This window comes from Sciurus vulgaris, assembly GCF_902686455.1.
Source record: "Sciurus vulgaris genome assembly, chromosome: 6".
Lineage (NCBI taxonomy): Eukaryota > Metazoa > Chordata > Mammalia > Rodentia > Sciuridae > Sciurus > Sciurus vulgaris.
This window is the reverse complement of record NC_136466.1, coordinates 93,329,743-93,401,831: the sequence shown is the minus strand read 5'-3', so window position 1 is coordinate 93,401,831 and position 72,089 is coordinate 93,329,743. Positions and strand designations below refer to the sequence as shown.

Below are 72,089 nucleotides of genomic sequence, written 5' to 3'. Positions count from 1 at the left end.
AATTTTCATAAATACCTTAACCTTGAGATGCCTCGCTATAATTAAATATAAATCAACATGCAGAAGTTTGTTACGCACTTTATATTATAGAACATCTCTTTGGTTACTTATATATGAAATATTCAAGTTTGATGGGATATTTTTAACTATGCCTCCAAATTTTTTTGGTTTCCTAAAGCCAAAGCATAATTATATTAGTTTGGGGACATAGAGAAAAATGTGTAACAAACTCATTCCTGGCATCTTGAATTCTTTCTCTGTAACTTGGTCTCCAATGGCAAAGAGCTGAAAGTTTATCTTCATACTGTTAAAGAAAAGAGATTGTCTCATCTTGTGCCATATCATCATGTACTACTTGCAGAAGTGTAGAATAGGAACATCAACAAACTGTACGTGCTCGTTGCTGCTCCCCAGAATAACTCAAGGCAGGAGGTGTTAGTTTTCTGAAATAATTTCACATGTTTTCCAAGGAAACTATGATTTATATTATTCTTTGTTATAACTTACGAAAGTAAAGTTTAAAATCTAAGTAAGTAAAGTTTAAAAGACCAAGTAAAACTTCCAAATATGTTTAAATTATCCAAATCCATGAAATTATTTTGTAAATATGTTTTGCCATTATCAAACAAATAAGACCTGGGTTGATTTTACTATGTGTAAATGTGTGTGCAAAGTAAAATTTTCTGACCTTATTTTAAGGCTAAAAATTTTTACATACTTGAGATTTAATTCCAAATTTAATAGCCTGTATTCTTTAGTGTCTGGTAGTGTATATTATTGGCTATCGTTTATGAGAATTATCACTAAATTCATGCTCATTTTTTCCATTTCTTATGCATTAATAGTGTAAGTCCTGGGCTTATCCATGTACAGGGAAAAAAGGAGCAGTCTTTGGCATACCCAAGAACCCTTCAACTCCTGAGATATTAGCTGCAACGTTAACAACCCTAGAAACTGTAAGGATTCAGGGACATGGAGTGCCAAACAGTCCCTATTTGCTCAACATTAAGGATTACTAAAAGAGAAGACTTTGAGTGTTTGGTGTAGAACTGGAAATGTCCTCGGCAAACCCTGGCCACCTTCAAGGAGTGAGCACCTTAGCTAAACTCATATAGCTATGTTTATCAAATTTTTCTTTGGCAAACATGTAGACAAACCAAAAAAACAGTTTCTTCCAGCCTAGGGAAGTAAAAAATGCAGTTGAAATTTTTGGTAGTGCTGATTTTAAGAATTTAGAAAATCAGGAATAGGAGGAAATTTTTTGTACTCTCTTCAGTGGCCTTTTTTATGTGTTTTTAATGCATTTCTCAAACTCCTGTTCTTAAACATTGCCAAGCTTTCGTTAAAAATACAAGCAGTGCTGCTGAGATAAGAGAGCTGTGTTTTATTAAGAAATAGGAGAAAGCTAGATACAGTTGTATACATTCCATGTTTTTCACCCCAATAAAACACAATGATTAGCTATGTTGTTTGTTTTAAAAGTCTCTTAAGATTCTGTTTTTCCTTACGACCATAAACTAGGAAATTATCTGGAGGAAGCTAATGCAATGATGTGGCCAGGACCAATAAAAAAGGAACACATCAAGGTACTGGGTAATGGCTGAAAGATTGATAAGAATAAAGGTTTGGGAAGAACATCTAATAATTTCTTCTCAGTAGTCTTTCTGAAGTTGCTGAGATCCTCAGCTATAGCCTCTGCTAAATTAAACATTTCAGCCCAGCTTACTAGCACCACAATACACAGGTAGAAGTAATAAGTAATAATGAGTTTTGGGCCATTGAACACTGTGAATTTTCCCAGTGTACTGCAATTATAGAAACATCTGTGCTAAATAAGTTCCTACTGAAAGCTCAGAGTGTTTAATAATCCTCACAATTTCTCATTATCAACCCTAATAGAAGGGAGAGTAAACTCTGCAAAAGTTTACCATTTTCAAAGAAAATTGCCATGAATGTGATCATTTCTGGTACCACATTTCCCTGGACGATAAAAACACCAGAGACAACCTCCTTGGAAAAGAACATTAAACAGCAGCTTTAATAACATGTACCACAGCACAAGGCAAATTATACCACTTGCAACAGCCAAACCATTCTGGCTAGAGTGTCCCCTGTGCTGTAGCCTGTCAATTTAGGAGATTGATGATGCTCCTCAGCTTTCTCTACTGCCTCTGACAGAAGAGTGGTGGCCCAAAAACACACACAGGTTTCTCAGTCCTGTCCTAACCACCAAAGTCCAATTGAAATAGCTCCACACCAGCTGATTGCTTCCCGCAGGGCTCATTCCAAAACAAATCTAGATGTCAGGACCAGAATCTGAATAACATTACCAACCATTAAGGGTCAGTTGTTGCTACTGAAGGGGAATGTCACTTCTTCAGAGAAATGAGTTAAATGTGAGTATCAGTGACTGAATAGGTGTCTCTTAATTATTTGGGGAACAATGCAGCAGATAGTACCTTGGAAGAAGGTAGTGGGAAGAGCCACTGAATGTCCATAACTCGAACTAGTTTATGAAAAAAAAAAAAAAAAAAAAAACTGACAGTCAGTGACAGGGCATGACTGCTTCGTTATTAGCAAAGAGAAAATGTGATTTGCTATCCAATCCTATTAAAATAGTTGCCAGCTTGAGTTCTATGTCTGATGATTATATTAGATAAGATATTGAAATCCTTTTTAAAGTATGGTTAAGGTGCTGTGGAACTGTGATACGTGAATTTTTTATGTTGATTGAGCCAAGGTACCCAGTCATATGTGTAGTTAAGTACTGTTCTGGATTTTTCTGTGAAGTTGTTTTTGGATGAAATTAACATTTTAATCAGTGGACTTTGAGTAAAGTAGAATGCCTTCCATGCTGTGGATGAGCCTCTTTCAATTAGTTGAAGGTCTGAATGGAAAAAGAGGCTAACCTCCCCCAAATAAGGAGGGATTCTGCAGCAAACTGCCCTGGGACTTGATCCACAGCAGTAGTTCTTCCCTTGGAATCCAGTTTACTGGACCGCCCTGCAAATTTTGGACTTGCCAGAACCATAATCATATCAGCCAATTCTTTAAATTTCTTTCTATTGGTTCTGTTTCCTCCGGAGAGTCATGACTAATACTGGAACAAAATCAATATTCTTCTTCCATCCAATCCCTCAGCTTTTACTAATTAATAGTAACAACTTTTGATATTTATTTTATGCCAGGCACTATCCTAAGTGTGTTATCCCTGCATACATGGTGCTATTCCTATGTTTATTTGACAGAAAAAAGAGAAAGAGGTCAACAGAGGTTGGCTATATGGCCCAAGCCATAGAGACAATAAGTGACAAAAGCAAAGTGCAGATTCCAAGCTGGCCCCTCCAAAGTCTGAGCTCTCTACCTCAAGACAGACTGCACCTCCCATGAAGTAAAAGCAACAAGAGAGATGATTAGCATTCAAAACACGTTCAAAGTACAAACAAACTGTGTTCAAAGTATACATTGGGGGCATCATATTTTTGTCCTTGACCACTTTCATTGCTTGCTTTCCAGGGAGGGAGCTGAAGACTGGATTCCACCACCCTGCATGCTTCATCTAGCTTGCTTGATAACTAGATGCATTACCTTACTTAAATTATTTATGCTTTTTAGATCACTGTCTTACTCATATGTCAAATGTACATGACCCTGGACAAATCCCTCAACCTTTCAGGGGAGCCAACCATTTATCCCTTTTTAAAAAGGGTATTTGAACTAAATTATCAGTAGCCTTCCTTATAACCCAAATGGTATGGGAGCCTCACTATGAATAGGAAAATATTACTTGCTTTAAAAATTCTCTTGAGAACTAAATAAGAATGCATTTGCTAGTGTGGGGGGAAATGAAAAAGCATTAGGCACATAATTGATCTTCTAAAAATCGCTTATGAAAAAAACTGACTTTCTCATTGTGGGAATGCAAGTAATAATCAGAATAAAGTTATGATTTCTGTGATTGTGATCAGTGAAGCGTTTTAACACAGAGGAAGTGTGGTTCAAAAAGGCCTTTTTTGCTGCTTTGTGGACACACTGCATTCTGGAAGTCTTGTTAATGTAACACATTTTCATGAAGCCCTTGGAACAACCCAGAATAACCTACCCATCTGTTGGCCCCCACTGTCCTAAATTGTTCCATCAGACTTAGTCCCTCTGAGAATACCTCTGATACCACTTTTGTCTATGTCATTATTTACATATTGTCCAACAAACTCCATTCCCATTTGATGGTGCCACAGAGTAGAAACAATGCCGTTTATTCTTCAACATTGACTACATAAGAGCACCTAGTAATCAAGTAGATCACAAGTTCTCATGTTTTTGAAATGAGTGAATAAATTATTTATATACTCAGATCAGTGTTCACAATGACTCATTTAAAAATTATCAAGATACCTAGTTTACTGTTTATTTGTGCCCTATATGATTTATATATAATACCTCTCTTTTTTCTTTTATTTTTACAGGCTACATTTTGATGCATTGTACACAAATGGGGTACAACTTTTATAATACCTCTCTTAGTCATCTTTTATGAAATAAGTAAAGCTTGGATAGTATTCCAATCACTAAGTCATTTTAAGCAAATGTATTTATCACTCTATCAGCATATCTAACATACCACATGCCAAAAATTTGGCAAGACCCTCTGAAAGTTCAGGATCTGACATCCTCAAGCTTCAATGAATATTTACCACTTTTTGGTTGCTCAACATGTATTCCCACTACTTTGGACAATGAACTCAAAATTCATTTTGAAAAATTATTCTTTAATAGATATACAAATCAAAATGCCCAGCTCTTACCTTGTCACAGGGAAGCACATGAGCCAAGGTTAGACCATGAGACTTTTTTTTTAATATTATTAAATCTACGACTTGAGTAGATGGAAACAAGGAAGAGGGAGGTATGGGAGCACAATGGTTGGAGCCCATACCATCCAACAGCAATGGTCCCTGAAAGTCAATAGCTCCTACTGTCTGAACTATTCCCTGTTCTTCTCCTATGGTCTTTGAAATTTTGTTTGCCTAGGAGTACTCTAATACTTTTTCCATATTTTTTTTCTTTTGTTTTTATTGGAAAAGTCAGTTTTATTGCTTACAACCATAAGGCCCAAACTAACCCCTCCTGCTAGAGAGCAGAATCCTCTCTCTCTTCACTCCATTGGGCATAATACAGTTGTAATTCACATTCTTCTCAAAGACTTGTTTTCAATTAGGGCACGTGCCTAGGATGAAGCAATCAGTCACTGAGAGTGGAAACTGTAAGTTGTCTACCCTCACAGTCCGACAAGCCCAGGGTGGTTCCTGAGAGCACCTCCTGAAACTTGGTGCCCTTGTGCCTCTTTGCCTCACCCTAGATCATCCCTGTTTCCTAGCTACATCTAGAGACAGATGTGTGTTAATATTATGGGAAAAGTTTCTAACTGTGGGCCCATAGGACTTCTTATTGCACTAATTCTCTCCCAGATACTATAATTTAAAGGCTGAGAAGCAGTTGTGGTCTAAGGATCTGGAAGCACTGAAGGCTTCAAGGGACACTTGAGGATGCTGAAGAGTTGCCCAATTAACTTCTTAGGCTGCCTTCCTTGCTGTTTCCTACTATCATTATGCAAGGCACAAATCATATAAGATCCAGAGTGAACACAGGTTGGTGCTTTATCACCACACTATTAAACAATGGAGAAGAAAATGTGCTTCCCAAAACATTTAATAAAACATTTTAGGATGACCGAAACCCCCTGAGGCCTCACCAAAATCAGGAAGGAAAATGTAGGTGCTCCTAGGAGAACTAATGGAAAATGGAGCAGGAAGATTTCAACAGGATTTGAGTAGGAACTTGTTAATTAGGAGAGTGATAAAACACAGGAGACTTTTAAGTGAAGTTGTGAGCCCTTGAACTCTTGAGGGCTTTATAAAAAGCCTATAAAACCTTCTCTCCTGTTAGACATTCATTGGCCTTACTAGGTAATTTTAATTCTATAGCTTGAAACTCTTTTTTCAGTGGTTAGCCACATGTCTGGTGAGAGTTCAGAAACATTATTAACACCAGAAGAAACAACAGCATTAAAAATGCATAAGTGTGTGCATGTGTACCTCTTTGTGTGTGTGTGTGTGTGTGGTTTCCATAATGTTGAATATATTGTTTGCCTCATACTTTTTAATATTATGTTGGTGATAATGCCTATTTCATACATTATTGGCTTTTATCTCTACTAAAAGAATCCTATGGCTGAAATTTTCCATGGATCAACAGAGCACATATGGAAATGAAATATGTAAAGTCTTGCATCTGTAATAAATAGTTTTTGAAAGAAAGAGGTCATTTCTTCACTTGGTGCAGGCAGCTGGCACAAGCAGAGTGGGGGGAAAATCAATTTATTTGAATTAGAACTTGACAAATATTAGTGTATCACAATTACAGTGATCCTGCAGTAGGGCTGTAAGTATAGTCCTCCTAAATAGGACGTAAATAACATCGGGTTGTAGCTTCATCCAAAGCACCTATTTTTACAAAGAATTGACAGCCATCTTTGGGACAAGCACACTCTTTCACTCCCTTTCTGGAACTCTGTTCTTTTTCCTCAGTTGCTTTTTTGTGGCAATTGTCTTTGCTTATCTCCTCAGAGCCATCTTTCCCTTCCTTCCTTGCCCTTGTTTCCATACTCAGTCACTTGCCAAGTCCCACTCTCTCTCCACCATCCCTTCCTTCCGGGCTCCTGCCATGCACCTTCTGACTTCCCAAACGCATGGTACAATAGTTTCCCTTCCCTGACCATCTTAGTTTTCCTTAAACCTGCTTACCATCTTTTCTTCAAGTTTCAAATCAGTTTATGGTTCCACATTACCTCAAATATAAACTGCAGAACCATTTACCATTTAAATAACTTACAAGTGCCTCCATGATCTGACTTTCACTTACTGTATTTTATCCAAGCTTATCTTTTAGGTCCTTCTGTTCATAATGACCTGATGCTCATTATTCCAACTCTCACATTTCAGTGTTGGGGGCTGTGCCATGTTGATCACATCGGCAGCGAGGAGGTTAATTGACATAAGCACACTCAGGTGATTTTATCCTCCACGCACACAATGTATGCGCATGTGTTCTCGAGCACTAATTGCCTGCTCGGAGCTTCTCGCCTAATCTTTGCGTAAGAGGCGTGGCCCTGTTCTCCGCGTCCTGGAGGTGATATAAGCATAGGCGGAGCGAGACAGACACAGCAGCCATTAACAGAAAAGCAGCTAGACACACGAGCAGCAGCAGCGAGTAGGGGCAGTGGCGGAAGGCAGATCGCAGAACGGAGAACTGAGACGTATCACTAGGGCACCTTAGGTAGACACACCCTTAGTTCACAGGATGCAGGATGCACCAGTAAGCAGCAGACCTTAAGTGAGGTGTAGCAAGTCTCTCTTCCTCTAAGCAAAGTCTGTCCTTCTCTCAAAGTCTCTCTTAAGCAAAGTCTCTCTCTCCTCTCAAAGCAAGTAAACCTCATTTCCTCTATCCTCTATAAACAAACAAGCAAGAAAGCAGTGCACTAAAGAGAAAGATAGAAGTGCCTCAGTTTCCACTCCACCACCCATAAGACCTGTGCAAGTTGTTGCTGCAAGCGGTGACAAATATACACGGATTTTGGAACCGCAAAGAGCCAGCGACATTTCAGCCTGTGTAACTTTAGTCATACTAGTGCCTTCAGTTGGAATGCCTTCACAAATCCTGCACAATCATCAAGGCGCAGCTAACTATCATGTGTTCCACGCAGCTTTTCTTGACCATACAAGCCAGAAGTCCTTCGAACATAAAATTATTTCTGTACATTTTTATGCGATAGATCTTACAATTATTCATTCCCATAAAATATGTGCCTGTTAAAACATGTGTATATTAATGGAGAAATCCCTGATTTACTAATCTTCACTTTCATACATGGTAAACTAGCCATACACCTTGCACAAATAGATAATGAATGATCGCTGATAGATAAAAAAAAAAAAAAGAATATTGAAGAGTCACAATTCCATTTCCTCCCCTTGCCTATTTATGACATTTATTCAACTATGTGCATGCTCAAATACTGAACATTTCCTTAGGTCCTACATAGATTAACTATTCTGTTTTCATAGGATCATAAAAGAGGAATAATCTGACACCTCACGTTCAACTCCCTCCACCAGCTCTGAAAGCTTGATCCTTCAAGCCCAGAATTGGGATTATTAGGAAAGTGTAGTATTCCAAACCTGTAAAATCATCCCTTACTCAGAGAACTTCTAAGGGCTGAAGGACCCCCAGTACTCACTGGGACAAGTGCCACTCTGTTGACCCCACATTGTTACCCCAGCTATTCAGTTCTACTAATTATCAGACATGAGCAACCATTCCATCCAACCGAAAATAATAAATACAGAGATGTAGCAACATCTACAAAAAAGTCTCCAAATAATTGAAGAAACTCTATCATTTGCCCGTATTAACTAACATAAGTGAGAGAACAAAAGCAGAAACTACTCATGGGGAAAATACGAGGAGACAGAATTAAAAAGAATTACTAAAAAGTCGTAATAGAGATATTGCAATGATTTATTGATGAATGTGGAAGAACTGGACATTTTGAGGAGCATCAGAATTACTTGTATTATCATATGCCATTTGATTAAGAAATATATGTCAACTGGTTGCTTTCCTTTAATGATATTAAATTTAATAGGTAACATTTACCTACATAGAATACATGGTAAAACTTTTCCAGTACATTACTATTTACTAGATCAACACTTCTATTTGGAATAAAGTATCAAGTAAAAATTTGGCCTCTTTTAGTTTCAAAGTGATTTAATACTTAAATTCCTAGTGTGAGAACCAAATAAATCTAAACTAGCGATTTTATGGTGAAATTATTCTCCTTTGAATTTTTTATTGAAAATTATAGTTTTTCCCCTCTTTAGGTGGTGAAACATAACTAAGGCATAAATAACTTGGTACTATATTAATTAGAATTCTCTTGGTTGCATACAGTAGATACACTCATGAAAATCAGTTCTAATAAATGACATTCATTGATTCCCATAACTAAAATATTTAAAGCATGGCCTACTTCTGGCAGATTGGACTTGAGGCTCAAACATCTATCCTCTGGATGCATTTTCCCTCCATCTCTCATATCTGGCCTCTGCTGTATTTGTTTCAGTTTTATCCCCACCTATTGTTAAGATCATTTTGGCAGGTCCCACTGATTTTCTGCCTTCAAAGTCCTAGCAACAATCTCATTTGCTCACATGATCACTCCTGACCACTTCATATGTCTCTAGAGAAACTAAGCGTCTTATTGGCCATATCTGAATGACATGGCATCTTTGGAAGGGAGTATCAAGTTAGTTCTACCCAAATTACAGGAACCTATAGTGGAAAAGTAGTTCTTCCAACAAAGAGGGTAAAGAGAATGGTGGGAGTTCAAAAAACAGCAAATGTCCACTACAGGTGAAAAGAACACAGTCCTGTTAATGAAGGAAACTAAAAGAAATGCCAGTTCTACCAAAGATCTGTAGCCTCCGGTAAGTTGCCATTGGTCCTCTTCTGCATCATTCAATGTTTTAGCTTCTAATCCACATGTATCCCTTTCCAGTCCCCTTTCTGCATTGCTCATAGGAAAAAGGTCCAAAATTCAGAACAGTGCCCTTATGATCAGTCTTCTACTAACCCCCCCATTCTCTTCTCATGATTCTCTCCCAGGAGCTCTCTCACCCTCACCCACATCTTTTGTCAATTTCATGCCATAACCTTCTTACAATAGGGACTTTCACACACTCACCCATTGCCGAGGCCTATTTCTCCTTTTTCCTGTTTACTTGGTGATTTCCACTCAACATTCAGATATTAATTCAAACATCTTTTCCATGCAGAATTTTTTCTAGTACCACTCCCAGTGGGGTCAATATCCTCTATAAAACACCCCAATAAAACATATCATTTAATAACTATTTGTAGTTTTTATTGTATATGTATTTGTGTGATCAGATAATTGTTTTTCTCCCATACCAAAGTATAAGTTTCATGAATATATCTATTTTTACTTACCACTGTGTCCCCATGCACATAGTCTATGTTCAATATTTGTTGAATAAATGAGGAACAAATAAAAACAATTAGTGACAAAGAAGATCATTTTCTCATTTCTAAAGTAATGGAGTTGAATTAAGATATAAACCATTTATTTTAGTTCTATGATGTTCTGATTCTAATTAAACCCTATAAATGCTGTATATTATGGTTAGGATAAATATTTTAAAATATTCCTTCTGAACAAAAACACTAAAGAAGCATGGTTATTCAATCCATGGATGTTATAGGTCAATGTTTTTAAAACCTCTAAATTAGTGAAGTATTGTAATAACCACTTCTACATTCCATTGACATAAGATTAAAGAAACATCTTCCACCACTTCCGCCCTCACATAAGAGCATTAGTAGTTTTAAATTGGTCTATATGTGAGTATTAACACCATGATATTCTTTGGGGAGGGGAGGGCCAGGATTAGCAATATAATTAGGTAAGTAAATTTTGTCCTCCATATGGTCATTTTTGTTTTCCATTTCACACATGTTGGAACCATACAAACCATGCTAGCTGCTAAAAAAAAAAAATAGCCCTTTCATCCTCCCTGTTGACTATCCCTATATTAGAATTCCCCTTCCTAATAGGACCTGTGTAATACCCACCTCCACACACACAGTATGGATCACTATCTCCTTCTCTCTAAGACTTACCTGCCCTTGCTTATATTTCTTCAGAGCCCTGATCTTTACTGTATGTCAATTGTTGTAATGGGTTATTAACAAGAAAACTCATCCATTCTAATATGTTATATAGTTAATTAATGTTACCTCCCTCAAGATAATAGGGCATATGTCCTCTTAAAGGCTTTTAAGAAATGACAGTAATGGTGGAAATTTCAGGCACCACTGCAGACAGATGAGGGAGATGGATTTTTAAGCATGGGGGCCTCTCACTGATCCTCAAATTATTCCATGTAGGCAGCTGCCTGTTCTGCCCATGAGAAAGCCAGTCTCCCTCTAGAGAACTTTATAAACAGCATGAATTTCACTGTTTGACATGGGTGAAGTATAGTTCTCTCTGAAGAAAAAAAAAAAAAAAAAAACTCTTCTTAAGATATCACCTGTTTTTGCATCTGTGGTTTAGGTGTTCTCAAGACTGGGATGATACCCCTCACTCCAGAATGGAGCAGGTCACCCTGCCCTGAGAGACAGCTGAATTTGGAGGAGTCCTTAAGCAGCCAGCTGATTTACTTGTCATTTTCATCTCGTATTCCAATTCAAACTATATACACTGCTAGAAATGAAAGAGAAAGCTGAAATCCCATTGTGTGCCCTGATCTCCCAGAACATAATTTTTCCCTCCATCTGTGAATCTCCTGTTGATATCAGGGGGAGTCACCACGTGCAGAGAGGGGACACACATGCCAGGAGAGGGAAGCCCATTATGTAGTTGAGAGCTAATTTTGCTTAATCTTCTTGATCTCCATAAAGAGCATTCTGAGACCCCACAGGATTTAAACAAAAAAGATAAAGACGAAGAGGGACTGCTCAAGCAGAGCCAGAGTAATACTTATTTATTAACGTCGTCCATCACAGTGTGTTTACGCGCCTAACCAAAATTTAAAACTGTCTGATTGAGAACAGAGGAGGAAAATGAATTGCTGTATCAAGGCAAAACACTCACTCCATTCGTACATACTTACATTTGGAAAATGAAGTGAAATAATATGAGCGCCATATTAAAGACTTGTGTTTTCATTTAAAATGAAAAGAAAGATAAGCAAAAACATAAATCTGTGACCCTGGGCTTATCCTTAGATAGAAAGTTCATCTTAAGGAAGAAACTCTTCGTGCTTAACAGCAGGATTAATATTAAAGGAGCCTCATTCTTCACTTTGCTCAAATGCCCTCTGGGAAAGGAGAGGGTTGAGAAAGGGACCCAACAAGGGTAAGGGGAGAGTGAAGGTCTCAGCTTAGAGAGACTAACCTGGAAAGTAGCATCATCAAATCAGAATCTCAGCCTTGAGAGAATACCTCAAAGGTATCTGGGTTCAAGTGAAAGGTAGTGCATCCGTGCTTGAACTCTTGCAGTGACAGGAACCCTCAGTCCTCCTGTTCTAGATCTGGATAGTTTAGCACATTGGAAATTTCTCCCCTGTAATATTCTGAAATCTATGCCCATAATTTTTCCTTATTGCTCTGCTTCTGCCCCTTGGAGCCAACCGTACAGAATGAAAGTGTCTTGGACAGTACAGACCTTCAGATAATCAGAGGATCGTTTTCTGAATGCTGCCTTTTCTTCCTCATTGTCTTAATCTGCAGCTGAATAGCTATGATACCATTGCTGACAGTTTTCTAAACTTTTCTGAAAACTTCCCACTTCCAAACATTCATGTTATTTTTGTTTTCATATAATACATTTCCTGGCCAGAAGGTAAATATCTGAAATTTTTTTCTGATGTAACAAAAAATTCCCAATAAAAAGCTATGCCCACCTTAAGGAAACTATTTTTTAATCTTAAATTTTTATAATTGATTTTGCATTTATAATAAGAAAGCTACCATTTTAGATGAGATATGTGGAGGAAGAAAAATTCAGTTTTATTAATCTGTCCAATAAACATTTACTGAAATTCTATTGTGTCCACAATAACTTAAAATAATAACAAAGGACACAAAGTACAAAAGATGGGAGTCCAATCCTACAGGAAAAGATGATCTAATGGACATAGGTACATGAAATAAAAAGAAAAAATAAATGTATGCTAAATCATAAAGAGTAAGTCTTTCCAGGGAATACCTTGAAGATTTGTGTTAAAAGATGGAGACAAAGTGTATTCTGGGTAATCTAGATGACCAGTTGGCCTTTGAAACTATGTGAGGGCATCCAGTATGACTTAAGCTCCTTTCATTACCCATCTCTCATTCCTTCCAGGAAAACTTAATCATACCTAACACCATGCTGCCCAGGGTTCACTGGGAGAAGATAATGGAGGCAAGAAAATTTTTTTTCCATACTGACGTAGACTTCTTTTTTTATAAACTCCTCAAGGTTTAAGAAGTTACTGAGGTATGTACCAAGTTACTGTGACATGAGTTTCCTAGGGCACCAGAAATCTGCAGAGCTCACTGGGAGTATTTCTAGGTTCTCAGGAGGAGTTCTTACCTCCTGTCTTCCTGGACTGCCCAGTACCCAGGCTCCTCCTCCAGTCCTGGTGTGTTGGCTGACCGTCCAGCAACCCACTCTGCTGTGCCATTGCTCTCTGGCTCCCAGCTGTGCACCCCAACAAAATGGCATGAAAAGTACCTTCCCAGCTTGGTCAGGCATGAAGAAAACCTTTCAAGGATACCTACAACCATCTAATCACTCCCTCAATTAAGTGGTCCCAATGAGGTAGACCTTTGTGGGATCCTCCTCCCATTTATTCAAGCTGACTGATTACTTTTCAACTCTAACAGTCCCAAATTTTTAAACATTTATTATATTCATTTTATAATTCTTGAATTCTATTTGTTTTGCTCTATAACTTTATGAAATTTCTCTGGATCTAACTTAAAATTCAAACTTAGACCCAGTGTGTCCTTAAAACCCCTAACAGTACCATTTACTTATGATGAATTGTTTTTTAAATTCCTATGAATAAAAGGATTTCCATAGCTTCTCCAACACTCCACAAATATTTCATGAGCAATGCATGCCAAAATGAAGCTTTCACTCTGGTAAATAGTGGTTTGGCATACATGCCATCAAAGCATTTGCAGACTGATAATATTTGTTAGGTATTCATGGCATGGTGGACTGATTATTGCAGCTGTACAGAGAGGGGAGTGGGGAATTTCAGATTTAATCACAGCTCCCTTGCACACATTTTGGGTAGCTGGACAACCTAGTAAAACCTCATACAATAACTAGGTGTAACAAAATTGTGATCTTGACACAGCTCCTAGAAAAACAGAATATTGAACTTAAAAAATACAATGAATTTATCACCATGAAATGATGACTTCTTTGGCAACTGCTATATTAGATGGTAAAATAAATTCAGATTAATGAAAGTTACTTCAAATATATGAAATAGAGAAAATATTTTATTATTTGCCTTACTTAACTACATATTCAAGCCCCAATATAATATAGTTCTAGGGTGGATTATATCATTACATTGGTTGTCTTAGCCAATTTTCTGTTACTATAACAGAACACCTGAGATTGTGTAATTTATAAATGAAACTGGTTATTTAGCTCACCTTTCTAAAGGTTGTTAGTTTAGGAGTCCACATCTCAGCTTCAGTGAGGGCTTCAGACTGCTGCATGTATGGCAGAAAAATCAAAAGGGAAGTAGGCAGGTAAAGAAGATAGAAAAATGAGTCCAAACTCCTGATAGCTAAGCCATTTTGGCAAGAAAAACATAAATCCATCCTTTCATGAGGGAAGATCCTGCATGACTTCAAATACCTCTTAAAGGTCCCGCCACTTTTCAATATCATTATATTGGAGACCAAACTTCAACATGGGTTTTAGTGGAGACAAAACATATTCAAACAACATGGACTTCCCAAAGATTATTTAAAACTCTGAAATCATGATTCTGTATTTCAGATGCTTGCTTCCTAATTCTGAAGTTGATCCTCAACTGTTCTGATTCAGAAGGATAGACCACAGACTTCAACATATGAAATATCTCTGAAGTACATGAGTGCCCATCATCTGTGAGCAGCACAGAACACACATCTGATTTCCAGAATATAGTCACCTTTTCCATTTGTGACCTCCCTTTTTCAACATTTTCCAGTGACTCATAGTGTGGTTCCAGACCTTCCTTTGTCAGCCCCTGTCTATAGCAATTTCCATCCTGTCTATAGCAATTTCCATTCTGTTCTAGGAAATTTCTATGAACCTTTGGACTCTATTTTCTCTTAGGTACCATCTTTTCAATGAGTCTCCATCCTCTATACCAGAAGGATTTTTATAACTTCCAGAACACCCACTTACTCAAGAGGCATATCTTTTTAAAGATCTTTGGAAGCATTTATGTCTCTCTATATTCACTGTTGAAGTAGCCTATCATTTATGAAGTCCTGAGGTTAAAAAAAAAAAAAAAAAAAAGAAACCAATGCACAATGCTAATAACTGTGAGATAACTTAATAGATATGAATGTTTCACAAAGGTGTTACACAAAAAGAGGCCTATTAAGTTGATGTGCAAATCTGGAGGAGAAGAAAGAGTAATTCTGTTTAATAAGATGTTTCCAGCATTATCTTACTAATTTGCTGAGGAGCAGGTACAAGGCCATACAGCACTTACAAAGTAATTAGAAATCCATGATAATTGTTTTTTTAATTAACAACAAAAATTGAAGAAAAAAAAAAACCCTGCTATCCATTCCCACTTCTCTTCTGGATTAATTGTGTCAGATTCAGGAAAGGCCGCTTATGCACAAGAGATTTTTCCATTCCAAATTACAGGGTGAAGATGAGTAGATTGGATACTCTTATGTGATTTATGAAGCCAGAGAGGGCCTCTTTCTTCCACCCCTTTAATGTTCCAAGAAAACCTGCTGATCCTTTCTGACAAATTTTGTTCCCTTATTAGGGGAGAGAAGATCTCACTATAGATATTTGCTTTCCCCTCAGTCCTTCATGTCATGTTCCATCCTCAATTATTGAAGGTTACTGAGTTGCATAAATCCAACGAGGAGAATTCTGGTCGTCAGCAGGGATGACAAGGCCATTGGCATAGACATAATGAGACCTGGATGATCTACAGGAAACAAACAAGAATATTACTGTGATAAATCCAAGCATTTCATACTCTAAGCAACTGATCACTTAGGTAGCCAGAATTGAACCCCATGGGGTTAGAATTCCATCTTATTTCAGCTCAGCCATTCTGCCTACTCCCGTATTCCTCTAAGCTGAGAACAAACATCCCTTCCTATGAGAAAAAAACGTGCTGATGGGCATTCCTCCGAAATTGAGTGCCTTGTCTCTTAGAATCTTGCCAAATGTTTAAGTTTACAATTCTAGACATCAATTGGAAAGTAATTTTCTTCTCTAATATTTTTACCTGCTCCTTAGATTGATGGTGCTTCTGTGTGTGTGTTTTTATCTTCTGTAGTCCAAACTGAAAAGGGACACCATTATTCCTTCATTTTCTTCTATGTTTAGGAGTTGAGATTGTGAGGTGGGATGAAGGGTACAGGGAAGACCCCAACCTGTTGCACATATAGAAAAGACAATTTGGGGAAATGTAAAATGCCCTAAATGTGTTGTTTTGAGCTTCTTTAAGGGCCACTGAAGGAGATGGAAGGCAGGTTGTCACACTAGCAACCAAAAATTCAGAGAATAAAAATCTACTTGAAACTAGATAGCCTCAGACTGCCATAATGCCTGCAGTCCAGGCATAATTATTCAAAGTGTCCCTTTTTACCCTCAAAAGTGTCCCTTTTAGGCAATAAATGATATGGTGATCCCATTTATAACCAAATTGAAAGAGAGAATTCTTCAAGCTTCTTAAAGTGATCTTCTGGGTCAAATTGAGGTTTCTACAGGTACTCAAGGAGAAAATGTGTCAGGACTTGAGTTCTGGTTTCATCTATCTTTTTTTCAGTTTTTTTTACCTTCAAGAATCTAATCTCTATCCCATATGTCAAAGGGTAGACTAAGTTTTTTAGGTTTTGTTAGTTTTACATTAACTAAAATTAACAAAGAAAGTTATGCACCATCTCACCCATTTTCACCAATGCTTGCAAACACAAAAGACTTGGATAAATGTCCCACATTCATTTATTTATTCAATGGATATTTAATAAGTATGAGGGACTGTGCTAAGCAGCATGGTTCATTAAAATCAAACCAGACACAAGGTTGCCCTCATAGACTTTAAAGTCTAGTAGATAAGAAACAAATCTGATAAATGTCCACAAGAGAGGACACTGTATAGTGCCAAGTCCAGTGGGAGGCATGGGGCATTTTTATCAGGGGAAACGAAAAATATACTAAAATAATCATCCTGGCTATTAAAGATTTAGCATACTTCCCAGCTGATAAAAAGAAACTCTCCACTTACTTGAACCACGGATCACCTTAGGATGGCCAACATAAGCCACAGCAGCCAGTAAGAGTCTAGGTTCCATGCTGGTGAGGATGAATGCCTAACAGCTGCTGAGCAGACTTCTGAGGCAGCTGCTACCAACATGGTGAATACAGAGGTGGGCCTGCAAGACCCCTGGCTTTGCCATCAGCATTGTCAGCAGGGTCTGAGCACAGGCTCCCTAGATTGATCATTTGAGAAATGCCAGCGTTCAGATGCATACCCAGTCACACAACCTGCATGGCAACCGCCAGGCACCTTCAGCTGCACTAAACACCAGGCTCTGAGGGTCATGGTGACTATGTCATTTTATTCCTTGTAACAACACATTGAATGATTGTAATATAGCATTATTCTCTTGATTTTTACTAAGTCCATGTAAGAAATGACCATACGAATACATTTTCTGCATCTTCTCTAAAGTCCACTATTAAAGATATTTTCTTTTATTATAGTAATCTATGGTTAGATTCTTGTTTGAGTTTATTTCCAGGAGCATTTTCTTCTTACCAACTTGCATATATCCTCTTATTAGAAAATGAATACTACATGACTCATAGAATTTCTTTTTTGGCCTTTGTGACCTGCACAGGAACTAAATTTAATGTGCAATTGTAGAAAATATCCCTAGCTTAAATTTCAGGTCCACTGATCTCCTCCATTCCTTTGTATGACTCTTAATATTTCAACATTATGTTAATGTCTTATTGTATATGTATAACTCATTGACTCTAAATTGATCCTATCAAATATCAGATATATTTATGTATATATTAAATAAAATATAAAATATTTTGAAACCTTAAAATGTTCATGAAAGTACTAAGTAGATGTAGTATTCACCTAAAGTCTAACTCTCTTTTGTATAATCTCATATAACTCTACCATTCCTGAGTGCCTACCACAGTTCTTGGCACATGTTTGTTGAATAACAGAAAAAATGAATACCACATTGAGAGAGTATATCCTCAAGATTAGAAGAGAGGTAAAACATTACCATAAATGATGTCAAAATCCCTTCATTTTTTGATCTGAATGTGTAACAAACATTGCTGCAAGTAAGTTAGTCATCATCTGTGACCAGGACATGTCTTTTGATTATTTAGATATATCACAGTATTTAATATAGCAGGGATTTGAACTGGAATGCAACTTAAAGAAAATCCCTGTCTGAAAATATAAAAGAAAACTTTCCACTTAACAGCAGAATGCCCAGTATGTCTGTACTCAAGAAGCCCATTTATTTTCAGTTTCCAGAGCTGAGGTTCCCCTTTGGAACTATAGCAAATTAAGAGGTGTGTGATTCTTGGAGCTTTGTCTCTTTTACATTAATAAAGACTAATCATGTTTAAACATGTTAGCACAGCAAGTCCAGGGATGTGGGAGAGGATGCCAGCTCTAAAGTGAAATTAGTAGTGTGAAGGAAGTTATGTGAAAAATCGTGGAGAGAAATTGATTGAAAATGAAAATGAGGTGTCTTTTGAAGAAGATGGCCTATAAGGCTAACGGTGTGAACTGAAAAAGTAAGGTTAAAAATATAATCAGAAAAAGCTGGCCTCTGTGCGACTAGAATAACTCCTTGGCCCTTCCCTACAAAACAACCATATTTAAAGAAGGAAAAATCATACCTCCCATGAATATACCGTACAGAAGATAGTTTGCTTAAAGGAATCCTGAACTGAAAATTCTTGGTGTACAAGAAAGCAAATGAATAAGAAAGAAAAAGTGAGTTCATCCTTTAAAACCAGATAAATCTCTGTCTCTCTGTGTCTCTGTCTCTGTCTCTGTCTCTCTCTCTCTCTCTCTCTCTCTTTCTCATGTGCACGTGCACACACACACACACACACACACACACACACACACACTCTATCCCTACCTTGCTCTCTCCATCTTTCTTTCTTTCTTTTTTTATTTGCTCATTCTTTTCTTTCCTCTCTCCATCTCTGAAACTCTTGGATTGTTAGGTACATACAAAGCTCTCCCACCACTCTGATGGGTCCCCTCTAACAATAGGAACCTGCCGACCACCACCACCAGCATTTGTTGGGAAACTCAGTTTCCTCTCCTACTGCTTCTGTAAAATGTTAGCATTTATGACTTGTTTTAAACACTCTCAGTGATGATGTGCCCCTACAACCACCCCTCATGATTACTAGGGAAGATTAAGGCATCACTTTGGGGTTCCAGGTATTGTGTTCATGACATGAACAGTCATATGGCCCACATTAGGATACAAAGAGTGAAACCAACAAGTTTTCTTTGAAGGTCCTTTCTGAGGGGACAGAAACACATGCACAGGGTACATATAGTAAATCTGGCTATAATGAGCCACACACCCCCTAAGTGTTATGAGCAACTCACAAGCTGCACTGTGAGAATCACTGCCTTAGGGTAAGTCGTCTTACAAATAAGAAGTCACGACCTTTGAAGACCATATTCATTTTGCCATAATTCCTTCATGCCAGGAAGGATTTCTTTATATAGTTGTTTATTATGTTGTATTCTACTACAGAGTAAACTTTTGGAACCATTTTGCATTAATACAGATTTCCATTATAGTACACCTATTTCTGATAATTATTTAAATCTATAAGAATGAGAATGAGGAAAAGAAGAGAAAAATAATTTGTTTATGCTTGCTATGTGCTAAGAGCTTTCTGTGCATTATTTCATTAGAGCCTCACACCATTGAATCCAGGATCATTTTTATCCCCACTTTATGTATATACAGATTTTTTAAGATTTTTCGTTTTCTCTTTTTTATTGGTACATTATAGTTTACATAATAATGGGATTTGTTACATATTTGTACATGCACACAATATAGCAATATATTTTGGGCAACATCACTCCCCAGCACTTCCCTTGATGGATTTAAAGAGATAAAATCTGTGCAGTCATGGAGAATCTGGGCTTAGCTTACTAAACAGGAAGTACTTGTAGCTCACAGAACTCAAGATTGTTTTTTTCATATCTCTCTTACCCCAAACCAACATTGCAGAAGATCTCTCACCAACATGACTGTCCCTAGCAATGCAACTGCTTAGTTGCTTTCATTTAATTAATCATTTTAATGAAAATAAACAGATAATTAAATAATCAGGGAACCCATCAATTAGTACAGATATTCACAGAGTTAAAAATTCAATATATTTAAGGACGTCTGTAAAGGTGTTACTCATTGTCAGGGCATTATATATCATAAGTACAATTGCTACCACTCTTAGCTAGGGGTAGTTTATTATTTCAAGGGTCTGCTTATGAAGCCATTCATCTCGGGAAAACAGTGTTTTCAACAATGGATCAATGACACTGGGGAAACCGGGTATTAAGTGAAAAGGAAAGGCAAATCCTAACTCTTATTCACCCTTTTTCCCCTTACCCATTCAATAGTTGACAAGCTGAATAGTTTGTGGGTGAGTTGATCAGTAGGAGTGAGTGGAGGAGGCTGAGGTAGACAGTTCTCCTAAATTAGCCTGCTGCCAGTCTTGGTTCACTGGCACTTTGACACAGACATTAGGACACAACTTTATTGCAGTGGCACTTTGGCAGGATACCATTTCACAAGGAGCTTCCAGCTCAGAGAAGGAGAACAGGCCTGTTATTACCGGATGCTTTAAATTCATGGGCCTTGCAAATGGAGAGATGTGTTTGTCAAGGAGTCCACATTTAAAGAAATACTTGATGTTGACTTTTTGTGTGGGTGAAACTCACTTAACCCTCTGAGATCTCACATTTCAGCTAAGAAAGAGCAGTTATTAGCTGGATTCAGAAGAAGGAATGATAAGGATTATAAATAATCTTCTAACACCCAAATATACTCAAGAATGCACAACAGTAATGAACATTTATAAATGCCAAGAATAAAGCATTTAGTGTGAAGGCTGATGTTAGATTGTACCTATTTGTCAAAGGATTTCACTGGAAGCCTTTTAAGTAAATTCTTCCAGTTCTAATGGATAATTTGTAGGTTGACACAAAGCCATGATATGTTGCAGATGCTGTAAGCCCTTTAACGCTGAGAGTAAGAGTATGACCAGAAGTACCCCTCCACCACCACAAACTCTTTTTTAAGTTATAAGCAGAAAACCATTGTCTATGGACCACAAAATGTGAAAGTTAAACCCATGAGATATAAAGGAAGGAAACCAAATCAAAAGTACAACATGAGAAATTGGCTTCACTGCTTCAGAGCTATAGCTTTTGAAAGTAAGGAGTTAACTCTTAATCAAACTCAACTAAGAAAAGTTGACCCAAGGCACAAGAAACGATAACTATTATTGAATTATAATTTGCCATAATTGGAAAGTAATTTACAATATGATTAAATTTTTTATTACCATTTCATCATCATAACCTGCTTTTCCCTATGATTCCTCAAGTATTTGAAATCAAAATGAGTACAACCATACAGTTTCCACATTTGGCACCAATATACCTATTAATGCCCATAATGAATTCACCATGCGATATTTTAAGTTTTAGGAGAAAACAGAGGTGTTAAATATGTTAGGTGCCCCAAAAATTGCCACCTTGAGGTTGTTCTCAGTCTCAACATTAGATTGTACTGAATTACTGTTGGTTGTAAAGTTGGGTTTTCAGCAGTTGTTATGAGCAAGTACCACATGAAAATTAATGTAGAATGTGGAACAGGAACTGAGGCCAGCAATATCTCATCCAATTCCACAGCTTAAGAAGTTATATGGCACCCATTAGGCACATATCCCATTTGTATGTAATAGTAGATAAGAGTGAAATAAAAATTATTTCCATTTATGCGTATTTTTAAATGATAACTAGGTTGTTAGGGCATAAATATTTATTAAGTTATATTGACCTAACAACTTAGTGAAATTGATATGCATTTCTTTTGGCCTGAGAAGGCTGTGAAAAAAATTGCTGAGACACCAAGGTCACTGTGGGCCAAAAGATTTGACAACCTCTGATATGCACAGTTTCCCTGATAGTCCCCCATTTCTTCCTCACACATACACACCAACACATAGGTTAAATGGATTGCTTTCTCTTTCTCCATTCAATAGATATTTATTGAGCATCACATATGTTCTAGGCATTGAATTTAAGTCTAGGCACTGAGTTTGAGTCTACGCATGCAGCATGAGTAGAACCAGAAGTCTCTGTTGTGATGAAGCTTAGGCTCTTGAGAGAAGAGCATTTAGTAAGCAAGTAAACAAGCAAACACAGAAAACAAAGTGCTCTAAAGAATAAGAAAAGTAGCTATTCTCTGGAGTTTTATGGCATTCTCCCTTGAATGTGTATTCTCAATCTCAAGATAACCCCCATTATCCTTTGAACGTGTATTTGCTTTCCTAAGTAAATCCAGGTTTCTGGGGAAAAAAAACAACAGAATAAGATACGTTTCTTTCTGTTATGGTTTGGATATGAGGTTCCCCCTGAAAACTCATGATTATATTATGGGAACTGTAATCCAATCAGTGGATTAATCCATTTGAAGAGTTAATAATTTGAAGAAATACTGTATAGGTGATAATTGTAGGCAGGTGGGGTGTGACTAGAGAAAGTAGGTCACTGGTGGCATGCTCTGGGGGATTCTGTCTTGTCCAATCTCCACACTCCATTCTCATTCTCTCTCTCTCTCTCTCTCTCTCTCTCTCTCTCTCTCTCTCTCTCTCTCTCTCTCTCTCTCTCTCTCTCTCCTTCCCATTCCCCCTCCTTCCTGGCTGCCCTGAGCTGAGCACCTTTCCTCCTCTTATGCTCACACCGGTCCACCATAATGTCCTGCCTGAACTTGCCACCAGAGCATGGAATCAGCCAACCATGGACTAAACCTCTAAAAATGTAGTCCAAATAAACTTTTTCTCCTCTAAGTCATTCTTACCTGATATTTTTGTCATAGTGACATAAAGCTAACACACTTTCTAACTCCCTTTTTTATTTATCATAAAATGAAATTACACTTTCTTTCCCTTCCCAAAAGTCCTTAAAGAATCTTAAATCCAAAATGTCCCTGCTTATTCTTCCATGGAATAAGTAACATCATGATTAAAACATGAAATCAGAAATGGTATGAATGAAAATGCCAGATGAGAAAGAGCCCTGGGTATTTATGTAGTCTTGAGGTAGGAGCTAGAGGTGTATTTAGCAGGGATTCGGAGTTAGGCAAGAATAAAAGGAAAGGAAGATGAGGTACAGACTAACTTCACAAAAGGCCGCATCCTCAGCCAGGCTGCCCTGAATAGTCTGTATGCCAAGAAGTCAGCAGTTCCAGAATCTGTTACTTCCCACCCAGAAATCCCCAAGGCTCAGGTAATAAGATCAAGGAAAAGGAGGATGCTATTCAAAGAAATATGAGAGTCTTGTCCTATTTGTCATAGATGCTCAAACTAACAAAATTGTGCACAGAAGATTGCCTACTCAACTCAGGATTTGCTTCTCCACTTCTTTTTTTCTAACAGAAAGGATTCGTAACAAAATGACTAGATACTACCAAAGCACTCTTACCCCTAGTTCCATAGGAGGCACAGTGCATTCTGCTGATCAGCAACAGCTATGCCTAAACATCACTTAAAAAGAAAACTCAAAAGCTCAAAGTAACAAGCAGAATTATGACTAGAACCAAACTCTGTTCCTCTATGCATACATGTCCTTACTCTAAAAATATTGTGGTTGATTTGAGAGAAGGGGTTGCCAGAACAAACTTAGTATAAAAAGCAAATGGAGATCCTGCCTCTCCTGATAAAGTGAGATTTCAAGAATACAATATCTGTCTTCCTTCTTAGACTTGCCCAATCTTAGTGACAATGATTGGAAAAGTCAGTCATTTGGTACCATTCCAGGAAGGATGGTACATTGTAAGTTATAATTTAGAGTCTAATAAGGGTTTTTGTGAGACTCTTCTTAACAGAGGAACACAGAGGGAATAAAATGATTTCCTGCTTACATTTAGAAATTAGGGTTGGAGAGAATCCTATGCCACTGGACATAAAGCTATGCAACTCACTACATGCTTTCTCAGCAAGGGAAGTAGAATAATTTGTCTTATGTAGGGGAAAAGGAGAATGGAAGGACAAGAGGAAATAAAGGCATTTTGAGAGGTGGCACAGTGTTCGGCTACCTCAAGGTATAGAGACGATGAGACTAGTTGTTTCTGCCCTGTTGCAAGGATGGCTATAATTATGGAGTAATTTGCCAGTCTCCTTCAGCTCATGAACCTTCCAGGTAGGAGCCATCCTTATTTCCTCATTGATACATTGCATGCAATAACAGTGGCTGTGCCTCTGCTATCAGATGTTCTCAGCTGCTGAGGAATCTTCTACACAGGATGTTCTCTCTCTTTCTCTCTTTCTATTTTTTCATCCAAATCAGAGCAGTCCTGCACAGGAAAGCAGAGTTTCAAAAGGAAAAAGGGAACATTAATGCTTGAAAGATTCTTGTTTTTTTACAGTATCATCATGTTGTTCAGTACACAATTTAGCACTTAATTATATGCTGTCTTGTTTTGTTCTCTGCTAGAATTGCCAAGTCTAGAGCTGGACATAGCCTTGTACCCCAGCTAGTGAAACCCTCTAATTTTAAGTTTTTAAGAGACTCTATGAAAAAAGTTTTTTGTCAGGGAAATAATCAGGAGCCAGATTTTCAGGTTTTTGGATTGGGGCATAAACCTATTCTGCCTGTGTCAGGTGTTCTCAGAAACAGTAAGTCTGAATTTGCAAATATGAGTATATACCTTCATAATAATACTTAAGTTCTTATACAATGCATTTTCAAGTTTTATTTCTTTGATTTTTACATTTTTCTTGAGTCTAAGAAGAAAAAACTTGTAATAAAGATAGAAATCCAGATAGAAAGAGTAGAATGAAGGCTATAAATCTCTATTCAAATATTAATCCTAATAATAGTTAACCGTTGTTATAGCTTACTCTACTGTTCAGATATAAATAGATTAACTCATGTGAATCATTCAAAAACAATTCATGTTACCTCATAAGTGGACAAACCAGGCCTAGCATATATGAGGCACTGGGTTCAATTCTCAGCACCACATATACATAAATGAATAAAATAGAGGTCTATCAACATCTAAAAAGAACAAAAAATGAACAAATAGTTTTAAAAAAATAAACTAAATGGGCAAACTGATATGATGATTAATGCTTTCAGTTACTGGGCAGTCATTACTCTTCTGGTCACTGAATAGCTTTGGCAGTCCTACTTCTTGTCACTATGACATAAGACAAAGCACTTTTCTATGAATTTTTCCTTTCTGAATGTGAAGGGAGGGTATACACAATTATCTTGGGTTAACCTGTATTGAAGGTTTGCCCAGGGTGCAGACTTAAAAGGCTAAACCAGGCTGATTCCAGGCAACTGTGCCTTCCTTCTCTTGCTCAATAAGGCTTCTGAGTGCCTGGGATTGTATTCTGGCCATGGTAGTGAGGAAGGTCAAGCTCTTCTGTCTCTAAGCATCTGTCTACCTCTGTGTATGTGAACCCCACAGCTGATTAAGCTAGTGAAACTATAGTCCCTCTTCTTGGCATAGTGATCACTCCCCAGTGAGCTCAGCCTTCTCTCCTACAAGCAAAGCAACACATTGGTTCTCTTTGAACTACAGATGGCTGGAACTCTGGATGTAACACTCATTTGATACTCAGCTTGGGCTTCTGCCCCGCTGCAGTGTTCTGTCACAGGTCACAGTGGCTGTCACCTCAGTGATTGTGCTGGCCATTGGCCAGCCAGCAGCATTAGCTATGTCCCATTGACAGTGGGGTCTGAGATCATGTCTCAGATTTATGTCTGCCTAAAAAACCATTCTGCCATTCTAGCTCTGGTGCAACCACTTCCTGTTATGAGGATTTACTATGAAAACTTTTCCTCCAGATTTCCAAATTCCAAATACGCCTAGAGTCCTTCTCCTGAGCCTTTTGACCCATGCCCTTTAGTTTTACTGCCTCTCCCAATATTTGAAGTCAGGTGAACCTGAACACTAATATCTCAGTGGCTGCCTTTGCCTCCTCCTCTTCTCTTGGTGATATATCAGCTTTATGCTTCCTCTTGATTGGACTTTTTCTCACATCTGGTTCAGTGTGTCTCTACAGCAAAGTCAGCATGGAGGGAGACACTCAGAAAATTAGAAAACACCAACTTTAGGAATGGAGTTTGCTACTCTAGGCTAAACAATGACCTCCTGTGCCAAGAGAGTCTCCCTGAAATTAAATTGCTACCAGTGTGGTGGATGAGGACTTACTAAGCAACTTGCCAAATAAACCAACAATACTTCCAAAAATATTAACCTTATATACTTTTCAGTTGTGTTAATTTGGTATGACTTTCTTACCTTTTTCCTCTGCTTTTTACTACTATGATTGCAAGTGGAGCTATTAGAATGGGACAGGAAGATTCTTGCACCTAACGGAGAGTGATGTGTAAAAGATAATCTTCCCCTGGCTCTGCAAGAAATAACCTGTTAAAACAGCAAGTCACAAATATTACATGACTACCATTGTAAAAGATTATTCAAATTAATTTCCTTAAAAAAGACTTTTTCTTTTAGATCACGAGAGAAAAGAAAAACAACATGTTTTATTTTCAAGTATAATATACCTTCTTTATTCACTGATAATTTCCATTTCAGATACATTAATTTGTGTGTGTTTTCCATGCATCTTATATATAAAATCATAGACTATTGGAGCTCAGTGGGTCCCAAAAGATGATTAATTCCATACCTTTTAATAAAAACTTTTTTAAAACTGTATTAGAACACTTTAAGGTGCAGAGCAAAATTGAGTGGAGAGATATCCAAAACACCCTCTGCCACCACACCTACATTGATTTCTCCATTCTCAATATCACTCACCAGAATGGTACATTTATTACAACTGGTGAGCCTATGTTGACACATCATTAACACCTGCAGTCCATAGTTTGCATAAGGGTTCACTCCTGCTGTTGTATATCTATAGTTTTGGACCAATATGTAAGGTCATGTATCTATCACTATAGTATCATACAGAGTATTTTCACATCCCAAAGTCACCTTCGTGTTCCACTTATTCATCCCACTCTCCCTGCAAGCCCTGGAAACCACTGATCTTTTTACTGTCTCCACAGATTTGCTTTTGCCAGAATGTCACATAATTAGAATCATTCAGTATGTAGCCTCTTCAGATTGGCTTCTTGCACTCAGTAATAAGCCTTTAAGTTTCCTCTAGTTTTCTAATGGTTTGATAGCTCATCTCTTTTTAGCACTGAATAATATTTCATTGTCTGGATTATACATTTTTTACACTTAGGTACAGTTTCAAGATTTCTTCCAGAACTAAATATACTTTTACCATATGATCCAGCAAATTCATTCCTAGGTAATAAAGAGTTGAAAATTTGTGTCCACACAAGAAGCCTGCACCACATTTGCAGCAGTTTTATTCATAATTATCAAAACTTGGAAGCAACCAACATGTCCTTAATAGGTAAATGAATAAACTGTGGTTCATGCAGACAATGAAATATTATTCAACACTTTCAAAATGTTTTAAAACTAGTCGTATCATAAAACATTTCCTTTCCTCAAAAATAAATTGTATTCAAAAACCCCATATTGAAAAAGCAGTGGTATTTCATGACTACAAACAGGCATTACAGAATCATGAAGTATCCTTTTTAAAGCATTGATGGCCTCCACGGCAGACCAACAAACTCAGATTCACAGAAGCCACCTCACAGCCCCAGGTCACACTGCTGGTCAGGATTACTGAACCTTTCTACCATTTCATGCTTGCTCATATTTTATTGTAACAAAAGTTTAGTACATTTACTAAGGATTTTACTTTTTTAGTTGTATGCCTATTTAAATGTCTGAGGGGTTTTTTAGTTGTAGATGGACGAAACACCTTTATTTATTTATTTTTATGTGGTGCTGAGGATCAAACCCAGTGCCTCACACATGCTAGGTAAGTGCCGTACCACTGAGCCACAAACCCAGCCCTAAATGGCTGAGCTATTTTAGGAACTTTTGTTTGTTTTGTTCTGTTTTTAATGGTAACACATCTTTAAGCTGTACATCAATAGAAGAAAATGATATGATTTTCAAAAACTCTTTGTTCAGAAAAGTTTTGAAAAAACAAGATGCAGCTCTACTATTTACCATCACCTCTTTGGGAATTTGAAGAATTCGGTTAAATCCTGAAAAAAAGCCAAACATATCCCAAGAGAAATTTCAGGAGACAATTCTGTCCAAGTACATACTTTCCCACTTCAGCAAGTCATTATTTGACATAAAGCGAGTATAATGATAGTTGGTGATATAAGCATTAATATCAGGACAAAGAACAAAAACTTAAGCTAATTGTTCATATCACAAAAAGGTGAGAGTCTTAGAGTTTTCTGATTTGCAGGGGGGGAGGTGGCAGCTTCATTTACAAGTCTAATTTCTGATATTGAATATCCAGTAAGTCTTATTATGCTTTGGAGGACTTTGTGCAGATGTTTAAACTTCAGGAACTATGAGTTCTTTAAAGCCATGGAAGATTGATTTCATGTTTTTCTTTTAGAGCATTTTGATGTGGACTTGGCAAAGAATGAGGTTCCTGTGCTAATTTCCTCTTGCTCTATGTAATTAGTCAGAATTTTAAATGAGGTAACAGGATATAATTGTCTACTGACCAGTGCAGTCCATTTGTTTATGACACACTCCCCAGGCTTTCAGATGTACAATATTATTACCCACCTCTTCATTTGTGTAGCTGTCTCTGTCCTCTTTTTTAATTTCTCCAGTTCTTCTCCCCTCAATCCCCACTTCCTTTGTGGGCAATACAAGAAGGCACTTTTCCTTCCAGCTGGCAAAGCATTAAGGAGGTCTGAAGGGGGTGTACAGGAGTGACTTGCACATTCCCCGGAGGCCAATTACTCTTGGAATCCTCCTGATCTCCCTGATCAGGGAGCAGGACTTCCTCTCACAGCCTATTGTGCTAGCTTAGAGCCACCTGATCAGCCTGTTTCTACCCAGTATTTAAATTAGGGCGTTGCCAGTCCTGGACCCACGTCAGGGCCTCTAGGTAGCACTGGGGAATAAATTAACATTCTACTGTTGTTCCAAAGCCACATGGACACCATTATTAGAAACCCATCAGCAATAAAGGGGGCTGTTATGCAGGTCTCAAGAAGAAAGGAGATGAAATAGCATCATGCAATTGTCTGCCGTTGCACTGTGTCTTAATACAGAAATTAGCATGTTGCCTTTGTTCTTTTGATGGAAGGGCAATTACAGTTTAAAATGGCATCATGTTAGGAACCTAGTAGTATAACTCTACTGCAAGCATTTCTTTTAGGATCACCAAATACAGCAAAAAGAAACGAGAAAGAATATGAGCAGCTTTTATTCACGTGCGAGCTAGACCTGTCATCCTAACCACCAGTGAAAGGCTAATGTAAGTGGTCAAGCTAGTTTAGAGAACACTTGCTTAACAATGCAATGACAGAAGGGAAAGGATATGAGAAAATGACTAATAGGCAAGTTAGCGGACATCAAACAAACTGTCTCTGAGTAAGAATTATTCGAGAAAATATATGTTTCAAAATCAATAGCAAAGCACTTTACAGAATTTTGGAAAGTAAAGGGAAGGTCTTTGAATTTATTGAGGACAAATCTTGGCAGGACATCATGATGAAATACTTTCATTTTACAGGAAAAAAAAAAGGAAGAAAGAAAAGAAAAAAACATATCTTTGTTGAGATTTCTTGCATTCTTTTTTTCCCAAAGCAATTTGTGATATTGCTACTGAAATTATGAGTGAATTTTCACAATAAGTTTAACAATTCTTTACATTCAAAGTACATATCTATTATATAATTAAATTTATCTATCAGCCATTTACTTCCCATTATTTTTGAAACCTGCCTTACAGTGTCCTAAAGTGAACATCAAAAAAAGTGGAGAGGGAAGTCAAATAACTCAAACAGCTTTTTTTAATTAGGTGATAAAACTATTTTTAGGTAAAATGTGTTATCATTCTTTTCCCATGAAAAATTATGAATATAAGAATAACCACGAAATAATACTCACGCTGTTGCTGTTTTAGAAAACTACAGCTCAAAAATGATGATTTTGCTATGATAAATGGGCAATACACAAAAAATTATTTTTAGAATTTGGGGAATATTTTTTAAATTGTTATTACTTAAGAGAGTCAAATTAATTAAATTTTAATGCTGATTCCAGAGTATATTGGGCACTTTTTTTAAGAGAAAGGAATTTTTTAAATTGTATAATCACCTAATTCTTATTTTTTCTGTGTGGCCCAGATTAATTAGGAATTGCAAGTAAAGCTATAATAATAAAAATTTACAAAAATATTTTTAAAGTATTCATTTGTTGAAATCCATGACATAAAACCCATATCTTTATGAATCATATCAGTTTCATTTCTGCTCAAAAGTACTTTGTCATAGTTCATGTCTTTAAATTAGATAGTTGTTTAATATACCAACAGTTCAATTGGAATGATTTTTAAAATAGTATCTCAATAATGAATGTGCATATACATCAAATAAAGAGGCAGAATTTAAGAAACATGAAAATTTTCAGCTTTACTATTAATCACATAAGTACACATAGCATGGAGATATTCGTGACTTAGTCAAATGTGCAGACTTAAAAATAAAAATGCTGAGAAATGTGCAGTGAGAAAAGTTGTCAACAACAGTGGTGATAATATGAATAAGCACTACATTTCTGGAGCATAATTTAATAATCTTTATCACGGACCTTAAAATTTTTCATTTCTGTAACTAATTTCATTTCTTGAACTACATATTAAGAAACTAGCGCAAAATTCAGTCAAAAGTGTGCTAACTGCAATTTTTATTGCATATAATTAAATATTATTCCTTATTTGTGTAACAGTAGTTTAATGGTTAAGGAAATTATATTGTATAAAATGTAACATTATGCAGCTATCAAAACCAATTGCCAAGAAATTTTTGAGGAAATGAAAAACACATATAACATGGTCTTGAACTTCAAATGCAAGATTTCAAAATAGTATACAGTTAAATTCTAATCATATTTTTAAATACATATATACTTGGAGCATTTGCTCTTTGAACTCAGCAACTTCCTTGCTGTCAGGAAGGCTGAACAGAACCCCAGGGAAAGACTCAGAAAGAGAGAGAATAGAACTAGTTCATGTGCTCAACAGCTCCAGTCAGGCTTCTGCAGCATTCCTATAAGGGTGTTTGAAGAAACTGTCTGACCTTCCAGATCAGCCCACTTGCCTACTGAATGTCACTAAATGACCTCTTCATTTGAGAAGAGGAAGAAATGCTCACTACGCCCTATCAAAATGATGAGATAGAGCAAAATGATTGCTAATATGTTCATATATGAACACAGATACATAAAGATGTAGAAATGGATGCAGACTAATGAAGATAGGTAGATATGATTCTAAAGGAAATGATTAGAAAGAAACATTCTAAAATATTAATGTTATTAATATATGGGTAGAATGTTTATCAGCAATTTTAACACTCTTGTGCTTATCAAATTTCCAATGATAAGCTTGTATTACTTTTATTTCAAAAGGTTATTTTTAAAAAAGAAAAATGAGTAATCATTATCTTTTAATACAAAATATATCATTTTTTTCTATTTTTATTGAGGCATGGTATTTGTGTCTTTGTGGGGTAGAGTATGATAATTCAACACATGTATGCCCTGTGTAATAGTCAAATCAAGGTAATAAATGCCTCTGTCTCCTCAAGTGTTAATCATTTTTATGTGTTGGGAATTTTGTACCCTTCTACATTTTTTGAAAAATATTATAGATTGTTATAAACAAATAGCTGTCCTACTGTGCTGGTGCCCTTTGTCTTTCTTTTTGTCCCCTCTCCCTGTTGCCCTTCCCAGTCTCTGTTGACCACAAATTCACTCCATTCTTCTATTAGATTGATTTTTAGTTTTCATGAATGAGTGAGACTATGTGATGTCTATCTTTCTGTGTCTGACTTATTTCGCTTAACATGATGACCTACAGATCTATCCATGTTGCCGAAAATGAAGGGACTTCATTCTTTTTATGGTTGACTAGTATTCCCTTTTGTCCACATACTTCATTTTCCTGATCCATCATCCACTGATGAATACCTTGGTTAATTCTGTATCTTGGCTATTGTGAATAATGCTGCAATGAAGATGGAAGTACAGGTGTATCCCTGGGAAAACAAAATATATCTTCAATAATCCAGAGAAATATGGCAAAAAGAGATTTGGATTAAATGGTTTGCTTTGAGATTGAAGCAGATAAGTCTAAACTGATCAAGTCTGCATTTTCCAAAAATTGCTGAGGACAACATGTAGGATTGAAAGCAGGAACCCAGAAGCTGAGAAATGAAATGAGGTAACAGATATTTCAAAAATCCATGAAAGAACCCTGAATGCCTAATATCTTTGTTAATCAATGCTAAGAAAAGGAGAAATCACCGTTCTTTGTATATATTATACAATATGAAAGAAGTACCATTATACTTTGTATTACTTCTTTTCAACTTTTTATGTCAGAATAATCATGTTTATTATGTCTAAATTTCTAAAACCATACATTATTAGTAGAATTTAAGTTCACAAACAGCAGCTAATGACTAAAATAATACATCAATGGGAGTTTATGTCAGGAAAGAAAAATTATAGCCTCTAATCTCAACCCAAAATTTTTCAGGTTCTCTTGATGCTTATTCAAACAAGAAATGATTTGTTGAAATAAAGTTTTATACCTTTATTGGAGTTGGCAGTGTATAAAAGTGTTATGGTACTTGTCTCTGTATGGGTTCTCAAAGAGCAGAGCTTGACATTGAGAGCTCACAGGCTACTACTTTATCAGGAAGAGCAATCTCCAGAGTCAGAGTAAAGGACAGTCAGAGTAGTGCAGGGAAGGAAAGGAAGCCAATACAAAGATGCGATGATGTGTTTGAAGTTGGGCGCTGCTAAGTGCAACTAATTGCTGCCAGTTTTAAGAAACTGTATACCAGTTTCTCAGAACAAGTTGTCAGAGGAGACAAAAGAGGGAAGAAATTTTCTGCCAGCTCCTACTTTCCATGGCTCAAATCTCACCCTTGTAATTTCTTGCACATTTTTCCATTGCACGTGTATGGGACCTATGTTTGACACCCGTCAGTCAACACCTGTGAGGGAGCTGAGAAACCCAAAGGGGAACCAAGTAGGTGCTGTCAGATTGTGCTTAGCTGCATGAAGTCGGTAAAAGCTCACTCCGAACCAGCTGCTTAGCAGAAGCTAAACAAGACAAGTGAAGCAAATGGTATCTGAAATGGCACCCACAAGCCATCCAATACTGAGACTGACTTATGAAACAGACAAAATGCATTATACAGTCAAAATGATTCATGAGCATTAAAACAACCTTCATTAATTACTTTCTTAAATTTTTTGTTTATTCTGATTTGTATATGATAGTAGAATGCATTTATACATTTTGATAGATCATACATAAATGGAGTATAATCTCTCATTTTTCTGATGATACATATTGTAGGATCACATGGGTCATGCAGTCACATATGTACATGAGGTAATAATGTCTGTTTCACTCTACTATCCTTCCTACCCCCATACCCCCTAATCAGAATTACCACTAAAATTTTATCTTTGAGGTAAGAAATATAAATACAGGTTATTTGTTTATATATTGTTTAACTACTCAATATATAATTTGCATTTAGTTCTAACCATTCTGTATACCAGAAGTTCAACTCATTTAATACTATAATGAATGAACCATCCCTCATGTCTCTTCCTTTCCTGAGGCTCACCTAGCTTGTCACCTCAGATTGCATGAGAAAGAAAGAGAGAGAGAGAGAGAGAGAGAGAGAGAGAGAGAGAGAGAGAGAGAGAGGGAGAGAGGGAAAAGGAAAAGAAAAGAAAAGAAACTCCATGATCTATTGCTAGAATCATTCATTTGCATCAACCAGTTCCCTTTCCCTTCTCTCTAGGACCCTGTGAGGAATCAGAAGAGAACAACCCTCACAGCCTCACCTTCCTGTTTGGGGATGAACTGCCTGTTCTAATGATCACCCAGCCTCTCTATCTCTTCCCTGCTTCCAATGCCACTTGCCTGATTACTGAGACATTGGCCCAGCACTTGTCTTCTCTTTATCGACACCTCTCTTGAGTACACCTAGCTGAGCAGACCATTAGCCTACCAGCCAACAATCCAGCTTTCTGCTCTACCTGACAGAATTCCTCCTCAACTTCTTCTCTCATTCCTCCTTGAACTTCAACCATATGCCCTTTATTCCCACCTCTTCACCAAAACCTTCATTTGTCAAGACTGAAAATGACTGCCACACTGATGGGTGCCGCTGTCAATTAGTCCTTATCGGCTCAAACTGCAACAGCATTTGCACAATGATCTTTTTCCTTTCTTAAGTTTGTTTCCCTCACTTGGCTTCTGAGGCTTCATCCTCTGTAAGTTTTCCTTCCTCCTCACTGTCCTGTTCTTCTAGTTCTCTGTTTATTCGTCTGCATTTCCCTGACTTCGAAACTTCACAGAATCTCAGGCCTCAATCCTGTGCCTTTTTTTCTCTATATGTGCTCAGATTTGAGAATACTTCATCCAAGTCCTCTGGGTGTAAATACCATCTATTCCCTGAAGACTTCCAAATGTAATGACTCCAGTCCTGACCTCTCCCCTGAATTCCAGGCTCACATACCTGGCTGACTGCCTGACATCTCCAAGTGTCTAAAATGCATCATGAACTTAATGTGTCAAAACAGAATTCTTGATTCTCTTCCATGTTCTTCCTTCCCCTCCCCCCCAAAAGCCAGCTCCTCCCACGGTCTTCCCCATCTCTGAACATGGTTTTATGAGACAAAAATCCTACAGCCATCTTTTTCTCCCTTCTTTGCATTTCACATGTGATCTATCAGCAAATTCTATATCTGCTCAACTTTCAAAATGTAACCAGAAATTGAACTCAACATTGCTTTGCTACAACTCTAATCCAAATGATCATTAACCTAAATGACTGTAGTGGCCTTCTAATTCATCTGCCTACTTTCCACAAGTGCCCCTGACATGTGCACCCTTCAATCTATTCTGTGACTCTCTTGGGGCACTAATGGATTCTTTTAGTGATTGGTCATCCCACTCAGAGCGAAAACACAACCCTCTGCATGGCCTTTGATGGTCTTGCCACCTATTCCTCTGACATTACTCCACAGCACTCCCTCCCTCCTTCATTCAGTTCCACTAATCACTTTGGCTTTTTCTGGAGTATGCTGAGCACACTCCTGCCTGAGTTACTCTTCCTCCAGAGAATTGCATGACTTGTTCCTTCTCTTCCTTTGGCCTTCACTCAAATGTCATGTTGAACACTTTTTCATATATTTATTAATAACTTGTATGTCTTCTTCTGTAAAGTGTCCAGTTTCTTGGCCCATTTATTGATTGGGTTCTTTGTATTTTTGGTATAAAGTTTGTAAGTTCCAGGGAGATGGCTCAGCTGGTAGAGTGCTTGCCTCGCAAGTACAAGGCCCTGAGTTCGATCCCCAGTACCGAAAAAAAAAAAAAAAAAAAAAAAAGTTTGTAAGTTCTTTATAAATTTTGGAGATTAGTACTCTACCTAAAGTGCATGTGGAAAAGATTTTCTCCCACTCTGTAGGTGCTCTTTTCATATTATTGATTGTATCATTTGCTGAGAAAAAGATTTTTAGTTTGAATCCATCCCGCTGATTGATTCTTGCTTTGATTTCTTGTGCTTTGGGAGTCTTGGTAAGGAAGTTTGATCCTAAGTCAACATGATGAAGATTCAGGCTTCTATTTGGTGCAGGGTCTCTAATCTAATTCCTAAGTCCTTGATCCATTTTGAGTTGAGTTTTGTGCAGGGTGAGAGATAGAGATTTAATTTCATTTTACTACATATGGATTTCCAGTTTTGCCAGCACCATTTGTTGAACAGGCTATCTTTTCTCCATTGTATATTTTTGGCTCCTTTGTCTAGTATGAGGTAACTGTATTTATGTGGGTTTGTCTCTGTGTCTTTATTCTGTACCATTGGTCAGCCTGTCTATTTTGGTGCCAATACCATGCCGTTTTTGTTACTATTGCTCTGTAGTATAGTTTAAGGTCTGGTATTGTGATACTTCCTGCTTCACTTTTTCTGCTCAGGATTGTTTTGGCTATTTGAGGTCTCTTATTCTTCCAGTAATTAGAGAAATGCCAATTAAAACAATTCTAAGATTTCATCTTCTTTAATTAGAATGACTATTATCAAGAACACAAACAATAATAGATGTTGGCATGAATGTGGAGAAAAAGGCTCACTTTCATGTTGCTGGTGGAATTGCAAATTGGTGTAGCTGCTCTGGAAAGCAGGGTGGAGAATCCTCAGAAAACTTTAAATGAACCCACCTTTTGACCCAGTTATCCCATGCCTCAGTTTATACCCAAAGGACTTAAAATTAGCATACTACAGTAACACAGCCACATCAATGTTTATAGTGGTTCAATTCACAAAAGCCAGATTGTGGAACCAACCTAGATGCCCTTCAATAGTTGAAAGGATAAAGAAACTGTGGTATATATTGACAATGGAATATTATTCAGTCATAAAGAATAATAATATTATGACATTTGCAGATAAATAGACGGAATTGGAGAATATCATGCTAAATGAAATAAGTCAATCCCAAAAAACCAAAGCATGAATGTTTTCCCTGATAAGTGGATGATGATAAATAGTGGGGTAAGGGGTAGGGAATGAGAGAAGAATGGAGGAACTTTAGATTACATAGACGGAAATGAGAGAAAGAGTAGGAAAAATGGTAGCCAGACACAGACATCATTACCCTATGTACATGTATGATTATATGAATGGTATGAATCTACATCATGCATAGCCATAGAAATGAAATGATGTAACCCATTTGTGTACAATGAATCAAAATGCAGTCTGTAAAAATAAAAAAAAAATTTTTAAAGAAATATACTGCTGGTAAAATATAAAAATTAATAAATTTGCATTCAACTGGCAAAAAAAGAAAAAGACACACTGTAAGGAAGCTTCCTTAACCAAGCCCTATTACAACATATATTCTCTACCACAGTTCATTTTCCTCCACAGGGTTTAGAGTCAACCGATATATATAAAGACAGATAGATACATGTATGTGTGTGTGTGTGTGTGTGTGTGAGTGTATAATATGTAATATAGGATTTATATATATTTATGCCACATCTTAAATAAATAAGCACATCTATATATATACATACACATATATATGAATATATATATATGAATATGAATATATGTGTGTATGTATATATATGTATGTGTATATAAATATATATGTATATATGTACACACACACGCACACACACACACACACATCATCTGACTGCCCTGCTAGGATGTAAACTATACAGGCAGGCACTTTCTCCTGTTGTTCATTTCTATATCACCAATGAGTAGGATAGTAATGGGCATGTGATAAATACTCAGTAAACATTCATTGAATAAATTAATAACATCAGTAGTTAAGAGTAAAAGGGATACTTATTCATTAAATTCCTTTAAAAATATCTTTGACTCTTGGAAGCCAAAATTGTTTCTATTTATATTTATTTGATAAGTGGAAAATTGAATCAGGTGCATATTTTTTACTCTGTACCCTGAGAACCCCAGGATATATGTGATTGGTGTGTGAAGTTTTCTAGCTAATTATGTGTGAGGAAAGCACAAAATGGGGAAAGAGTTGGAATTAAATAGGACTGGAATTTTTTAAGGTGACTATGATGGTGAGAAAGAAGAACAAGGGGGCTGATACATACAAGAGAGTGATGATAACAATCCAGAGGATATAACCTGAGAAAGAGGGCAGCATAGTACAGGGTAGGGTGGTAGAATAAGTGGATTATAATATCCAAGAGTCCACCTGGATTTATATCATGGATAAATCAAATGGTAAATTTCTTAAAGAATGCCTAAACAAGTGTAAGTTAATTAATATTACCTCTGTTACAATTCTATTTCTCAAAATAGAAATGGTTCCATTTAATAATACAAATTCATGAAAGATAATTAATTTCTAAGCACATAAATTTTAAAAATTGGTAAAGAAAATCAGTTTCACTTGACTAGAACCTAATTGCCAATATCATTCATTAATACGAGGCAAAATTTAAAACCAACATTTGGAGCTTTCTTTTCTGATAATCTTTATATTTAGACAGTCCTATCATTGAAATTACTCCAGAAGAACTCCATTATAATAAAATTTTGATAGAGGTTATTCTTAATTTTTTTATTGAAATGTAGCATTTGATAAAATCATTTGTGAATCTTCAGTGTTAAGATTATATTCCCCATGCAAACTGATCCTAATTTCCAGTGGGTAGATGGGCAAACAAAATCCACTCAAGCTCCATTCATCACGTGGAATAGAATATTCTTCCTAATACATAGCTCTCATCATCACAATATAAAACCCACTAGAGCTCTTTTTTCTCACTTTCTTTTCAAATGTAACAAATCAAAATCTTAATTTCTTCTCAAAGTCAAAATGGGTGTTTTTCCCCACACCCCAGCCACCTAGTTACAATACTTATTTCTCACTCAATTTCTCACCTTTCTCTCTCTTAACTGGTTCTTTTCCATCTGCCTTCAAACCAACAGGAACTCAAAAAGTCATTTAAAACAAATAAGCCCTTGACCCCAGGATTTATGTTAATTACTATTATTTTTCCCTTCTTCCTTTTACCCAGTTTTTGAGTGAAATCCTCTCCCTCTTTCAATTTCCACAACCTCCTGGAAAATGGTTTGCCTATCACAATGCCCTTTAAAAATCCACCACCTGAGAACACAAATCCTTCCTCTCTTGGTAACTCCAGTGGCCTTTCTCAATCCTCCTATAATCCTGAGTCTCTGAGCTGCACCTGGCCCCGGGAACCCATGGCTTCATAATGAAGCAGCATGACTCTCTTCCGAAGGTAAAGATCATCCCTCCTCACTTGCCCTAGATGGCTCCTTTTCCTCTTCTCATTTTATCTGCGAATGTTTCCTAAGCCCAGTCTTTTTTTCTAAATTTTCCTTTTTTCTGCTTGGAGAATGCTTCTAAATCAACTCTAGCATGTTCAGATTAGACATTCCATTTTTATCATTTACAAGCCTGGGGGCTTTCACCTGAGTTATAAACTCATATTTCCATTTGCCCACAGAATACCATTTTTGCAAATTTGGCATGTCAGAAATGAAATTCATTGCTCTTTAATCTAGCCTCTCTCTAAACCATCTCAATTTCAATACCAAAATTTATTTCTCCCTGCATTTTAAAACCTCTGGATAATATGAATTCTCTTCCTTTTACCCAACTACTTATTCTCTGTTCAAGTTTTTGCACTGTTATTTTCAATAATAATAACAATAATAATGACTGTGACTTCAATATGCAGTATTTTGAATGCATGTCACCACCTCTAGTCCTACTACTCCCACCCTAATTAGGACTTCTTATAATTAAATAACTAATAGCTTCCTCACTTTCTCCAGATTGTCTTCTGTATTCATTCACTTCCAATTCATCTTTCCATGTACTGCCAAATAAATCTTTTGCAATGGTTTTTAAGTGCTCATTGAAATTTATGTGATAGACCAGAGATGCACATGGTTTAGACTTAAAATCTAAGCATCAGTAATTGATAGACCAGAGATGCACATGGTTTAGACTTACAGTCTAAGCATCAGTAATGATTTGTTTCTTTTATGGATCATGGATCATTGACTGTAAAGACAAAAATGACCAGCTTAAAGTCTCCCACTGTCTCTATATTGATTGGAATAAGTTGGGTTTTGGCTGCAGTAACTTATCTATTCCAGAATCTCAGTGCTTTCAAGCAAAAATTAGAATTTTAGATAACTTGTTTCTGCTATGAGCTTGACACCTTCCCAGTACTTAAAAGCTCTTCTGATGAGATCAGTGGTAATATTAACAAATATGATCTTTAGTTATTATCTAATGAAATGTGTCAACATTTGGAAGATCTGAAAATTTAGTAAATAATATTTTCCAAATGATCAAAGAATGATGTTACAAAATCATGCATGGGTAGAAGATTTATTCAAAGTGCAAGACAAGCCTATGGATTTAAATGAAGCAGAATACAAAAAGTCCATTAATATCATTTCAGACTCTTTATTGCAACTACACTTCAAGAAACTACCACTTGTCAAGCTAAAAGAGAAAATCCATAACTCTCAGAAAATAGGTATTAAAATACTCTTCCCTTTTATAACTACATATCTTTGTGAGGCCAGATTTTCTCATGTACTTTAACCAAAATGGCATGTCACAATGAAATGAATAGAGAACCAGACATAAAAATTCTGTTTCTTCTGTTAAGCCTAACATTAAAGAAATTAGGGGGAAAATGCAAACAATGACACTCTTCTCACTACATTTGGGGAAACTGTAAAATATTCTTTTCATGAAATGCATGTTATTATTTAACAGGTATTAATTTATTATTGTGAAATAATTGCTTCATTTTTGTTTTAATCATTAATGCAACCAGTATCAGTAGATGTAGCCCATACGCTGGGGTCGTGGCTCAGTGGTGGAGTCCTTGCCTAGGATGTGTGAATCACTGGATTTGATCGTTAGCACCACATAAAGATAAATAAATAAAACAAATGTACTTGTCCATCTGCAACTAAAAGCATTTAAAAAAATCATCAGTATTCTAAATGTGTTTTAATAGTTTTAAGGAAATCTGACACTAAAATGTTTGAGAGTCATGGATCCTTTATATTTGTCCCCGACAAAATGTGTCTTTTTGTTGTCTGAACTAAACCTTTTCCTGGTCAGATATTGAAAGACTGTTTACTTATTTGGTTATTTAGATTTTGTTTGTTTCTTCAAGGTCCAATCACTCTATTGAGCTCTATACTAATTCTAACAGTTTTTTAATCAATTCTTCTATGTTTCAGGTATCTAAAACATCACTGGAAAATAATGAAAACTGACTCTCCTCCCTAAGATAAAGTTTTATTCCTATTTATTTGTGTAACTGCCAGGCCAATCTTAAGTAATAGCATGTTAACAATCATTTTCATCTTTATTGGAATATCTCCAATCTTTCTTCACAAGATAAGATGGTGGCTGATAATGCAAGCATTTTATGGTATTACCAAAGTATCTTCTGATCCTCATTTGATAAAAATTTTATCAGGAAAAGATGCTAAATTTAATCAAATTTTCTTTGGATGTCATGAACAGAATAATCATCCATCCCCCTCCCCATCCCACCAAAGCTCTCTATGCCCTGATCCACAAAACCTGTGAACATGCTGTCTTACATGGAAAAAGGCATTTTGCAGATGTGATAGAATTAAGGACCTTGATGTGGGGAAATCATCCCAGATCATTCTGATGAACTCAGTGTAATCACAGGGTCCTTATAAGAGAGAAGCAAGAGGACCAAAGTCAACTTAGAAGATGTGATGGCAGAAGTCGGTTTTGGAAAGATGCGAAAAAGGGGAGACTAATCAAGGAATGTTAGGAGGCCTGTAGAATCTGGAAAAGCATAAAAACATATTCTCTCCTATAGCCTCCATATAAAACACTGCCCTGTCAACACCTTGATTTTAGGCCCCTTTACCTCCTGAATATAAGCTAATATATTTGTGTTATTTCAAGCCACTTTGTTATAATTTGTTATAGCAGCACTAGGAAACTAATACATTATCACTCAGACATCAAATTATTTTTATTCTGTGGTCTACAGCATAATATTCAAAATAATGTCAAGTAATAATTAATGAATTGTTTATTTGATGAATTAGGTTTGGTTACAGTGTTTTATTACTTTAGCATACTTACATATTTTATCTCCTGATATTTAGTTGGCATACTTGCATTTAGGTATTACTGTAGTAAACATAATCTGTAATTTTCACTGCTTGCTTAATTTGACATATTTTGTCCACTAGCTTCAAAAAAATTCCTGAAGAAATGTTCTCTTCATCAGCTTACATATTCTAGAAAGTTTTAATCATTGCAACTTTGAAAGCACAAAAGCTAAAACTTGAATTTGTTTCTTAAATTTTTTTTCAATAGTTTCAGGTCTACCTAATTTTCATCTTGCTTTTGCAAGAAATTTGATAATGCATTCCTTGTCAAGAGTTTATTTATTCTGTTTTACTATTTAAATTTGTTAGCTGAGTGGTTGCAAAATTTTCTTAAAATATTTAAACTCTTCTACCTACCAATATATTCCCTTCATAAATTATAAATGTCTATATTTAGTTTTCCCTTTCTTTTGTTGTTGCTTGAATATGTCAGGTTTTTTATTAGTTATTATTCTGCCTTTTTTGTAGATTTATAAAATTAATCATCAGCTAACTCATATTTTTCCCTGAGTTTCCTGTGTTCTGTTTTGTTTATGTTCAAACTTTTTGAGTTATTAAATTACTTGATTTTCATTCTTGGTTGTTAAATAAGCAAGGAACTTTAGGCTATAATCATTTTTTGGCCATGAATTTGGAATCATCCTTGAAGTTTGAATTTAGAAAGTTTTCTTTATTTGCCGGGAATGGTGGCACACACCTATAATCCTACAATGGGAGACTGAGGCATGAAGACTACAAGTTTGAGGCTTGCCTCAGCAACTTATTGAGGCCCTAAGTAACTTAGTGAGACCCTTCTCAAAAAAAATAAATAAATAAAAATGACTGGAGTGTATCTCAGTGGTAAAGTGGCCATGGGTTCAATCTGCAGTACAAAAAAGGGGGAGGAGTCTCTTATCTATTCTGTAACTAACATTTGTGATATCACTTTAATCCAAGAGCTGAACTTCAGCAGAATTGCTTTGTTTTTTCTATTACTATCTTATCTGCATGAATTTTTTGTTGAGACTGTGAAATTATCAATTTTATTGCTGTGTCATGAGAAAATATAACATAGTTCTACTTCTTAGATTTTCAAGGGTGTGTTTTAGTTGTATGATCACTTTTCAAAAATGTGTCAGGTATCATAAAGAAGATATGGTTTATATGAAATACAGAGAATATATATGCACATATACACATATATCTTTAAAAGATTTTTAGTAGACATATAAACCACATATCATATATTAATAAAAACATTGATATAGCTATATAACTATTATCTTGGTTGTATTTTTTCAAATCCTTTCAATTCAAATTTATTTTTTAGACTTTTGATCTGTCAAAGACTAAGAATAGTGTGTAATAAAGCATTCTATTACAAGTGGATTTCTGTCAGTCTCCCCATGTATTTTCTAATACTTTATGCTGCATGTATTTTGGTAGTAACTTTTTAGTTACATTTTTCATGATTACTATAATATATTGTGGTTATTATCTTTTATCAATATGAAAGCCTTACATTACATGCTTCTTATTCTGAAGTTCTATTTTATATTAAAATTGTGTTGTGTTACTCTATTCTTTTGGAGGGTGGGGAGTCCAATATATCCTTGTCTATGATTTTACAGTTAACATTCTTTTTTGTGTGTTGTTTTAGAAGTAATCCAAAAGAAATATTTGAAGAAGTCAATCACCAGTCTGAATGTTGCTCTGTATAAGTAACATGGTCTTCTTACTATTTTTTACTGAGATTTTTGCTCTATATTTAGAATGGATTAATTTCACCAGTATATATATATATATACAGTGACATTAATATTGACTAGCATTTGATGAGTTTCTTCTATATTTTAAAAAGTCAGGGCTTTGGCTAATGAAACTTCTGTTATAATTTTGCTTATTCTGCTCATCTACTCTGTTCTTTATATATACATATATATATAAACATATGTATATACCCACATATATATATATATGATCATATGGTTCTGACCTTCGTATCACTAAAATATTTTCATTGTTTTCAATTATGTATACTATTCTTGAAATTGGAATCTTTAGCACCTATTTTTTCTTTTCTATTTTATTAAATTTTTCTATCAGTTTGTTGTAGCCTACTTTAAGTTTTTAATATGCCAGTTGTTTCTTATATCTACATAATACTCTGTATCATAATTTTGTTTTATCTTCAAAATTCTTGTTAGAGTCTAATAAATGAATTTTTTAAATCTCATTGGAAACATAAATCAGGAATTTAACAAAAAAAATTCCCTTGTTTCTGAATAAAGATTTACTACAGCGAATGTATCCTCCATCCTCTGATTCTACAGGCAGATACTGGCTGTTGACGTCAGGTCACTGCCCACTACATTCATTCCTTCAAGTAGTGATCTGTTCAGTACCAGCCTCTGAAGCAAGAAGCCCCAGTGTTACAGTTTCCTCCCAATGTGGCCATCCTTCCCAAACCCTGACACACTTCTTAGAACTCTGAGAGATGAGAGAGAATATGCAGTTAGACATAAGAATATTGGTTACATCAAACCAAGAAGATAGACTGTTCAAAGAAATGGAGTTTATATTTGTCCCAAACATTGGACTGACTATAGCCACTTTTTATCTCTCCCACCTAACGTTTTGAAATGACATAAAATACACTTTAAAAATCTATTAATGCACAAAAATCACTGAAAGGTGAGAAGTGGTGTCATTGGTAGACTGGAATTTCTTGAGAATTATTGAAGGATAGACTATAACAAAACACATATGCAAGAGAGGAAAGTAATCCCAGGAGTTCTTTATTCTCAGCATGAAAGGTACCTGGGAAATTGTTAGGCTGATTGTCCATTACATTGAACAGAAGTATTTATCTGAAAGCTGGAGATAGTAAAATGAATATAAGAGCTAGGTGTGGATAAACAGATAGCTAGCAAAGCTGAAAAAGAATGGGGATCCCCTATTACCAGAAGAGGTGTTTGCACATTCCCCCAACAGCATGTATGGGTTCTTGCATAAAGCTACTAGAGACAATCCACCATTTGTGAACAGAAACATCCAAGCATAAATATGAGAAAAAAGATAATCATCATCAAATATTTGAGGTATGATAAAGACAACAAAATCATCAAGAATTAGTAACCAAGAAAAGTATCTAGAGAAAATAAGGGAATCATAAATTTAAATATATTTCATTGACATATTTACAAACCTTCACAAGGATATTTCATACATAAAAAATAGAAACAACTAATGACCTTAGAAATTTTAAATAAGACTGTCAAAATTGTTTTAAATACTGATTTTATTTTATTTTTTTCTATTTTATTGTAAACAAATGGGATACATGTTGTTTCCCTGTTTGTACATGGCGTAAAGGCATACCATTTGTGGAATCATAAATTTATATAGAGCAATGTTGTTTGATTCATTCTGTTATTTTTCCCCTTCCCCCCACCCCTCCCACCCCTCTTTTCCCTCTATACAGTGCTTCCTTCCTCCATACTTGCCCCCCTCCCTAACCCTAACTCTAACCCTAACACTAACCCTTCCCTCCCCCCCATTATGTGTCATCATCCACTTATTAGCGATATCATTCGTCCTTTGGATTTTTGAGATTGGCTTATCTCACTTAGCATGATATTCTCCAATTTCATCCATTTGCCTGCAAATGCCATAATTTTATCATTCTTTATGGCTGAGTAATATTCCATTGTATATATATACCACAGCTTCTTTATCCACTCATCAATTGAAGGGCATCTAGGTTGGTTCCACAGTCTGGCTATTGTGAATTGAGCAGCTATGAACATTGATGTGGCTGTATCTCTGTAGTATGCTGATTTTAAGTCCTTTGGGTATAGGCCAAGGAGTGGGATAGCTGGGTCAAATGGAGGGTCCATTCCACGTTTTCTAAGGAATGTCCACACTGCTTTCCAGAGTGGCTGCACTAATTTGCAAACCCAACAGCAATGTATGAGTGTACCTTTCTCCCCACATCCTCGCCAACACCTGTTGCTTGTATTTTTGATAATCGCCATTCTAATTGGGGTGAGATGGAATCTTAGGGTGGTTTTGATTTGCATTTCTCTTATTACTAGAGATGTTGAACATTTTTCCATATGTTTGTTGATTGCTTGTACATCTTCTTCTGTGAAGTGTCTATTCATTTCCTTAGCCCATTTGTCAACTGGATTATTTGAATTCGTGGAGTAGAGATTTTTGAGTTCTTTATAGATTCTGGAGATTAGTGCTCTATCTGAAGTATGATTGGCAAAGATATTCTCCCACTCTATAGGCTCTTTCTTTGCATTGCTGATAGTTTCCTTTGCTGAGAGAAAGCTTTTTAGTTTGAATCTATCCCAGTTATTGATTCTTGCTTTTATTTCTTGTGCTATGGTAGTCTTGCTAAGGAAGTCTGGTCCTAAGCCAACATGTTGAAGATCTGGACCTACTTTTTGTTCTATAATCTGCAGGGTCTCTGGTCTGATTCCGAGGTCCTTAATCCATTTTGAGTTTAGTTTCGTGCATGGTGAGAGATATGGGTTTAGTTTCATTCTGTTGCATATGGATTTCCAATTCTCCCAGCACCATTTGTTGAAGAGGCTATCTTTTCTCCATTGCATATTTTTGGCCCCTTTGTCTAGTATGAGAAAATTGTATTTATTTGGGTTTGTATCCGTGTCCTCTATTCTGTACCATTGATCTACCTTTCTATTTTGGTACCAATACCATGCCGTTTTTGTTACTATTGCTTTGTAGTAGAGTTGAAGATCTGGTATTGCAATACCCCCTGTTTCACTCTTCCTGCTAAGGATTGCTTTAGCTATTCTGGGTTTCTTATTCTTCCAGATGAATTTCATAATTGCTTGCTCTATTTCTGTAAGGTACGTCATTGGGATTTTAATTGGAATTGCATTGAATGTGTATAGCACTTTAGGTAGTATGGCCATTTTGACAATATTAATTCTTCCTATCCAAGAACATGGAAGATCTTTCCATCTTCTAAGGTGTTCTTTAATTTCTTTCTTTAGTGTTGTATAGTTCTCATTGTAGAGGTCTTTCACCTCTTTTGTGAGATTGATTCCCAAGTTTTTTTTTTTTTTTTTTTTTTTTTTGAGGCTATTGTGAATGGGGTAGTTTTCCTAATTTCTCTTTCTGAAGATTCATCACTTACGTATAAAAATGCATTGGATTTATGGGCATTGATCTTGTAACCTGCTACTTTACTGAATTCACTTATGAGTTCTAAGAGTTTTCTGGTGGAATTTTCAGGTTCCTCTAAATATATACTCATGTCATCAGCGAACAGGGATAGTTTGAGTTCTTCTTTTCCAATTCGTATCCCTTTAATTTCTTTGGTTTGTCTAATTGCTCTGGCTAGAGTCTCAAGAACGATGTTGAATAGAAGTGGTGAAAGAGGGCATCCCTGCCTTGTTCCCGTTTTTAGGGGGAATGCTTTCAGTTTTTCACCATTTAGAATGATATTAGCCATGGGCTTAGCATAGATGGTCTTTACAATGTTAAGGAATGTTCCCACTATCCCTATTTTTTCTAGTGTTTTGAGCATGAAGGGGTGCTGTATTTTATCAAATGCTTTTTCTGCATCTATTGAAATAATCATGTGATTCTTGACTTTAAGTCTATTGATATGGTGAATTACATTTATTGATTTCCTGATGTTGAACCAACCTTGCATCCCTGGGATGAAACCCACTTGATCATGGTGCACTATCTTTTTAATATGTTTTTGTATGTGATTTGCTAAAATTTTGTTGAGAATTTTTGCGTTGATGTTCATTAAGGATATTGGTCTGAAATTTTCTTTCCTTGATGAGTCTCTGTCTGGTTTAGGTATCAGTGTGATATTGGCTTCATAGAATGAGTTTGGGAGGGTTCCCTCCTCTTCTATTTTATGGAATACTTTGAGAAGTATTGGAATGAGCTCTTCTTTAAAGGTTTTGTAGAACTCGGCTGAGAACCCATCTGGTCCCGGACTTTTCTTTGTTGGTAGGCTTTTGATGACTTCTTCTATTTCAGTACTTGAAATTGGTCTATTTAAATTGTATATGTCCTCCTCGTTCAGTTTAGGCAATTCATATGTCTCTAGAAACCTGTTGATGTCTTCGAAATTTTCTATTTTGTTGGAGTATAGATTTTCAAAATAGCTTCTAATTATGTTTTGTATTTCACTCGTGTCTGTTGTGATATTTCCTTGTTCATTTCGAATTTTAGTGATTTGGGTTTTCTCTCGTCTTCTCTTTGTTAGTGTGGCCTAAGGTTTATCAATTTTGTTTATTTTTTCAAAGAACCAACTATTTATTTTGTCAATTTTTTGTATTGTTTCTTTTGTTTCAATTTCATTGATTTCAGCTCTGAGTTTAACTATTTCCTGTCTTCTACTACTTTTGGTACTGGTCTGTTCTTCTTTTTCTAGGGCTTTGAGCTGTAGTGTTAGGTCATTTATTTGTTGAGTTTTACTTCTTTTATTAAATGCACTCCATGAAATAAATTTCCCTCTAAGTACTGCTTTCATAGTGTCCCAGAGATTTTGATATGATGTTTCTTTGTTCTCATTTACCTCTAAGAATTTTTTAATTTCCTTCCTAATATCTTCTGTTATCCATTCATCATATAATAGCATATTGTTTAATCTCCAGGTGTTGGAATAGTTTCTGTTTTTTACTTTTTCATTTATTTCTAACTTCAATCCATTATGATCTGATAGAATACATGGTAGTGTTTCTATCTTCTTGTATTTGCTAACATTAGCTTTATGGCATAATATATGGTCTATTTTAGAGAAGGATCCATGTGCTGCTGAGAAGAAAGTATATTCACTCTTGGTTGAAAATATTCCATGAGGAAGAGATGAAAAACAAAGAAGCAAATCAGCAAAGGGAGGAATTATCTTAAAGGAATTGTCAAATAAAGGAGGAAACAAGTTGTGTCAAACAAATAAATAAATAAAATTTAAAAAATGAACCAAATGACCAGGAAACCAAATCATATCTCAATAATAACCCTGAATGTTAATGGCCTGAATTCATCAATCAAAAGACATAGACTGGCAGATTGGATTAAAAAGAAAGATCCAACAATATGTTGCCTACAAGAGACTCACCTCATAGAAAAAGATACCCATAGACTAAAGGTGAAAGGATGGGGAAAAACATACCATGCACATGGACTCAGCAAAAAAGCTGAAGTATCCATCCTCATTTCAGATAATGTGGACTTCAAGCCAAAGTTAGTCAGAAGGGATAAAGAAGGTCACTTCATACTGCTTAAGGGAAGCATAAATCAGCAAGATATAACAATCATAAACATCTATGCCCCAAACAGTGGCTCATCCATGTATGTCAAACAAATCCTTCTCAATTTCAGAAACCAAATAAATAGTGATTTTAAAGTTAATGGAATGGAGACATTTTAACTTATTGAAAGAATAAATTAAAAAACTTGAAGAGCAACATAAGGGATACTTATAAAACATTCCCTAAAAGAATGAAGTAGCAATAATATTGTATGGAAAAAAAAAACTAAGACACATAGAAAACAGTAGCATAAATTCGAATATCTATCACAGTGGATTTATAGAAGAGGAAACATACAAGGAAGAAGAGTAAATAAGAAAATTTTAGAAGAAAAATTTCCAGAGCTAAAGAAAGATCATACTTTTAGGCCTACCGAGGGTTCAACAGAATAGATGAAAAAAATACACTTAAAGACAAATCATTATAGAGATCCGAACTCCAAACGAAGGTAAAAGTCTGATGTTTCCATGAAGAAAAAATCAGATGGCCCACAAAGGAATGAAACTCTTTATATTAGATTCTTGACAACAGAACTTAATTCTAGGATAAAATGGAACAATGCTTCTGAAGAATAGAAAGGAAATTTATTTAATCTGAGGAATCCTTTCTTTTTATTTACTTATTTTGTTTAGATATACATGACAGTAGGATATATTTGACATATTGTACATACATGGAGTATAAGTTGTTCTCAATAGGATCCTATTCTTGTAGTTGTACATGATGTAAAGTTACCCTGGTTGTGTATTCATACACAAGGATAGGAAAGTTATGTCCAATTAATTCTACTATCTTTCCTATTCCCCTCCCCAATCCCTTCCCGTCATTCCCCTTTGTCTAAACCAATGGATTTCTTTTCTTCCCCTCCCTACCCTCCTTTGTTGTAGGTTAGCATCCATTTATTAGAGAGAACATTTGGACTTCGGCTTTTGGGGACTGACTTATTTCTCTTAGCATGATGGTCTCCAGTTCCATCCATTTAAGGGAAAATGCATAATTTCATTCTTCTTTATGACTGAGTAATATTCCATTTTCATATATAGACCACATTTTCTTTATCCATTCATCTGTTGAAGAGCACCTAGTTTGGTTCCATAACTTGGCTATTTTGAATTGAGCTGCTATAAACATTGATGTGGCCATGTCACTGTAGTATGCTATTAAATCTAGAATTCTTGACCCAGGCTTATTTTAATCTATTTTAAAGGGAAAGTAATAACATATTTGGTAAAGTGAAAACTCAAAAAGTTTGTCACCCTCACATCCTTTTGAAAAGTACTACTTGAAATGTTTTCTTTAATGTCAAGGAAAAGTTCAATGATATGAATTATACAAATGATCAAAATTGCTTCAAGAAGTGGTGGGTAAACTGAACAGAATAATTACTATAAAAGAGTATTGAAATTTATGCCTAAAAATGTACTAGATCCGCATGATTTTATAGAAAAGTCTTAGCAAATGTTTCCCAGAACAGATAATCCCCATGAGTAGAGAAAACAGGAAAATATGGAAGTCTGCCTAACATATTCTTAAAGGCACCATATCCTGCTATGAAAAATTAGTCAAGAATAAGACAACAAAATGAAATTGTAGTCTAATGTTATTTATACGTTCAAGATTTATTCATAAATTAGTGTTATAGTCCAACCATAAAATAAAGTGCTATCATCAAAAAAAGATTCATCATAGATATGAAAAGCTAATGTAACATTAGGAAGTTTACTACAGTAATTTGGTATAAGAAGTAGATTGAAAAAAGAAAATCATATGACTATATCAATAGATGCCAAGAATATTAAATAAAATTTAACACCCATTACTAATTTAATGTGAGGATTAAATGCTTCTGCTACTCTGGAATTCTAACATTCTCAGTGAAAATGAAAAGTCCATTTTTATGGACCTATCACCCATAGTGACCCTCACTACTAGAGAAGAGTCACTGATGAACTTTCTAAAACATGTTGGGATTCTCTCACCAGTAAATTTTTCAATGCTTCATTGAAGAGAAAGTTCTCAGGACTGTCGAGATAACACAATAAAAGTGAAAGTGGACAAATTATACATAATTCCACCAAAACATTTTTATCCAACCAATTATTTTTATTCCTTTCACTATAAGATATCAAAAAATATCTGGTATCTCAATTTCACTTGATGTAGGCCACCACAAAGAACTGATTTCAGTTCATCATCAGAGCAAGTTCTGCGAGCCATTCCCTGCTGTATTGCACATCTACAAGTTCCTTGTGCTCTGCTTTGTAGTTACCTGACACCATCCCATCACTAGAAGGTAAACTCTTGACAGACCAAAGAATTTCCTCACTTGTAAATATTTGCAACCTCTGTAATAATTGCATATAATTAGGTATATACAAGATATATACAGTATCTTGTATATATACCTATGCTAAGAAATTGTTATATTAGCTTCATAATAATAAATGAAGGCATGATCTACATCTGAAATAACTAAAAATTAACCTTTGAAAGAGTTAACCTAGTGGATAAATGGGGAAGCATTGAAGCATTGGGGTTTTTATCAATTAATGAGAAAAAGTTTTCTTTACACTTGGGACCATCCCATCTTCCAACAGGCTGAGTTCCTGGGCAGAGTACTGGCTGCTACATAAGATCCATAACATACAACGTGAGATACAGAGTAGAAATCTAGACACATGGAAGAGCTAATATCTGATTCCTTACTATATACAACAATGATCTACATGCTGACATTGCACACAAGAATGCTTTACATGATCATAAATAATGAACCAGACTTCTACAGGACTCACTGAGTAGGGTAATGCAATTGAAGCTATGTGGTAGCAATTAATGATCTTAGCAGTACTCTAGTGGCCTAAAATCCTTAATGAACATCCCTTAACACCTTAGCTAATGCTGAGAAAAGACATAGGCACTATGAGGAACAAAGAAGCCCATAATTACTTAGCTTTTTATTTAAATCTGCATGTAAGTTGTTTTGTCTCCCCTCTCATAATTTGGAGTATAGATTTTTGTAATTCTGAACATGTCTTAGTGTTAAGGACATCTCATACTGACACTTGTTTGGAGGATATAAAAGAATAGGTGTTTTAAAAGTATCTCTGTGCCCAGTAACTCAAGTTTCAAGTAAGAAATCAGTCTTTACTTTAGTGAAGCCAACTTATATGTCAATGACCACCCACCCAATTCTGGCCTAATAGAATATTATAATGAGTATTTAAATGGACTAGTGCAGGACAGATAAGAAATCACTGACTACTTAGAGTCATTTTATAAACTGCCTCTATCTTTAGAAAATGAGGGTTGCACACTTTCTTTCCCACCATCTCATTTTTTTTTAACTTAGTTTTGAAGTCACAGGGCAAAATCTGATTCATACTATTAATGTCTCTTTGTTCTTGGTTCTACTGCTTTCACAAAAATGCTGTAGGCAGTCTACCAAAATGACTAATTTACTGGAGAAGTTATCAGAGTCCATTCAGTTGCAACTATAAAATAATTCAAGTAAGACAATGGTGCCTGCTAGCACTCCATGGTGAAGGTTTGTCCCTGAAACTATTGATTCACCCCAACATATTCATCCATGAAGTTAAAGGTCTCATCTAGAATGTCCTCTTCATAGTCAATTCATCTTTCTTGTTATAAATTAAGAAATGAAAATAGAATAGGTTTTTAAAGGTAAAACAAAGTAAAAAAATGTTCATACCATTCAACTGAATATTTCACTATGAAATATAAATATTTTAAATACTACTAATATGTAAAAGCAAAATTGCCTTACCTGAGTTAGTTTCAAAAGAGGTTCATTTGTTGTATTGCTCTAGCATGTGTGACCTATTTAAGAATCCATGCATTTTTAATTTTTTTAAATGCTATTCATCAAAAGTATAACTATAAATACCAATAAGCTTAGATTTAAAATATAATTATAATAAAATTATGGAAATCGTCATATTTGCCATTACTAACTCAGTGCTGAGTTACCCAGATGAATGCACTTCCAATGAGTTCTGTTAAATAAACTGTATTTTACAACTCACACACTGCCAATTGGGATTTTCTTCCAGTATTGAACTTTCAACATTTTATAACTGATTTTATCCTTATTGAAACAGAGTAAGTTAAAAATTCAACTAGCTATACAATTTTCAGAATTATTGTTCTCTGCAGTATTAAAGGTAAAGGACTAGAATAACATTATTATAAGTAGAAGTAATTGTGATCGCATTTAAAGTTTAAGAATTGCATTAATCTTTCCAGAAAACTGCTACTTAAAATCAAATGAAGTAAACAGATAATAAAAGAAGACCAAAATATAAACAGATAAAGTAACTAGAAATGTGACAGAATGCAATCCTTCCAAGTCTGAAAACTTGTCATATTGTTTATGTAGCTCCTTCCTTTAGTATAATAGAGCCCATACTTATAAGATTGGGATGGATTAAACAGAAACATCAGAAGTGATCAAAAATGTCAGTCAGAACATCAAAAGAATATAATTCATAAACAGCCCTCGTGCCCTAGGCCCAGGCCCCAAGCACGCTCATCCCTATTCAGGCCTCCATCATTGTTTGTAAAAATATCGAGCTATTTTAAATTCCCTAAACATAACAGGGCTTCTCCCATCTCTTTGTCTTTGAGCATAACATTTCCTCATCCATCCTTGTGATGAATTCCTGTTTGACCAAGCTTTAGCCCAAATATAACTTCCTCTGGGAATCCTTCACGTACTGTCCCAGAAAGCCTAGATTCTCTTTCCTTATGTTCCCACCATGTGTTATACAAGGTACATTATTAGAAATGCTGTCATTTTACTCATTTTGCCATAATTGTGTAAGCACTTTTTTTCAAGAGAAAGAATTACATTTGATTCACTTTTTTATTTCTAACATCTATTATAATACCTGGCATGTTGCAAGTGATCGATAATTTGTTTTGGTTTGGTTTAGTACAGTATTTTTTTTTTTAAACTGGGGATTGAACCTAGTACCTTACACATGCTAGGCAAGCAGCTACCACTGAGCTACATCTCCAGCCCTTCCTATTTCTTATTTTGAGAAGGGGTCTCTCTAAGTTACCCAGGCTGGTCTAGACCTTGTGATCCTTCTGCCTCCATCTCCCAGATAGCTGGATTACTGCATGTGCCAGCACACTCATCTCAAATGAGGGAATTAAAATAATAAAGTTACGAATTTTGCCTGAAATTTCATGAGGGATGTTTTGAAGTGGGTAATAAGGAAGAATATATAAAGAAGTCTTTTATGACAATTTCTAGGTGGAAAGTTCAGAATGGCAACTGTAGAAACAATACCAAATCCAATACAGGAAGATAATATATAAAGAGAAGAAAAGAGAACTCAGTAATACTCCATGGGAGTTTTACCTTGTACAAATTTTAGAAGTGAGTAAAGAAGGAAAAAGCTTAATCACAAAAGAGTTAAGAAGAAAACCAGGAGAAGATACTGGAAACCAAATACAGGTTCCTTCAGGAAGGACAGAAGGGCCAACTCAATGAAATGTAGCTAAGATGCTGAATAAAATTAGCACATCAAAGTATCCCTTGAACTAGATATTCCACACGGACTTTTGGTGATCTTGACAAAAGCAACCTCTTTTCAGTAGTGGGAGAAAACCAGACTAGAATAAGTTAGAGATTGATTGAAAAGTGAGGAAGTAGAGACAGCACACTGTTAAATAGTTGAAATGTTTGATTGAGAAAAAGGAAAGAGAAATGGGAAGGTGTTAGCTGAAAGAAATATGGAGCCAGGAGAGAATTGTTTACGGCAAGTAAGATGCGAATGGTCCTTTAGCAAGGGAAAGATTTATATTGCAGGAGAGATAAAGAGGGGAAAAAACTGTAACTATTTGAAAGATGATAGGATCCACAGCACAAGGAGAGGACTTGGCCATTAGTTGCTCTATTCACTAAAGAGGAAAGCATTTAGATACAGGTAAAATCAAGTAGGTTTCTACATATGGTATCAGGAAGATGAGAGCTTATTTCATCCCAAAGCTCTGACAACTAATTAACACCAGGTTCTATATAGCTAATGTAGAATGAATATAGTTTACACCTTTTAGTCAGGATAAGTTATGTTTTGAAGAAGTAATAGTCCCAAAATCCCAATGACTAACAGCAAACGTGAGTTTCCCATTTATACTACCGTAGATATCATAAGTCAGCTATAACTTGGCTTCTCTACTCTTTATCTGGAACTTTGCTGATTGTCATGCAGAGAGAAGAAAGAACAGGCAAACTATGCCCTGACTCTTAAGACTTCTGCCAGGAAGTAACACACCTAACTTCTGCTCATATTTCACTGGCCAACCATGTCAAAATGTCAGGTCCGCATGAAGTAGGGTAGGGACATATAATCTTCCTAGGTAGAGACTCCACAGAGAAGGCCATGGAACACAAGGAAGCCATGAGAGAAGTGATACAATCTATGAAAAGTCATATAAATATCTAATCCAGATCTTTCATTTAGAAAACCTGAGGCAAATCTAATATTCCCAGTTGTGAATGTTTTTTAAGTCTGTAAATACCTAATCTGCACATTTATTCTTTCTAGACTAAAATGACTGAGAAACGACTCATGTTTTCTAGAGCCTTCTCTATTACTAAACTGTCATTCCAACTATAACTCTAGTCTTCCCTTTGGTAGATAGTCAAGGGTGAGTTCTGTCATTCCTTTATTTAACAAGTATTTATTATGTGATAGATGTATCAAGGTTACTAAGATCCACCCTGCCATAAAAGAAATCATTACATCCAAATGATTAACAGTTAAATATGTCTTCATAATATCATTCATGTGGTTAAATATCTCCTATGTTTGTGAAAGCTATAAGAAAATAATTAAATGTGAAATCTTGATGTTGATGCCTAAGCTAAATTATGCATTCACTTTATTTCATAACAATTAAACAGATTTCTCTTTCTTGGAAATGGAAGAAATGCCAGTGAGAAGTTTTATCCTTTAAAATTGTGCTGCAATTGTGCCATTTTTATCCACAACTATGTAATAGTACAAAAAAGTAATCACTTTATTCATTAATTTCATGATTGTGTAGGATAGGTACGTTGGGAGAACACTAAAAGATTGAGCCTTGTTCTGCTAAGATTCAAAACGCACACAGATAATTTTAGGGTGTAGAATTCAATGACAGATAAGAGAAAGAAAGCAAGGTTGAACAAGATAATCTATAAATGAAGAAATACAAGGCTTCCATAAGCCTTCCATAAATTAAAACATCCTCATTGGTAATTGACCAGCATAACAATAAGATAGCAGAACATTTTCTAGCAGGTATAGTTTATCCTTTAAACAAAGCTCTTTGTGCTATTTTCCTGTATTTAAAATGATTCCTGTCCAGGGCATATTGCTACTTTGTATTCCTCTTGATATTTTCATTTAAAAGAGAGCCGCTGTGCAAAATAATGTCCTTGTCTGTCCCTTCCCCATACAAACCTCCAATCAAATTTAATAAAGCTAGTTTGATACAATGCCAGCCTACACTTGGTTTACCCTTGGTCGACTTTAATAGGGTCAAAAATATTTTCGCATTGGCAGTGTACGCATTAATCATTTTTCCAGAGGATTTAGAAAATTGGAAGAGACAAGGCCAAGCAAAATTTTAAATTAATTGGGCCTACCCCAGCCTTCCAAGGGTCACCTTGTGTCAGTTGTCCCACATTTTCCAGGTCACAGAGTTCCTGTGTTTCCTACAGCTGCCACGAGGAGAGATCCATGCTGTGGGCACACAAAGGTGAAAGAATTTCTCTCAGAAAGTGAGAATTTTCCTAAGGCAACCACAACAATTGCAGTTTCCAGATTGTCGCCAGACACCAACCACTTAAATAATGCATGCTCGGCTGACGCCTCCACTTGTGCATTTTCTAATCGAGTAGTCAGGAAAATTTGCAAACACTCTGTCATTTACCATAAATCCACTGCCTACTTATAACCACAGAGTAATTAATTTTAGTGCTGTTCAGAATTATTAATTTCAGCCAGAAAAACCTGTTTTCACAATTGCCATACCCCACCCCCCCTTTTTTCTTACCAATATTCATAAAGGTTGAACCAGTTTTCTTACAGGTAAGGCTCATTCAGAGTAATGCTATTGAGAGTCTGGTGGGATAGCTATAATAATAGAATCTGTATTTCTGGTTCTAATCTGCAATCATGTGTTCAAGGGTGTGCAGCTGACTCACCAGATGAAATTGGCAAAATGAAACAATGGCTTTCACAAAAGAAGTAATATAGTAGTCCTTAGTAGACACTTGCTATATGACAGGCAACCCACCCTATGGTTTGGTCTCCTAATAGAAGGTGGCAATGGACTATACCCTTAGTGCAGGCAATGCCTCTGGTTTTTTAAGAAAATTAGCAAAGATTGTTTTTTACTTGTTTAAATTATCTTAGCATCTGACAGAAAAGAGAGTAAGAATCTTTATCAAGGATAAAAATAACTTGTAGTGGAATACACAATTATGAATGCACTGGTATGAAAATCTCAGCAATCACGTGTATTTCTAACATCCACAGAATGAAAATTGAGCATTAAATATGGTGCATTTTATCTTGGTAAAGCTAAATCTGGCACTCTCTCATTCGATATCAGTTTGCTGCTAAAGCAGCTGCATGATATGTCACAAGAATGTCCATATTATGAATATGTAATAAGCATGAGAAAATTGGTACAGCTTTGCTTGACTAATGGCCAGATCTCTCCCTATCAGTAGCAGGAATGCAGAGCTAGCACAAGTATTGGTACTTTAATTGCCATGGAAGATTTCTTTTCCGTTTTCCACTGCATGAGTGATGAAGAAAAAAAAAATGAAGGAAAAGTAAACTAACATCTAGAGCTATAAACATGACTCACTGGGAAATCAGACATGGTTAAGTAAATTCCAGGATGTTTGTGGTTATCTGGATCTAAACACTGCTGATAGTTCTGACTACTTTTGATTTTAACTGTTTTTTCTCTGGTGCTGCTTAGCTCAAGTACATTCTCACAGAGACTTTGTTTTGTTTCTGAACAGCCTGATTACTGTAGAGCAAGGAAAAGATGTGTCAGTATTAAGGAAACTATCCAGTAGTGTACCAAATGTTCTCACTAAGACAATGATCTAGTGAGAAACAAATGATTTAAGAGCAGGGTTGACCAAGTCTGATATGGTTTCCTTGTTTATACTATACCTTTTCTTCACAGTGCGGCAGGGTCATTCTGAGATGATGTTAACTATAGTTGTATTACAATCTGACAGTTTCTAAAAAGAGATCAACTCACAGACACCTAGAAAAACATCAAACATAGGAAAAGGATGTCAGAAGAAAGATAGATTTAAAAAGAAAAAAAAGATAATCTTTTAGAACCTCAGAACTACCTGGTGTCTTAAAGCATTTGACACAAACTCTTGTGGAAAGTTGAGATGTAAGTTCACCTAAAACCTTATCACTCAATGTGTGGTGCAGGCTTAGAAGCATGTACACCACTTGATAATCTGTTGGAAATACAGATGCTCAAGCCCCCCGCCCCCTACTGAATCTGAATCTTCATGTTAATAACATTTAGGTGATTTGAGTGCGCATTAAAGTTTGAGAAGCAGTGTTCTAAAATGAAGCTGTAGAAGGTAAAAAAAAAAAAAAAAAATTCACAGGCATATGAATCATTGCCGAGAATCAACTTTCTGCTTCTGTCTCAAGCTAATTGCCTTCCAGATATCCATTCCCTACCACACACCAAGTCTTCCACACAAAATAGCATTGTTCCAGACATGGATACAATGAACACATCTCCAAGAAACCTACCTTTCAAGTCAGTCAAGGGTGGGCCTACATGCTTACTTGAAAGAAGGGAAGTATTGTATACTTAAAAGTCAAGCAAAGCAAAGAAAAAATACTACCACCTCTATTGTGCTATTAAAGTTTCTGGGTTTCTATTCCATATGTTGGCTTTTTTCTTCTCATCTGGCCTCTTGTTTAGAGTGGCAGATTTGGCAAATGCCTTCGGAACTATAAGCTTTTATCTTCTTGGTTACACAGCAAAGCCTGGAGATTACTTCCAAACTGACGAAACAAAATCCATCTTTTAGTTTTTTTCAACTTTTAAATTGTCCAGGCTATGATAAAGTTTCATTTCAAAAAAGGAAAAAAGAAACATTCTTTAATCGCTGTGATAAATAATTCAAACATTGTATAACTAATCCAGAAAGAGAACAGAGTTCAACCCCATTAATTAGTCATTACAAACTACTGACTTGTACAATAATATCAGCAGTGTTTCTGGCATAAAATACTAGGGAGTTACGTCCAGCATGGAGTTAGAATTCAGGACTTTTCAAAACACACGAATATTTGCTGGAAATATTTGTTACTAAATTGAACTGTTATTGAGACATTATGCGGTTTGGTATTACTTTTGTTGATTAATCATAAACATCTAAACCTTAATTCATGATATTGTGTTAAAAGCAGCACTGTGCAGATCCTCACAGTATTTTGACAGCAAACCGAGTTCTCGTTCACAAGTATAGGATTTGTTTAGCTCCAGGCATCTGTGTTTGGATTACAAGAATGCTGATTGGTTCACTGCCAGGGGCACCCAAAGGTCAAGCTGTCCTTTTTAAAAGTCCCCCCACATATTGTCTCATTAATCAGAGTTAAAAGATAGTGGAAAAGGCAATGACTTGAAATCATTTAATTTTTTTCAAGGATATTTTTAAAAGCCGAACTCAGTGTTGGTGTGAGGTCGCATCGATGTGAGTACAGATCACGCCAGCACACTTCTGCCAGGTGACCTGAAACCTTTCAAACTGACATCTGTCACAGAGACAGACACAAGTTTTTTAGCCTGAGAGCTTGTTTTCCTGACATTTCATTTTTCATCAGATTCTGAGAGAAGGGAAAAAAGATGAACTTGAAAAAGTCTTGCCAGGGGCAGAAAATAAGATCAGGCTTTCTGCAGCTGCCTGACTCACCTTTAAAGGTTAGAGGTCTAGCAAAAGTGAACAAAAAAGATCTTGGTTTGATGTTATTGGATAAAAGGACATGCTGTTACTTTAAATACGTTTCTAGACTCGCATAACCATTAGGCAGCATTACAGGAGAAATGGAATCAGAGTGAGATTATATATCCATTTTAAATCTCAATTTTGGAGTTTAGTCATGGAGCAAATCACATCCAACCTCACCTATTCATCTGATACAAAAGATGAAATCCACAGGTGCATGAATTTTCTCCTGAATTGAATGATTCCCTGCTCCTATAGTATTTGAAATGGCCAGTGAAATTTAGACAAGATATTAAAATTCTTATTTTGGACTAGAGATATTTCTGCATTAAAATAATTACATGGCTTATCTTGACTAAAAACATTAGGAAAAACATGTGCCTTTGAATAATCGAAAGACAAGACAACTAGGATTCAGAAAACATCTAGGTTATAGTCTTGGCTGTACTAAAAGTATGAATTTGGACAAGTGACATTTCTATTTCAGTTTTATCATCTGTAAAATGGGGGAAATAATATCTATCTTGTGGAGTCTCTGAGAGGATGAAACAGTGTAATGTAATTGTAGGCTGCCAAAATAAAATAGCATAGCCATGAGTGGAAACCATATTAATCTCATCACTTCCCCCCCAAGTGCTTCATACAGTATCTGACATAAAGTTAGCATTCAATAAATGACTCCTGATTTGAAATGGAAGGTGGTACTTGCCTTACTATCAACATTTTGAAGCCAAATCCAGGAAATTTTTTCTGTGCAGAACATCATAGCAGAAGATTGCAAAATCTTTCTCTAGATTATTTCCAAATATGGATATACAAGTAATAAATTGGGCATTTGTCAGAGACTAAGCAAAATTCAGATCAAATAATATTCAAGTGTATAGAACCAGGAAAATCAAACTTTGAATATCAGATGAGTTTCAGTCATTATGTTCACCTTAGAATGGAATCTGGAAGTATAGAATTAACTAGCTATGTAATAGGAGCTAACCATCCTGGATTTAGCTGAGTTATTGTGAGAATCAAGTTCATCTTGATAAGTAGACCGTCAAAATAGTCTGCAATACTATGTATGTATTCTACTGACAACACATTTCCACAAAAATAGACATGGCAAAATGTCTCACACATTTATGATACTTAATATATCATACTTATTAATCTATTCAACAGGTTAAGTGGAAAGTACATGCAAAGTCAGACCCACAGGCCTACAAATTTGAGTATGATGTGTATTTTTGTTGGTGAATTGGGATTCAGAGCTTAATACTCCCTTGATCATCCTACCCTTAATTCTTTTTTTCTATTCCACTTTTTAGCATACTTCATATTAATGTGTACAAGTAAGTGAAATTAGTGTGCTGGTATTTCAGATTAGACAAATCTCATAGCATATATTTCAGAACATGAAACAGTAAGACCATATTTGTCTAGTCCTATTCTTATATCAGAAAAATTAGGATTCTGTTCTTTAAGTAAAATCATAACCATTGTGGTATATGTTTCAGTTCCTGATTTTGAAAAGAGAGTCCACAAGAATAGTGAAAATAACTTGGATCACTTCTTAAATCTATTTTTTAATCTACTTTGGGTTTTCTTAAGAAACTCTTGCCTGTTGCTATTTTAGAGAAGTTGCCCGGTTTTTATAGTTCACAGTCATGCTGTATTATCTTCCTGACAAGCCTGAGAGAAACTTTTTTACATAAATTTGTTCACTTAGTTTATTTTATGAAATATGTTCTGCATACTTGGGATACTCAATCCTTGTTTTGATGTGGGTTACTTTAGTACTGATCAGAAAAGAAGTCAACATACAAATTTTGATCTGTACTACCTGGAGCTTTAGAGAATCATCTAAAGAACTAGTATATAAAAATTCATTCCATTAAACTTTGTAATACTTTAGAGATCTCTCTAGCTTTACTTGACAATGTAATTTGCTTTTCTTAGATTAATTGGTATGTTTTCCTGGATCATAATCTGTTTGTGTCTTTAGTATCCTTTTTTGGAATTTTTTTTATGTAATTTCCAACACCAGGTTTTAAAGGAACAAATACGTTTTCTATTTTTTCTGAACCTGTGTGTAATATGAAGTGTATTATATATACATTTTTGCTTCTGAAACATTTATTTATTCACAATTATGTGAAATTTAGAAACTGGCATTTATAAGTGCTATTTGATATCCAAGAACAGGCAGGACTCATTTATGAGACTTTTAAAGCCATTCTTCTTCAAAACAAAAAGTTACATTGTTCTAAGGTCATGTGAACCAAAGTCCCAGAGTTCAATTTCAGTTCAGAAGTACAAACCCAGAAAATATGAGTGGGTTTCCAATTTGGTGAATACTTAAGATTTACATTCTGAACTGCAGAAGAGGGATAAGTGAACAAAACCCTTCAGAAACTGTGAACAAACACATTTCATACACTAAGTGGTTTGGGGTTGGTAGGAAGGGCTGACAGCTTCGACTTACCCCTCCATACCATACTCACTTTTTGACTTTAGAAAGGGGTCCCTCGACTTGAGCAGGGTCTACACCTATCAGGAAAACACATCAACACAAGCATTCAAATCTGTCTGCTTTGGCCAGTCCTTCCAGTTTTTTCTGATCACATAGAGGTAGTCTTCAGCAAGTGGATAACAGAATATTTATCTCTTCCTTCTCATTTACAGTGTGACTGTGCAAATCCTGTCTTCAGCAGCTCCCAACACCTTTCCTTTGGCCCATCTTTGGACTCTCTGCCAAAGCCTGACTTTGAATTTTTTTATTTTATGATTAGATCAGCAATATATACATACTCATTATAGATAACTTAGAAAATATCACCCAAGAGCATGCAGATGTTCTTCAGCTTATGACAGAAATATGTCCTAATAGCCCAACAAACTGAAAATATCATTAAGTAAAAAACGCATTTAATGCGTCTAACTTACTAAAGGTGGGCTAACTTAGCTTAGCCCACCTTTCACATGCTCAGAACGTTTATATTAGCATACAGTAGGGCAAAATCACCTAATAGAAAGCCCATTTTTATAATGAAGTGTTGACTATCTCATGTAATCCATTGAGTACCGTAACAAAAGTAGAAAATAGAATGGTTATGTGGATGCATTTTCCCACCACAGGTAGTAAAGTCAAAAACCACAAGTCAAACCATCTAAGTTGGGGACCCTCTGAATTTATTTTCAGTTGCTTTTTTCAAACCCTTGTTTTGTGGACCTAAAGACCTATGAAACAACAATTTTGTATTCAGATTTTTCACCATAAGAATTTGTCCACCATTGTAAAAATTGTATTCAAGATAATCTTACTGAATAAGAAATATTCTCTTACTGTAATTAATGATATATTTTACTTTTTTTTCTTTTTTTTTTTTTTTTTTTTTTTTTTTTTGCGGTGCTGGGGATTGAACCCAGGGCCTTGTGCTTGTGAGGCAAGCACTCTACCAACTGAGCTATCTCCCCAGCCCTAATGATATATTTTATGTCCGGTGTCCTTTTATGTATCAAAGAGGGTTTTACTCATTTTTAATAATTTTATATATCTTGACAAATTAAAATTAATCATTTCTCCTATTCAAAATAATCACCCATATATTAATGCTTATTTTAAAGTCATTTAAGATATTTTGACATTTTAGAAGTTTTTTACAAATTGAAAAATTTTTGTTTGATCATTTTTATTTTTGTAGTTTCTCACACTATCTTTTCTACTTTTAGTTCTTCCCACTTTTATCTTGGAAATTTTTCTCCAAATAAATAAACTTTTGCTGAACTTTTTCTAAATTGTCTTTTCTAATCTTTGATGGAGATGGTACTGACTTGAAGTAAACTATCAACAGATAATAATGGCATTATACCAGTTGTTCCCAAAATTTAGAGTTCACAAGAATCAGTTAAGATATTTGTTATAAGATTCTAGTTTGAAGGAATAGTGCAATACCTAGGAATTTGCATTTTTAACAAACACTGGGAATGATTATGCTCAGATAGTCTATGGGCCACACTGGAATTATGTGCTCCATTTGTTAAAATTAGATGAGCGATTTCAACACATGGTGCTGGAACACTTGTATATCCATATGCAAAAAAAATGAATTTCAATCCATATCTTGCACCATATACAAAAATTAACTCAAAATGGATCATATAAAAATTAAAAATAAATGGCTCATAGACCTAAATGAAAACCTAAAACTGTAAAACTTCTAGAAGAAAACAGGAGGAAATATTTGTGACTTTGGGTCATGCAAAGATTTCTTAACTATGACACCAAAAAAAAGCCCAATCCATAAAATTAAAGTTGATAAATTGGATTTAATAATAATAAAAACTTCCTGCTCTTTGAAAGACATTGTCATGAGAAGAGATTCAAAAGAAAAACAAAACCTTGGAGGAAATATTTTCAAAGCACATATCTGGTAAAGTATTTGCATACAGAATATATTATTTTTAAAAATTCTTAAAACAATAATAAAACAAGCAAATTATGAGCAAAATATCTGAATAGATACTTCAAAAAAGAAGACAAATGAATGGCAGGTAGTCACATGAAAGAAAAGATGCTCAAAATCACTAGTTATTAGGGAAAGGCAAATTAAAACCAATGAGGAACCACTTATTCACAGAGTTGTTAACATTTAAAAAGACCATATCAAGGATCAGAAAGAATATGGAGGACTCTGAAGTCTCATTCACTGCTGGAAGAAATGTAAAATAATAGAACCACTTTGGAAAATAGTATGGCAGTTTCTTAAAATGTTAAATATACATTTCCCATAGGATCCATTCATTCTATTCCTGGATATTTAGCCAAGAGAAATGAAAGCGTATGTCTTTACAAAGACTTGTACCTACATGTTCATAGTAGCTTTATTTATAATTGCCAAAACCTGGAAACAGCACAAAGTGTCCATTAACAAGAGAATGGATAGACAAGTAGTTTTATGTGCAAAAAACGGAAAGCTATTCATCAGTAATTAGAAATGAACTTCTGATGCATGCAACACAGATGAATATAAAAATAATTATGCTGAATGAAATAAGACAAACCAAAAGAATTCATACTGCATAATTCTATTTACAAAAAAATTCTTTAGAATGCAAGGAATCTCTATTGACAAAAAGCAGATCCATGGTCAAATGGGGATGGGGAAAATGGTAAAAGGAAGAAACTACAAAAGCATCTTGACTACGATTTTTTTTTGGTATGTAAATATATTTAAAATTAAAAATGAAACATATATTTGAATACAGAGTTCAGAAGATAGTGCTCTTTCTGATCTTTCCTTTCTACATCTCTCTCTATTGAAATAATTTGATTTCTTGGTTAATGATTACATCTTAGACCAAAATCTAACAGAATTTCCAGAACCTTGCAAAAGTAGACATAATAAAATTGATTTATTTTGTTTTTTGTTTTGTTTTGTTTTGATTGGGGGTGAGTTCATGGAAAATCAGTCTGCTTAAAAGAAGCTGTTTCTACCATGGTTTGGTTTCTCTAGGAATAAGATTCTGAAATGGAATTTCCGGTGCAGGAGTTTTATTATGGCATGCCCTTGGGATTGACCTCTGTGGAAGAGGAGAAGTAGTGTTGGGTAGAGAAGATGTGATGCAGACCTAGAAGCTTCACCTAACCCCATGGAACTCTCTGGCACTGAAACGGCAGTGATATGTACAGTTAAATCCAAATAGATGACCAAGTATCCATGAAACAGTGACATTGTTATATGACATACAAGTAGTTATATCATACATACTAAGTAGCAGTGAGTTTGGATAATGCTTGAACCATTGTTCAGAAGGAATTTCTCACTGTCTCTCTGTCCCACCTCTCACATGTTCAGCTCAAAGCTCAGGATTCACCCAGTGGTCTCCTCAATCCTAGACTTATGTGATAGAAAATGAAGGCTATCATCACATACCTCACATTCCTACTGACAACTGACAACTTCAGTAAAAAAAAAAAAAAAAAAAAAAAAAAAAAAAAGGATCAAGTGTCTAGGAGTTCCCATGAAAAACAAAAGAGTTCTCGAATATATACGTATGTATACACACACCTATGTATACATATATACATATGCACACTTTTTTTTTAATCAAACAAAAGTCTGTTTACATCTCTTAAGCTATGTGCCCATGGTTGCACCAACTCCTTTGGTGAGGAAATTGGACTAGACTTATTGTTATTGACACAGTACTATGACTTAAGTGAAATCGGCTCCTCCAAAACAGAGGAGAGGAGGTTTTCACAGGGAACTTCTGCACATCTGTATCAAAAAGTAGATGTCACACATGCTGAGCCACAAACAAGACGAGTGCTCTAGTAGAACTGCAATGAGTTAAAGCAAAGAAACGAACAATAGGGCGTCTTAGGGACTAGAGCCGTAGAAAAGGCACTTTCTGGAGCATAGAGGCCCTTTAATGGCCATCCAAATACCATCACAGATGGGTGCCTGACCCTTCCTACTCATTCACAGTCCATTTTTATTTTCCTGATGAGTAAACATAGCCTCATCTTTTCAAATTAAAAACTAAAAGAAATGTCAAAAATGAAAAAACATTTTAAAATTAAACTCTATTAAAGAAATGCTAGTTCAAAAAAGACATAATTGGGCTCTCTAAAACCTGGCAGCTCCCGAACGCCAACAAGTTTTTCTCTTCGCAAGTCTGTTCTCAGCCATTCCAAGAAAGGAACAGAGAAGAACAGAGCTATATCATTTTGATGACAACCCACTTCTAATCCACAGGATCATATGCCTTTGCACCCTGTTCAAAGGAAACTTGGCCTAGAAAAGAATTAGTTTCATAACAAACCAGCCATTCTGAGAATAGAGGTGAGAAGAGATCGGGCGGAAGAATCCGAGACAGTGTAGAGGAGTTGGCGAGTTTTAATTGCCAGTTCATATGCAGCTTCATGATCGTGCACAGTGACCGGAGGGACTTGGCTCCTAGTTTCTCAAACTCTCAGTTCAGGAACAGAGAATAACAAAATCTGTAAGGTGTTTGGTCCCTCTAGAGATGGCCAAAAAAAGAAAAAGGAAAAAAAGGAAATGTTTGAGTCACTGAGAGGCAAATAAAATCATCTCAAGAAAAATAGATTACTAGGAAAAGGTCAGCATCTGCAGCATCATCTTCATTATTCTCATCTAACATTTATTAAGTGCATAGTTTACAAGACATGCCAAAGTCCCTCTCAAGTTCATGGCTATGTTGGCTAATAAAGTTTAGAGAGATATAAACCCAAGGAAATCTGTAAAATTAGGAAGTCACTAAAAAGAAAAACAATGCAAAAGACATTTTTATATGAATAAAAATTCTGAGGCATGATTAAAATAATATATCTAGGACAGCTGATTGTGAGATTTAAAGACTAGGATTTTGGAAATAACAGAATTTACTGCCAGAAAACTTGAAGAGGAGCAACATTTTAAATAGTCAGGGAAATCGTTCTCTCTAGAGTGGATCCTCTTTCCCATGAATGTGTTTGAATGGCACTATTTCTTAAGCCTCTTCCTTTATTTCTCCTTCCTTCTCCACATTCTCTCAGTACTTACCATTTCAAGCAAGCTTTACACTCAAGAAGTTACTGCTGCTAATGAAGCAAATGGTAGTCATGAAACTCAAGCTGGAAGAAAAAGCCTGTTTTAACTAAGTTCTAATAAACCTCCTTATGGGTTAAAACAAGGCAGGTGAAATGTACATAATGCTTACTTATTTTTGGTTCTTTGATGAAATAAGCAAAATGTCATGAAAAAAATCAGTTCCCTTGAACCAATCCTTTTCCCTCATCACCCTGTCACCCAACAGGCCACTAAATACACTAGAGAATGATTCTGGGAAACAGAAGACATGCTCCTTTGGTTCTCTTGATTTTCTCTCATTTCTGTGAATTTAATTTTCTGTGTGAGCATGTGTCTGAGCTGGGGCAGACAGATTGGTGCAGGGTTTCTTAAAAACAATTTTTTGCTCCATCAGACACAATATATTCTGCTGAAAGAGAAGAAAGCACTATACCCCAGGGGGAAAAAAGTTTCCCCAAAAGTTTGTTCCCTCAAAACTTGACAATGGAAGGCAACGTCCCTCTTGGGTGATTTAATTTAATTGTTATGTTTTTTAACTTTGTTCTAGGGGAAATTAAGCAACCATCAGCTGCACTTCATAGACAAATACCACTTTTTGGTAGATAGAACACAAAACTAGGAATCGGAAAACCCAAAAAAGAATCCTGGCACAGCACTGGGTGATTTCATCTCCACATGCCTAAATTTCCTGTTTGCAAAATGAGATAGAGCTTCCCACTCGTCACTTCTTTCTTGGAGAGGCTGTGAGGACTAATAGTCTTCACTCTGATTTTTTTTTCTTCCAAGAAGCAGCAGAGCTTTTTAATGGTACAAAAGACGCATCTCCATCAGTTTGGACAGGGCAACTCAGACAGATTCTGCACTAGGTTTGATGATTACAAATGTAGGGCATGTTGTGAGCTCAGAACTCAAAGAGGCATCAGACACAGAAATAGATTACTGCACACAGAAGACATCAAGAGACATGTGAGTATAGATCAAACTGAGTTAGATCTCAAGAGGTAGGAAGCCCTAAAGGACAAATGCACAAACTCCAGATCCAGGTTCTAAAACTAGACTTTCAGCCCTATGACCGCAGACATGTTACTTAATTTCTCGGTGCCCCAGTTTCCTTATCTGTAAGGAGATAAAAAAAAAAAAAATAGTACCTCTTCCTAGGAATAGCACATATAAATTGGTTAGAACAGTAATATAGTAAGTGATATCATTGTTATTATCAGATCAAGGAAAGGTGGGAGCTCTCTCTAGGCAGAGGGAGCATCATGAACTGCAGAGGACAGAAACAGCATAACTGGTTTGTTGGGATTACACAAAGCTTCCATTCTTAAAGCATAAAGGACCTAGGTAGACAAGGCCAATGTGGGAAATTTGTGGAAGTTTTTCTTATGAGCTTGGACTTTATTTTATGAGGATTGAATAGTCACTGAATAACCTTAGATTAAAAAATGACACAGATTTGTAAGTTGATCAATAATTAAAGGAAGTTTCTGACAAAGTATGATGGCTTATTAGGAAATTAGCCAAAATTATTTCCCTCCCGGTTTCCACACCTCTTTATAATGTCTTTGGAGGTTTTTCCCATCAAGAGGAAAGAATATATGTCTCTATCTTATTAAAATGGGATGATTTTGGACTTGTGTAATAAAATGCAGCAGAGTTATAATGTGTGCCTGTCCTAAGTCTGTACTTTAAGAGGTTCAAAATGCCTCTATTTTCTCTCATGGAACCTGCCCCTGATATATGATCAAGCCCAAGGTAACCTAATAGAGGAGAGAGGACACGTGGAGTAAAGCCAACCTATCCAACTGAGACCATCCTAGACCAATCAATTCCCAGCTAACCTGATAATTGACAACAGAGACCAGCCAAGACCAAGTGACCAGTTGAACCTAGCCTAAATTTCCAATTTGCAGAATCATGAGCTAAATAAATGATGGTTCTTTTAAATCACCTAATTTTTTGGAGAAGATTGTTACGCAGCAATAGCAAGCTGATAATATATACTACAAAATTCAAGTAATAGTTCTAAAGTATTTAATATGTACATGTACATACCAGTGCAGACATAATCATTGTGAGAATGATACCTTTTTATTTACAGGAAAGTTTTAATTTTACAGTGAACTTTTGTGTGAATTATCTCACTCACACTAAAACAACTCTTTAAGTAGTCTCATGCAGGTATTGTTATTTTGTTCTATGGAAAGCTTGGTGACATTCATAATCACACAATTTGAGAAGATGGCCTCGAATTTGGGATTTCAGATGCCTGGTAGATTTGTAGATTTGTTTTAACCATATCATTATTTTCTCAAGAATATAAGCAAAGTTGCCATTTCTTTGTTTCATTTATTTATTCAACTAATCTTTGAGAGTCTTCTATGTACAAGGCATCATGCTGAATCAAAGAAACTGAGTGGTAAATCAGCCAGACATAATCCTGGCCATTGTTGGTGTTGTATGGGACAACGTGGGTTAAACAGACAATTACCTAAGAATGTGTGCTGAATGTTATCATAGAAGAAAGGCAGGGCACTCTCAGAATTTGGGTAAGCATAGAAAGCTTTCCAGAAGAGGCAACATCTAAACTGAAATCAAAGAATGATTGGGAATTAACAAGAGAAAGAGACAGAGGAAAGTAATCCAAGTGTGAAAGACTAGCAAGGCAAAGTCATGAAGGTACTCAAGACACATTACTCAAGTTTATAAGCTGCTCATATATAGTATGAATGGGGAGAGGGAAGCTGTAGACATTAGAGGCATTAGCAGAAATTTGACCTTATAGGACTGCCTTAATCCATTTTCTATTACTAATAACACAATATCACAGACAGAGTAAATTATATTTTTTTAAAAAGGGGTTTATTTTGGTTCTAGTCCAAGGTCAAGGGCCAGCCTCTGGCAATGGCCTCTTTCATGTCAGATGCTCAAGGTGATGCAGAGCATTGGGTCATGTGCAGATCCAATGTCAAGTAAGTTAACCCATTAACTTGTTAGTCCATACATTAATCACATGAATGGATTAATCCATTCATGAGGCAGAGCCGTAATCACCTCTTAAAGATTCCAACTGGTCCCACAGTTTAATATCTCATAATGGGGATTAAATTTCAGTTCTGAGTTTTCTAGGGGACAAACAATATTCAAACCACAGCAAGGATTCATGAATTTTGTCAGTGTTTAAAAGGCAGGTGAAAGCCTGAAAATATCTTAAGAAGGGTCAGGATATGGTCAAATTTGCATTTCAGAAACATAATCCAGGCTTGAATATGGAAAAAGAATTGAGGAAGGTGGGGTAATGAGTAGAGGCCGATAGACAATTTAGGAAGCTGTGATGGTAATTCAGGTAAGAGATGATGAAGCCTTGAAACAGGGTAGATAGCAGTTAGGATGACAGAAAAATGAATAGAATTAAAATACATTTAATAGACTCAAGAGGTTTGGGTTCTTATTTTGGCAGAGGGAGGGAAGCCTTACACTACTGTCTTGGACAAGTGAATGAATGGTGGTAAGACATTCACTGAGGTAGGAAACACCACAAAAGAATACTTTGGGATAAGAAAATATTAAGTCTGGGTTTAGGCCTATCAAGTGTGATGTTCCTATGAGATGTCCCAAAGAAGATGTCCAGTAGATAGCTGAGGAAAGCATGCATGTGAAGAAGGGTGGATTTAATCTCCATGGTTTCTTGAAGGAGTGTGTCAAAGTAACCTGAATGGACTTAACAGAGCAGCAATGCTCTCAGGTGCTGTTTGTCTTTTCCTTTGATCCTCGGAGGTAAGCAATGTGATAAGCAGCTTCTGAAGAGGTCAAACCTTGCAATGATCAGGGCTGGGTTACTACAGGAAGTAACAACAAACTCTCCATCCTACACTTTCTAATTTGGCAAAGGCAAGGAAGTGTATGGTACTCAGGTGGCACAAATTTCATGTTCTGGTGCCTAAAGGATAGCAACAGTCCAATTTGTTATCTCTGCCACTTTCTACCACACAAATTGGAATCATCTACAATTTACTGTAACATTTCATAATGAAAATATCTTGTGAGATCAAAAATACAGCAAACAATGTATTAGCTAAAGGGAATTAGAAAGAAGGATTAAGATAAATTCATGATTTCTAATTGGGAAACTTGGATACTGGTG

At 35.8% G+C, this 72,089-nt stretch overlaps 1 long non-coding RNA gene across 1 annotated transcript; it reads right to left on the bottom strand.

The window, feature by feature from the left end:
• Nucleotides 1–23,636: 23,636 nt before the first annotated feature.
• LOC306664901 lies at nucleotides 23,637–58,632 on the bottom strand. The gene is made up of 4 exons (XR_013764849.1): nucleotides 58,546–58,632; nucleotides 56,997–57,093; nucleotides 26,461–26,586; nucleotides 23,637–24,498 (listed from the first exon to the last, which is right to left on the bottom strand). It is a non-coding gene; the product is annotated as an uncharacterized lncRNA (long non-coding RNA).
• Nucleotides 58,633–72,089: the final 13,457 nt, after the last annotated feature.